General features: G+C 45.2%; 1 protein-coding gene across 22 annotated transcripts; it reads left to right on the forward strand.

Annotated features, from left to right (window-relative positions):
- The first annotated feature begins 16334 nt into the window (after positions 1-16334).
- GPATCH2L (G-patch domain containing 2 like) lies at positions 16335-60277 on the forward strand. Of its 22 annotated transcripts, none has more exons than XM_032802029.2 (11): positions 16335-16412; positions 17869-18539; positions 23994-24058; positions 26753-26929; positions 27520-27599; positions 29906-29973; positions 31088-31142; positions 33976-34061; positions 45896-45993; positions 46656-46699; positions 50049-60277. In XM_032802029.2, the coding sequence occupies exons 2-11, from the start codon at positions 17881-17883 to the stop codon at positions 50298-50300; spliced, it is 1584 nt and encodes a 527-aa protein (XP_032657920.1). In that variant the 5' UTR covers positions 16335-16412; positions 17869-17880; the 3' UTR covers positions 50301-60277. The 22 variants fall into 22 exon arrangements, with proteins under 22 accessions (XP_032657920.1, XP_032657924.1, XP_032657918.1 ...); XM_032802033.2 differs by lacking the exon at positions 31088-31142 and adding an exon at positions 30991-31030 and having other exon boundaries at positions 16356-16430; XM_032802027.2 differs by having other exon boundaries at positions 16356-16430.
- The last annotated feature ends 2580 nt before the right edge of the window (positions 60278-62857 follow it).

A 62857-nucleotide genomic window follows, 5' to 3' on the forward strand; every position in this document is an offset into this window, starting at 1 on the left:
TGTCTCTGCATCCTGTCCTAAGATGGCATGTCCCCAGTCAATATGGAGATCGTTGAAGTCCCCTGTTATTATTGAGGTTTCTATTTTTTGTAGCCTCTCTAATCTCCCTGAGCATTTCACAGTCACTGCCACCATCCTGGTCAGCAGTATATTCCTACTGCTATACTCTTATTATTCAAACGTGGAATTTCTGTCCACTGAAATTCTATGGCACTGTTTGAGTCATTTAAGATTTTTACTGTATTTGATTTTATGCTTTCTTTTAGCTATTATAGTGCCACTCCTGCACCAGCGTGACCTATTCTGTCATTCCTATATATTTTGTACCCTGCTACTACCATGTCCCATTGATTATCATAATTCCATCAAGTTTCTGTGATGCCTGTTATATCAATACCCTCATTTAATACCAAGCACTGAAGTTCACCCATATAGACTTCTTGGCGCTTTGGTGTCATGAGTACTGATGATGGACATAAACTGAATATCCACCCCAACTACTTTAAAGACCTAGCTAGAGATCAATCCAGGTGGTGCTTGATGTGCAAGGAGGTTATGTTCCTTTGGAATTTGCCGTGATGGTGATGATGTTACTTGAGGACTGACATTTAGGGAGGGGAGTGGTTCTTACTATTGTGTCTATACTGGGTGGTTTCTGTAGTTATTGCTATATTTTGTGGGATTGCTTCTGTTTTTTCTATTTATATTGATTGTTTTTAAATAATTGTGGGGGCAACTGGAGTATGAAAGGTACCTTTCTCTACTTCTTATACATCTAAATAAATAAAATAAACAAGGGGGCAATTAGTGGCAATTGTACTAGGGTTTTGTGTGTGAGATGTGGACACTGATGGAGTTAGGCAGAAACTTGCCTTATGGGGAAGTTACTCCATAATTATTCATTAGCATCAGGTACTGTCCACTGCTAGAGACTAGAGTAGTTGACTAGATGGAATACTGGTCCAGTCAGGTGTTGTAATTACTACGTTGCGATCTACTGGGAACCGGACTAGAAAAGCCACCAAATTTAGAAAAAAAAATTAAATGCAATAAAAGTGGCAATGCTTTCTTGCATTATCTATATGCTGCATGTGGGAAGCTCAACTGCTCTTTTTATTTCCCATCACTGTTATTGTAATTTATACGTGCATTGGCTGAATTTCCAAGGGAGCTCACTGTCCTGAAAGGAAATAAAGGTATTTCTTGCAGTGGCAGGAATCAAGGGGATTTTCTAGCTCCTGGTCCGAGAAGGAGTAGATGTGGGCTGAGTATCTCAAGTTCGGGAGGTCAGTGCCTGGTGGCTAGAGGTTTGGTGTGGGAGCATGTGGTATCTCAGATGTCTCATGAGGAAGGAGAATACATGGAGGTCTGAGTGTCTCAGAGATAGGGGTTGACGGAGATCAGGTACCTCTCAGCTGTGTGTGTTTGGGAATCTTGTGGAAGAGAGCTATGTATTTCATACCAAAGAGAGGTGCAGGATGGAGCAGAAACTGGAGTGGCTAATCACACAAGGCCGACATATCTTTATGGAGAGAGCAGGCAGCCTGTGGTGTCTTCTCATCCCACTCCATGATTTGAAAGATTCTGTGGTGGGAAGGACATAGGATAGGGTGTTTCCCCCAGAGCTCTCAGCTGGACCAGAACAGAGCATTGTGTGTTCTCCCTGTACTTTTATTTAGTTCCTATGACCTAGTGCAGAATATGTATTTTTAAATAACTGCTGAGGGGGCAGCCTGCTGGAAAAGCTCTGCATGGCCATGTATGAGAGACTCAGACAGGTGGGGGGAAGCCCCTGGTGTGGCTGTTGAGTGCCATTTGTGGCCATCAGGTGAAAGGCTTTGAAGGGGTTCACATCCAAGCTTGTTGGTCCTGCAGTTGCCCTCAGTTCTACTGGCAAAGCCTGGCCAGAGTTAGATATCAGTAGGATGGAGAGCTGGAGAACTGATCCCTTTCAGAGGCCAGGAGGGTGTGAGCGCTGACTGCGGGCTCGTCTACACTGGCACTTTACAGCGCTGCAACTTTCTCGCTCAGAGGTGTGAAAAAACACCTCTGAGCGCTGCAAGTTTCAGCGCTGTAAAGCACCAGTATAGACAGTGCACCAGCACTGGGAGCTGCTGGAGGTGTTCTTTTTAGAGTGCCGGGAGAGCAGCTGAGAGGGACTACACAAGCTACATTAAAGCACTGCCGTTAAAGCCATGTTAAAATGCAGCACTTGAACGTTGCCAGTGAAGACAGAGATGGGGAGGGAATGGGGCTGACTGGTCTCAGGTACGTGCAAACCAGGCAACCTCCTCTTGGACCATTTGTGAGGCACTTGGGATGGAACCATTTGATTTCCTGACCAGCACATTCCTAAGCAGCCCACTCCCTCCAGGACTTCTAGCAATGCTGGTGAAGACTTTTGCTCTATTGTACATACACACACTGCTCTTCCCTGTGGACTCTAGCCCTCCCTGGGGCTCCCAGCAAAGCAAGGGCAGACTCCTGTCCCATCATGCACACATTTGCTATTCTCGTGGAGCAGGAGTGGGCAAACTTTTTGACCTGAGGGCTGCATCTGGGTATGGAAATTGTATGGCGGGCCATGAATGCCCAGTGGGGGAGAGGGACTCTACGGGGTGTAGCATGAGGGGCTATATAAGGGATGTTACCGAGGTGGGGGGGTGGGGTGGAGCTCTACAAGAGCAGTAATGGGCACCCTTAGGGGCCCTGCCGGCAGTGATGTCAAGGCGGCCGTACCAGGCACTGCCACGGGGGGAGTCACCCTAGCTGTGACAGGTGTGGCCCCTTGGCGGTTTCGAAGCTCTCGAGGGTGAGGCCGTAGGAGACTGGGAGGGGATTGGGCACACTGCTGCATGGTGGTGGTGGGGGGCTGCCGCATAGGGATGGGGTTCCAGTCCCGAAAACAGTGTGATGAAGTGGCACCTGCACAGTGTGGCTCTGCGTGTGCCGGAAGATGGTGGAATTGTGAGTTGGGGCTGGAGAGCACCAGGTGGGCGGAGCAGGGCAAGCCCCCGCTTTCCGGCTGGAGTGCCAGAGTGGGACAAGCCCCCGACCTGGCCCCAAGGTGGGAGCTCAAAGGCCAGATAAAAATATCTGATGGGCCAGAAGAGGCCTGCAGGCTGTAGTGTGCCCACTCCTGCCCTGGAGCCTTCAACCCTCTCCTGGTCTACCAGCAATGAACAGATAAGCTCCTCACTCAGAGGGGATGGATTCTTTCAGCCTCCCATTTCTGCAGATCTCCCAGCTGCTTCATCCCAGGCCTTCCCAGCTCATCTCCACTGAGACTGTGGGCAGCTGGTGCAGAGGGAAGAGCCAGGAGGACACTGATGCGAGGGTGAGAGTGAATAGTTGGTGTGGCAGCTTTTCTGCTGGGAGTCCCTCCCAAATTCCCTGTCACTCTCCTGCTCAGCCTGATAGCTCTTCCAAGTTCTCTAATCACCTTCCTGCTGTAATGAGCCTCTCATGCTGCTGATGGAAATCAGGGTATTTGGTTATGAAAGGGACACTGTTAATAACAAGATCTCTCCCCGCTCCATCCCCCTCCTTCCAGCCTCCCCCCAGCTCTCCACACAATTCTCTCAATTAACGATAGGCAGAAATTAATTTTTCCCCCAGACTGAAACAATTGCCTGGCAGAGGATTGCCAGCTCGGCTCCAGATAGGGACCTTTCCCAGCAGGGCCCAGAGAAAGGAGGAGAGACCGAGGCGATAAGCAGGGCCCTATCAGCAGCCACAGGACACCGTAATACAAATGTTATCCTTAGAAATGTACTTAAAGAGGATATGTTTATAATTCGAAGGGGATTGTCAAGCCGCTTCCCCCCCGCCGCCCTCCCAGCAGCTCTATGCTGCTGCCTCTTCCTTGCCTTGGAGCTCTGTGATACCTACAAAAGGCTTAGCAGTGGTGGCACCAAACAAACATGTCCCATTTGCTCCCCTGGCTGTGGTGCAGGGGAGGTTGGGGATATGCAGGGACAATCTTCCTGGAAACTTCCAAAGCCACTCATCACCCCACTACCTGCCAACCAGCAAAGGCTGGATAAGGGGAACCGAGCGCTAAGAGATATGTTGGAGGGGGAGGGGCTTGTAGCTGGTCCAGGATCTAGTTCAGTCTCATGCAAAAGGGTTAGAACCAGTGTAGTACATTGTGTTGGGGAGAGATGGTGGCAAGGATCACTAGAGTCCCATCTAATACAGTGGGGCAGGGAATGGAGCACAGGATACAGCCTGGCCTAGAGGGCAGGAGCCAGTTAGATCCAATTCAGGGGCAGAATCCAGGGTTGTCTGGTTCAAGGGCGAATGTTCCAGTAAAATGTATGAGTTAGGATACTCTCTGCTCTGGGGGGAGGGGTTCAGTCTAGGTGCCCAGGTATGTATATTTTTTCCCATGTAATAAATCTCTAGGGTAAAAGGGCAGCTTCTCTGTCACAGCTCTAGCTGGGGACTCAGCCCAAGCCACCGGTGCCAGCTAGAGGGGCCTAGCCCTGCTGTCAGTTAGACAAATCAAGGCATTCTGTGGATGCCATCTTTAAAAGTCTCTCTCTTTGCACCCAATGTTGCCTTTTCCTGTAAGGACCACATTTGCAAAACCAGGGTACAGCACAATCTGACGCATGCCATCAGATTCCTGTAAGATGGCCAGATCAATGGTCTGGGCCTTTCCAACAAGCCATTCGCAACTCAGCAACCCAAGTCTTCAGAAACTCCTCCAAGAAGGAAATATCTTCCCTTTCAGAAGGGAAAAGCTACAGAGTTGCCTCATCCACTGTGCACTCCTTCACTCCTTCTCCCTTTCAACCCTGTCCTTCTCAATACCCAAGAAAGATTAACTCCTCTCTGCATGGCAGAGAAAGTTATTATCATTAATGAAGAATTAAAAGAGAGCAATTAATAAAGAGCCCTTATCTGGTAGTGAGGAGGAGGCTGGACAATGGGAGGAAGATGGAGAAAATGAAAAACAATAAATATGAAGCGTAAAAGGAGGCAAGCGCTGCTCCCACTTGTTAGATCGCAGCTGCATCTCCTGAGGGGGGAAGGCTCCAAATTGCTAATTACTGCCTCTGAAAAGACCTCGCTCTGATATGTTTGCCGCTGAAAGGCTCCCATTAATGAAGCAGCGATGATGCCGTTTCCCTTTGACTTGCCTTCAATTCCCACTCTGAGCTTCCTCCCAAGCCAGGAACAATGAGGCCCTGGGAGCTGGCGGCTCCCACAGGCCTTGCAGAGACTAGGCCGGGGGCAGTGGAGTGAGGGGAGCCGAGCCGTCTGTGAAATATGGAGGGGGGAGATAAGGCAAAGACAGAGGAAAGAGGCTCACTCCCAGGAGCCCAGGGAAAATTTGCAGTTATTATGAAGAAGATGAGACAGATTAAAAGCCCTTGTGTTCTACGCTGCCCTTTTATTTAGTGGCTTCATCTCGAAGATGAAAGAAGTTGGAAATGACTTTCTCCGCAATTCGCTGCAAGAAGCTTCATGGCACATTTTTTGACTTTATTCCTCCCTTTGTCTCTTGTCCCCTTTCCCTCTCTTTCCTTTTAACCCCTGGAAGGTTTTGCCAAGAAGCATCAGGAGGCCTTGCAGAGCATTCACTGGGGGAGAGTGATAACCCCCTTCTACACCTGTCCTATCATCTAGGGTTGGACCTCTCTGTATACCCAGTGGAAAGCTTGCTGGGCATAGGGATAGCAATGACTTGGCTGGTATGATCCAGTGGAGCTCCCTCTCTTGCTCATGTTGCCAATACCCCAAGCAATTAATGCCTGCCCTTCCCTGCCCACGCCCAACAGTATTGCCACTAACAAAGATGGAAGTGGGGTGTCAAAGTAAAACTATCCCTGGACTGTATAAAATACTTGCACATACAGAGTCCAGAAAACGGTACCTGTCCTGTCAGGATAATAGTTCTGAGCGTGTATTTGCATAGCACTTCACAAACATTAATAGATGAAGGCTCACAATGGACCTGGAAGCAGGGGTCAATACCATTAGTTGCACTATTTAGATGGGGAAACTGAGATATAGAGGGATTAAGTAATTTGCCAGGAATATGGATGGAATCGGGGCACAACTGGGATTAGAACTCTTGGTTCCTAGCCTTGTGCACAGTTCTTCTCGCTCTCTGCCGCTCTACATAGGTACTTGGTGTAAAGCAGTACAGACATATTGCAAACTGACCAGCAAATAGGTTCTGCCAGCAGGTTCTGCTATGTTCCTCCCAATTCTTATTCCCACTTTTCCTGCCTTCTTCTCATAGAATCCTAGAAGATTAGGGTTTGAAGAGGTCTCAGGAGGTCATCTAATCCAACTCCCTGCTTAAAGCAGGACCAATCCCAACTAAATCATTCCAGCCAGGGCTTTGTCAAGCTGAGCCTTAAAAACCTCTAAGGATGGAGATTCCACCACCTCCCTAGGTAACCCATTTCAGTGCTTCACCACCCTCCTAGTGAAATAGTTTTTCCTAATATCCAAACTAGACCTCCCCCACTGCAACTTGAGACCATTGTTCCTTGTTCTGTCATCTGCCACCACTGAGAATGGCCTAGCTCCATCCTCTTTGGAACCCCACTTCAAGTAGTTGAAAGCTGCTATCAAATCCCTCTCTTCTCTTCTGCAGACTAAATAAGCCCAGTTCCCTCAGCCTCTCCTCATAACTTATGTGCCACAGCCCCCTAATAATTTTTGTTGCTCTCTGCTGGACTCTCTCCAATTTGTCCACAGCCTTTCTGTAGTGGGGGCCCCAAAACTGGACTCAATACTCCAGATATGTCCTCACCAGTGCTGAATAGAGGGGAATAATCCTTTCCCTTGATCTGCTGGCAATGCTTCTACTAATGCAGCCCAATATGCCCTTGGCCTTCTTGGCAACAAGGGCACACTGCCGACTCATATCCAGCTTCTCGTCCACTGTAATCTGCAGAACTGCTGTTTAGCCAGTTGGTCCCCAGCCTGTAGCAGTGCATGGGATTCTTCTGTCCTAAGTGCAGGACTCTGCACTTGTCCTTATTGAACTTCATCAGATTTATTTTGGCCCAATCCTCCAATTTGTCTAGGTCACTATGGACTCTATCCCTACTCTCCAGCATATCTATTTCTCCCCCCAGTTTAGTGTCATCCACAAACTTGCTGAGGGTGCAATCCATCCCATCATCCAGATCATTAGTGAAGATGTTGAACAAAACCAGCCCTAGGACTGATCCCAAGGGCACTCCACTTGATACTGTCTGCCAGCTAGACATTGAGCTGTTGATCGCTATCCATTGAGCCTGACAATCTAGCCCAGTGGTGGGCAACTTGTGGCCTGCGGACTGCATGCGGCCTGTCAGGGTAATCCACTGGTGGGCCGTGAGACAGTTTTACACTGACCATCCGCAAGCATGGTCACAGTTCACCATTCCTGGCCAATGGGAGCTGCAGGAAGTGGTGGCCAGCCTGTGGTCTGCACTGCTTCCTGTAGCTCCCATTGGCCAGGAACGGTGAATCACGGCCACTGGGAGCTGTGGGCGGCCATGCTTGCATACGGTCAATGTAAACAAACTGTCTCGCAGCCCGCCAGCGCATTACCCTGTCAGGCCGCAGGTTGCTCACCACTGATCTAGTCAGCTTTCTGTCCACCTTATAATCCATTCATCCAATCCATACTTCTTTATCTTGTTGGCAAGAATACTGTGAGAGACTGTATCAAAAGCTTTGCTAAAGTCAAGGTATTTCACGTCCACCGCTTTCTCCATATCCACAGAGCCAGTTATCTCATCATAGAAGGCAATCAGGTTGGTCAGGCATGACTTGCCTTTGGTGAATCCATGTTGACTGTTCCTGATCACTTTCCTCTCCTCCAAATGCTTCAAATTCCTTGAGGACCTGCTCCATGATTTTTCTGGGGACTGAGGTGAGGCTGACCGGTCTGTAGTTCCCCAGATTCTCCTTCTTTCCTTTTTAAAAGATGAACACTATATTTGCCTTTTTCCAATCATCTGGGACCTCCCCTGATCACTACGAGTTTTCAAAGATAATGGCCAATGGCTCTGCAATCACATCAATCAACTCCCTTAGCACCTTCAGATGCATTGCACTTGGCCCCATGGACTTGTGCATGTCCAACTTTTCTAAATAGTCCTTAATCTCTTCTTTCACTGCTGAGGGCTGCCCAGCTCCTCCCCATATTGTGCTGCCCAGTGCAGCAGTCTGGGAGCTGACCTTGTCTGTGAAGACCAAGGCAAAAAAAGCATTGAGTACTTCAGCTTTTTCCACATCATCTGTCACTAGGTTGCCTCCCCCATTCAGTAAAGGTCCCGCACTTTCCCTGACCTTCTTCTTGTTGCTAATATATCTGTAGAAACCCTTCTTGTTACCCTTCACATCCCTTGCTAGCTGCAACTCCAATTGTGCTTTGGCCTTCCTGATTGCACCGCTCTATGCTCGAGCAATATTTTTATACTCCTCCCTAGTCATCTGCATGGCCGTCCCTAGCCATTTGGGTGCCCTGTGCAGCCCCAGGTCTCCCCCCCAGGTCTGGGAGGCAGGAGCTGTGGGGGGACACTTTTGGGGGCACTGCAGGCCCAGAGTGGCCCAGGAGATTAGTGAGGGGCCGGGACCAGCCCACTCTGCTTCTCTCGTCCCAGTCCCAGCCATGTCGCTTGGGAAAGGGGGTTTGGGGGAAGGGATCCCCCACTCACCGGCAGCAGCGGGAAGCGGAGCAGCCTGGCCCCAGCCCGCTCTAGTCTGCCAGCTCCCAGCCGCGGTGCTCTGCTTCCTGCCGCCAGTGAGAGCAGGAGGTGGTCCTTTCCCCAACCTGAGCAATATGGCTGGGGCTGGGGCAAAGGAAGCAGGGTGGGCTGGGGCCACGTCTCTCTTCTTCCCACCGCTGGTGAGTTCAGGGGGCGATCCTTTCCCCGGACTCACTGGCAGCGGGAAGCAGAGCGCCGTGGCTGGGAGCTGGCGGAGTAGAGTGGGCTGGGACCGGGTTGCTCCACTTCCCACTGTTGCCAGTGAGTGCGGGGTCGCTGGGGGAAGAGGTGGAATGGGTGTGGGCTGGGGGCGGGGAAGGGAGGAAAGGTAAGAGGCAGGGCAGAGGGAGTTGTCTGGGGCCCCACGCACCCCTAGCGATGGCCCTGCCCCTTGCAGGGTGAGGGGGCTGGCCAAGGGATAGGGCTGGTTGCTGGGGCTGATGCTGCCACGTATGCAGCACGCAGCTGCCTAGGGTACCATGAAATGTGGGGCAATTTGGTGCCCCAAATTTCATGGTGCCCTATGCCATTGTGTATGCTGTATATGGCTAAGGACAGCCCTGGTCATCTGTCCAAGTTTCTGCTTCTTGTAAGCTTCCTTTTTGTGTTTAAGCTCACTGATTTCTCTGTTAAGCCAAGCTGGTCGCCTGCCATATTTGCTATATTTTCTGCGTATTGGAATGATTTGTTCCTGCGCCCTGAATAAAGCTTCTTTAAAAAACCGCCAGCTCTCCTGGACTCCTTTCTTCCTCATCTTAGCCTCCCAGGGGATCCTGCCCATCAGTTCCTTGAGGGATCAAAGTCTCCTTTTCTGAAGTTCAGGGTCTGTATTCTGCTGCTCTCGTTTCTTCCTTTTGTCAGGATCCTGAACTTGAGCATCTGTCAGCCTGGTTCCTGCTCCCTGGGGCAAACACCCAGCTACCACTGCTTCTTTCTCTTGCAAACTGCACCAGAATTTGCCATCTTTACTCGGGCAAAACGCCATCAGGAATCTGATTTGCATGATGCTTCACAATTTGGCCTGCTATATCCAAAATTTATGCCCCTGATGAAATAGTTTGTTCCTGAAGAGAGTGGCAGTGAAATACTCGGGCGGGGGGAGGGGGAAGGTACAAGGAATGGAAAACATAAGAGAAACTACAGCAGGCATCTGCTATAGACTTTAACACCTCTAGGACATATGAACATAGGAATGGCTACATAATTGTCTATCTAATCCAGCATCACATCTATAACAGCAGCCAAGACCAGATACTTCAGAGGAAGGTGCAAGAGATTATGAAGTGGATACTGATGGAATAACCTGCCCATAAGGGATGTTTCTTCTGAAACCTCGGCATTTAGTAGCTGTCTTACATCCTGAAGTACGAAGATTGATTGCAGTAGTAGAAGGGGATTAGATTTTAGGAGGGATCTAAGATTTTAGGGTAAAAACCCCTCTACGGGAAATGGAAGAGTGGAAGGGAAAGCAATATATTGTGATAAAGCAGAATTAGTTACTGTCATCAAAAGGGTTAAAAAAGAGAATAAGAAGGTAATTTACAATTAAATTAGTGCAATAAAAGTACCAGAAACAATGTCTATTGATACATAAGGGGGGTGGGTGGGTGGAATCAATAACTAAAAATGGCCTTGATAGTGATTTACTTAAAAAAAAAAATCTTTCTTCAACAAGAAAAATAAGGTAAAGAGCCTCACAGTTAGGCAGTAATGAAAACTTTGTCACTGAAATGGCTAGTGAAAAACAAGTAAGGGAATACTTAGGAAAACAGCTTGTATAGAAATCAGCATTCTGTGGTGGTGTGGGGATCAGCTAACAAACTCAATGACCTGCCTGAACTTTCTGGAACATCATAACAAACTAGGAAAGGTGCCAGAGGACTTTAAAAAAGCAAATGTAGTGCCATTCTTAAAAAAAGAAAGAAAGAAAGAAAGAAAAAGAAAAAAAGTGATCCTGGAAAATTATCGCTCTTTGAGTCTAACTTTTGTTCCTGGTAAATTAATGGAATAAATAGTAAAAGAAGAGAAAAATGTAAACATCTAGAGGATAACAGAACTATGAGTAATAAGAAGCAGCATAGATTTATAAAGAACAAATCACGTCAGTCAAACCTGATTACTTTCTCTGATTAAATTTACAAAATTAATGGATGAAGAGAATGCCACAGATGTAATATATCTGGACTTAAAGCATTTGATACAGTGCCTTGTAAAACGTTACTTGAAAAATGAGTTGATATTGGCTTGAATATGAGCACTGCCGCATGGATAAAAAACTAGCAGAAGGACTATAAAAAAAAGGAAATACAAAATGGCAAAGAACTGGGTTGTGGGGGTTAGGCTTGTTTTTATTTAATGTCTTTATTGATTATCTGGATGAAAGGCATGTTAAAGAAATTTGCAGTTGATACTAAATTGGGAGGAGCTGCAAACTCTAATAAGGACAGAGAATACAAAGGATCTGCCATTAGAAATATGGGCAGGAAATAACAAAATTAAGTTTGACTTGGATATATGTAGTCAGTGGTAGAGCCAGAAATAGAACCCATGAGTCCTTGTGCCCAACTCACTAGATGCATGTTTCCCATGACTAAAAACCAAAAGAAAACAAACAACAAAAGAATAAGCACCTAGTACAAGCTGTGAACACACAGCATCCATTAGCAGCTAATGATCTGTAGAAACAGAGCTGAAACTCCAGCAATGGGACCTACCAAAGCACAAATCTTCAAAAAATCAATACAGGAATGTCAGGCTTTCAATAGGGAAGATGTAACTTTCATTCAAACCAGGGTCAGAGGTCAGACAAGCTAGTTGTTGATATTTCCATAAATAGGAACTTCATAAACCACCTTTGGTGACTGATAATATACACCCACTAAATCAGAAAGTGACTGAAGATTAGAAACTGAGTCAAGCACGGGGAGATACAGGCCCTTTTCCAGCTGGGTTTGAGAGACCGCATATGCAGCCAGAGCTCCTCTGACAACCTTTGGTTAGGCTGGGGCACAGAACTGTCAACTAGAAGAGGTCAAAATAAAGAGTAATTGGTGCTCTCTGTGGGAGGAGCAGTGGCTCTTCGTGAATGGGACACAAGAACTATGCCATTCCCTGACAGCTATGTATATTGGTCTAACATGCCCACCTTCCAGGCAATGTGGGGACATGTGTTGTGGCATGAGAGTGTGCTAAATAGTTATAAGCACAGGTGATGTGTGAGCCTTCTGTTTAGGGAGGCTTACACATGAGCGCTGGAAGCTCCCTAGAAGTGTGTGGGGGGGGGGGGGGCACCAGTGCCTGGACTATAACTCCACACTCTTGAGGCCCTGCCTTCACTCTGCCTCTTTCCTCCCGCAAGCCCCCCACTTGCTCTTCTCCACTCCTTCTCACAAGCCCCCCTTCGCCTGCCGGCTCCTCTCTGCCTCTTTCCCCATGTCCCCCACTCGCCAGCCACTTGCTCCTCAGTGCGGCAGAGAGGGCTTAATGAGACGAGGCAGAGCAAGGGCAGGGCCTCAGGGGAAGAGGATGATTGGGGGCGGTGCCTCGTGGCCAAGCATAGGTGGGGCCACAGTCTGGGCACCAGTGGCTCCCTCACTTCTAGGGAGTTTCATTTCTGGTGCTCCAAAGGCAGTGGATAGGAATGCCAAATTTCTAATCACATAAAACTGAACTCCCTAGCCCCACCCCTTCTCCAAGGTCCTGCCCTTGCTCACTACATCCCCCTTCCTTAGTGGCTCGCTCTCCCCAACCCTCACTTGCTTTCACTGGACTGGGGCAGGGGGTGTGGTGCAGGAGGGGGTGAGGGCTCTAAATGGTTGCAGGCTCTGGGGTGGGGCTAGAAATTAAGGGTTCAGGAGGGAGCTTCAGGCTGGGGCAAGGAGTTGGGGTGCAGGAGGGGGTGAGGGCTCTGGGGTGGGACTGGGGATGAAGGGCTTAGGGTGCAGGAGGAAGCTCCAGGCTGGGTGGTGGGGCCGAGGGATTTGGAATGCGGGAGGGGACTGCGGGTTGAGGCAGGGGCTTGGGGTGTGAGGGCTCTGGGATGGGGCTCGGGATAAGGGGTTTGGGGTGAAGGAAGGGGCTCCAGGTTTGGGGGACTCAGTGCTGGGGCAGGGGGTTGGAGTGCAGGCTTACCTTAGGTGGCTCCCAGTCGGCAGCACAGCAAAGCTAAGGCAGACCGCCTGCCTGTCCTGGCTCTGTGCTGCACCCCAGAAGCAGCCAGCAGGTCCAACACCTAGCGGGGTGGTAGCAGGAGTGCTGATCTCGCCCACAAGCACACACACTCCCAGCTCACATTGGCTGGTTCCCGGCCAATGGGAGTGCGGAGCCGGTGCTCAGGCAGCGCATGGAGCCTGTGGCCCTTCTGCCTAGGAGCTGGACCTGCTGGACGCTTCAAGGGCACAGCACGGTGCCCTAGGACAGGTAGCGACTAGCCTGCCTTCACACTGCAGCACCGTCAACTGGGCTTTTAACAGCCTAGTAGGCGGTGCTGACAAGAGCCACTAGGGTCCCTTTTCAACCAGGTGTTCTGGTCAAAAAACGGACACCTGGTCACCCTAACAGCAGGCTGGCATGCCTCCAAAGGGATGTGACCTGTGCTGCATCCGCAGCATTTGCCCTCCTGCATGACCAGCCTTTTTTGGGGAGGCTTAGCCTCCCCCAGCCTCTTATACGTGCCGTGACCCATGGTTGTAAGGAATGTGCCAGTGAGCAGACAACTGGGCAAGACACCAAAAGTCAACTAGTGGTGAGAAAGTTATTTCTATCTCATAATCTTCAACTGCAGAATCACAGAATAAATCAATGTCCTGCTTATTCTGGAGCATCCCTGGATACCCCATTTTTCTCTGCCTTTTACTTTGTTCAACTTCCTCAAGATTCTGGGATACCACACTCCAGTTGAGACTGCTGGATGCAGCTCCATCCAGTTTGTATCTATTGTCAACCTGGGAGTAGGGGGAGGGGTGTTGCTCTGTCCCTCTCCAATAGGATAAAGACTGAATCCTACACCCATTGAAGTCAGTGGAAAGACACTCATTGACTTTGTTGGGCATTAAATTGGTCTCTAAATGCATTGTCTCCACATTACTCTGAAGGGAGTAAGCAGGGAGGGAGATTTGTTTACCGTATACAAAGAATGAACTAAAGAATGAGGGGATGAAGTTAAGAAAAGGAAAATTTAGGCTGTACATGAAGAGACATTTCCTAGTGATGAGGTTTATTTGAGTTACTGGACTAGAAGTTTTATGCTTTCCCCTGAAGCATCTAGTATTGGTCACTTTTTGAGACAGAATAGCAGCTTGACAGGCCACTAATCTGATCAGTCAGGCAAGTCCTGTGTTAGTTTCCCAAGAGAAATGGTGGAAGCCCCTCACTTGGAATATTTAAAACTAGACTGGATAAAATCCTGGAAAAATTAATGTAGGGAACAATCCTGCAGTCCTCTCCAAAAGAAGGACTAGATGTTTTCTAGTAAATGCCAAAATAAATGCAACATTACCTCTGACCCATATGCTTATGCAGTATAATACAGTGTGATGGCATCTACAGGCCCCACTCTGAACCAGGACTGGGAGTACAGCAATACTGGGCTAGGGAGGTGCAGGGCATGTTCTTAGTGGAGGAACAGTTTAAAAGGACACTGGTAGCCCAGGAAAAGGGGGGAAATGAGTTGCATGTGGCATCAGGAAGCAAGGCTGTGGCTGTGGCAGGAGTGGCAAAAGCTTTGTGATGGCTGCTCTAGTAGCAGGGACTAGGCTTGCTCCCCCTCTGGGAGCTGAAAAACCCTAAAAGAGAGACTAGTGAGAATCTGCTAAGTCATCATGCCCCAAATTGAGGAGCTCTAGTGTGGTAGGAAGTACCCAAGGGAAAATATAATTTGGAGTAGCTCAGTAAGTGGGCTGGGTACTTTGATAAACCCTAGAGCCCTGTGTTGGGACCTGGAGTGGGTGTGGGTCCCCCTATCTCCCCCCTCTGCTGCTCCACTGTAGTGACAGAATCTTGGGGGGGGCGGTTGGAGTATATAGAGGTGATTGTGGCCCCTGTCAGCCTTCTCTGGAATGACTAGGCTGACAGAAGATACAAGGCCGTGAGCTGACCACTAGACCAGGTGGTCATTGGACATGCAGTCTGTAATTACATGATTACATACTATTTTTTTTCTGCAGGACCCCCATTCATTCAGTATACAGGATGGAGAGTGAATGAGGCAGGAGTGTACAGAGGTTGAAAGGTGTACATGGGACCATACATTCCTATTGGATTCTGGGAAGTGCCCACCCACTGCTAAAGGATCCTCCCCCAGCCTTAGGGGAGGAGCCACAAGGTCCAGGTACTCAAATAATTACAGGGGACTACCAAAAATGTAACAGGCTGCTGTGAAGGTCAAAGGGTCAAACAAAGGTAACCTGAAGGGGATACCAAGCACAGTGAGACCATATGTTGGTAGGCATCTGCCTTATTCACTGTGATTGTACAACATGTGCATTGAATGAGGTAGAGAAAACAGTCCACGGACCTGTAATTGAATGCCATATGGTAATGTGTGAACAGCCTGAATATTGCCACTCTGACTTTTGAGTGCTGCACTCTCCCCTGTAACAAACAGCCTTTTTGTATGTAACATATGTTTGCAATACTGCTATGTGAGGTATCCACTGCCTGTTGTGTTTGGGTGCCATCTGTAAACACAGACAATAACAACAACTGGGCATAGAGGATATAAACTCATTCAGCAGGATAAAGACTGATTTAATCCCATCTGTCCACTTCAGCCAAACACCACACTCTGTAGATGTAGCGTACCTTGGGGGCAAGTACTAGCTGGGTCACATCCACCTCTGATAGAGACCCAAGCCCTCAATCTCCTCCGACTTTAGTCACACAGATTTTATCATGCCAAGAACGATTTTGACTTGTGTCTCACTTGCCTATCATCTTGTCCTATTATGAGCTCCTTGAGGTAGGAGTCTTGTGCTCATATCTGTACAGCAAGGATGAGGCTCAACAAATAATCTGAGCAGGGTAAAAGAGTCCCACCCAACCCTGAGATCATAGAATTGGAGAATATCAGGGTTGGAAGGGACCTCAGGAGGTCATCTAGTCCTACCCCCTGCGCAAAGCAGGACCAATTCCCAACTAAATCCCTAAATGGCCCCTCAAGGATTGAATTCACAACCCTGGGTTTAGCAGGCCAATGCTCAAACCACTGAGATCTCACCACTGCTGCTGTGCTTAAAGCCAGGTCCTAGTCTAGGGCTCCTGGTGGGGGCATGGTAGAGTCCCCGGAAGATCTCATTGCCTTGAGAGCGAAGGAGGCAGTGGTTCCAGTTCCCTGGGAGACAATGGACAGGCTGAGTCACACCAAGCCTCCAGGTCTCTGTTTAGGCAGCACAGCAGTGGGGCCGGCCCCCTGCCTGGCAAGCTGTTGCCGCTGCAAAGGAAGAGTCCGAAGGGAGCAGAGAACACAGCACGGGCATCGTCCTGCCCCTCTGGCCGGGGCTGCACGTACACGCGGCCCCCGTCTCCGCACCATGTATCTTCTACAGCCGCTCATCATTCGTACACCCCCCGCCGCGCGGGGCGGAAGTGTGCACGATGAGGGGGCGTGGCGCTGTGCGGGGCGGAAGTGACCCCCCACGACCGGAAGTCCTGTTCCGAGAGGAGGCCGAGGACAGCGGAGAGGCCGAGGTGGGCGCTGGGTGGCGGGTGAGTGAGTGAGTGAGACCCGCCTTGGTCCGGCCCGGATCTGGGGGTGGGAGGGTTGGTTAGTGCGAAGGGCTGACATAGGCCAGGGGATGATGCCAGGGCCTGGGGTGGTGCCAGACAGGGCCGGGGGGGCAGCTGGGGCCCGTGTGGGGGGTAGGGCCGGGGGTATGGGGCCCAGGCAGGGAGGGCGCCGAGGGTGGTTCCGGCCGAAGGATGACAGCCGGCGGTGGGGAGATGAGCTGAGAGAGTAGCTGAGGAAATGGAACACGAGTCCTAGCATCGGTCTGTGCTGGGGTTGGGTGATGGAGGATTTTACCTGCTTGTCCTGTGTGTTTCCCTGAAGCTTCTCAGTCCCCAGGTCCTGGCCCCGTCAGGGCTGTGGCGGAGAGCAAGGCACAATGTCCTCTATTTCCTGTGGCAGCTCTAACCCAGTGTACGCAAGTCTATTGTAAATATTCCCATACAGTGTTTTCAGTTTTCTTTGTTGTGGGTTCAGTTTGTTTCTCTGGTTAGAAGGTGTCAGCATCTTAGCAGGAGTGGATTTATTGTGTAATAACAGGATCTTGTTTTTGTAATATCTTACTCCAAAGTGCATTAGATTAAAGACACACTGTGTATCGAGTGAGCAGTCATTTGTGGGGTAGGGAAACCACAGCTGTTTGATAGTGCACAGCAACACTGCACACCAGTTTTGGGTGAGAGATGAAGAACAATCCCATATAGAACTGCAATGGCTGGGGAGATGTAACAAACTAGACTATAATTACACAGACTGAAATTTGATCAGTAAGTTAATGCCTGATTTCCCCCACCTCCAAAAAAACCACCTCAAAAAAAAAAAAAAAAAAAAAGGAGTGAGGGGGGAAGCATCATGGAATCTTCATGACTGCATTAGAATGAGACTTTCCTCTTTGGAAAGACACCCTCATGCAGCATAGAGTCTTTAATGCCCATTGTGCCATTGGTCTGACCCAAGTGTGCCACCTATTAAGTCAGTCAGTCCCTATGTGACTGTTAGAGGTCTCCAGTTCATGTACTGAGCAGGTGCAATCCTGTTTTTTGCTTATAACCGCTGATGGTATGATATCACATGGTGTTTTGAATGCAGGCCATTTCACTTTTAGGCTGGATACTGTGATATAGTGCTTCAAGGAAGAAAATGCAATCTCATGTCCATGTCAGGTATAAACTTGTCTCTGATTGCTATAGCATGAGACGCTATTGGCTGGGAAAGGGAAGTAGTAGCCCTAATTTTAAAGGGAAGAATAAGCTGTAGCACAAGAAGAACAGTTTGCCTGCATTAGTCCTATTGGGCAGGTCTAAGGTGAGTGTCTAACCAAGTTGCTGGTGTGAAGAAGGCTCTAGTTTATGCTGATCTAGTGATGTGCTGTTACAGTGACATTAGTGGCTGGTACTAATTGTTTGTTTTTGTGTTTAGTAGACATTTCCCATGGATGAGCTGGTGCATGACTTGGCCTCGGCCTTGGAGCAAACCTCAGAACAAAACAAGCTGGATGAGCTGTGGGAAGAGATGGCCCTGAGCCCACGGCAGCAGCGACGGCAGCTTCGCAAGAGAAGGGGTCGTAAGCGGCGCTCAGACTTCACGCACCAGACAGAGCATGCCTGCTGCTACAGTGAGGCTTCGGAATCAAGCTTGGATGAAGCCATGAAGGACTGTCGTGAGGTGTTGACTGCCAACTTCAGTGACTCAGATGACATGGCTGTGGCCAAACGCCACCCAGCTCTGAGTGCCACTCTAAAGAGCAAGCAGCATTCTTGGCATGAGTCAGACTCCTTCACAGAAAATGGACCCTGCCGACCCCTCAGGCGCCGCCGGAAGGTGAAACGTGTGACCTCAGAGGTAGCTGCTAGCCTCCAGCAGAAACTCAAGGTGTCAGAGTGGAACTATGAGAGGGGCTATAGGTTCAAGTCAGCCAAGAAGCAGCGTCTGTCACGTTGGAAGGAGAATGCCCCTTGGACTTCATCCAGCCATGGCCTGTGTGAGACAGCAGAGAACAGGCCCTTCCTCAGTAAAGGTGGGAGGAAGGAGAGGATGGAGTGTGAAGCGGATGAACAAAAACAGGGTTCTGATGAAAACATGTCTGAATGGTGAGCTCTCCAGGCCTTTCCTTCCCCTACCACAATCAGATTATCAAATTCCTTTACAGTTGCTTGCAAAGACTGTGCCCCGCTCTAGGTAGTTCCCTCTTTTAAAAAAAAAAAAAAAAAAAAGCTACTTTTCCCTTAAAGATACAAGGAAAAAAAAATCTCCAAACCTTTCACAAGGTGAAAACCCTTGCGTGCAGTCCTTGCAAGCAATCCTGTGGTGCCAAATCAATGTGCATGTTGTCTTCATGACCCAGTAGTGACGTGTATGTTGTACTCATAACAAACAGATGCACTTATAGCTCCAAAGGGAAGTCTGTTGTTTCTGTCTTCACAGTGACAACCAGCATGCTAGTAGCTCTAGTCTTTGCAGGGAAAAACAGGTTGACATCCCTCTATGAGTGAGCGATGAAAGTGATTTCAGTTTCATGTTTCCAAGGGTTTATGAGAAACAACAAAGGAAAACAGAATAAATTTCCTGTGGTGACCAGTGACTATATGTATCTTGATCAAAACATTGTTCTGTTTACAAGTTAGTGCACGTTAGTTGTCTAGTGTAGTTGTAACACAGGCATAGATCTAGGTGAGGCCTTTCCTACTGAAGAGAGGATGCTTTTTTTGACATCTAAAGGTGGGAAAAGATATTTTTATCTAATAGTACCAGAGAGGAAATATTGAGTAGCATCTTGAGAATATACATCCATGACAATGGGCAGATAGATTCCCTCACTTGATGGAGCAGTAATAGACATTGCTAGCCTCCTCGAGGTACTTTCTACACCAATCAGTATGTCTTGCATCATGTTCAGTTGAACTTAAACCAGCTGGCTTTCATCCAGCCTTTTCTGTGCCAGCCATTGAGAAAGCAAACACACAGCTTTGTTTTGGTCCATCACCTGAGAAATGCACTGGGTGATTGTTTTGTTTTCCCTCAGTTGGTTTCTTTCCCTTAGACTAATTAGGGTATGTCTACACTACAAAATTATGTTGACCCACATTACCATGACATACAGCCACTGCATTAATTAAATTGCTTTTGCATGTCCATACTTTGCTCCTTGTGTCAGCGGTGTGCATCTTCACCAGGAGTGCTTGTACCATTTTAACTGTCAGTGTGGGGCAGCTTCTGAAAATTAGCAACAGTCGATGTAAGCAACACAGTATCTACACTGATGCTGTGTCGACCTAACTAAATCAATGTAAGCACTACACCTCCTACAGAGGTGGAGTTATTAAGGGTATGTCTACACTGGAAACTTCTGGGAACACTCCTGCAGCAGTGCTTTAAAGTGCATGTATGATCGTGTCTGAGTGCTGGGAGAGAGCTCTCCCAGCACTCCTGGTAATTCACCGCCATGAGGGGATTAGCTCTGAGCGTGGCTCCCAGCGCTGGGAGCTGTCTACACTAGTGCTTTAAAGTGCTCAGACTTGCTGCACTCAAGGGGGTGACTTCACACCCCTGAGCCAGCAAGTAACGACTCTATAAATTGTAAATGTAGACAAGCCCTAAGTTGGAGTAGTTGGTGAGTTACATTGGTGGGAGCTACAGTTTAGTGTAGATGCTTAGAGTTAGGTTGATGTAAACTGCCTTGCATTGACCTAACTCTGTAATGCAGACCAGGGCTTAGTGTGTATATGTTTGCATCAAATGACACTTGCCATCTGCTGCCAAATCCTTTGGGTTCTCTTTGGAAATCCAGAGATCAAATGGTTTGACCATCTCACCTCCACATGTGTGGTCTGGGATGTGGCTTGTTGAGGGGAGTGGAGTTAGAGGGAGAATACATGTGCATTACTTCTTCCTGTAGAATGCTCTTGGCAGCAGTGCAGGATCATGCCTTTGCTTCTCCTGCACTAAATACAGTGCTTCCCTACTAGAAACAGCAGAGTGAAACTTGGTATGCATACATCACTTTCACTCTGCTGTAGATGCTCCGTCTGATACCACTGAAGTGCTTTGTACAGCTGCAGCAAGGGCATATCCTGAGGAACATGTGGAAACTGGACAGGGAGGAGAGAAAATGGTCATGAGTATAGCCATAAACAGGCAAGAGGAAAGGTGATTGACAAAGCAAGTGGGCCAGGAAGCAGCTTGAGTGTTCTAGTGGCTGTGGTACATCAGTTTGGGATTGAATTGGGTTTCTCACTTATCCTGTCAACAGAGATTGTGAGTACTGCAAAAGTAGCACACTTAGCCACTAGGGGAACAAATGTCTTGTATCATTCAGCAGTGATGTTTCCCACACCCTCCTGGATTAGCAGGAGCTAGCCTCTCTGTGGAGCTAGAACACTCAGCACTTGCATCACTTCCCTTTGCTTATGCTCTGATCCAAAGCGCACTGAATTCAATGGAAAGACTCCCGTTGACTTAATAAGCTTTGGATCAGGACCTTAATGAGGAAGCAGCTTTGATGAATTACTGGTGGGGCTATATTCAGTTTTATACTGGAGAAAGCTTTGTTACCATATCATGTCTTCACAGTGGGATGTGGGGGGATGAAGAATTTTGGAATATCCTCCCACACACACAGATAATGGAACAGGCAACATCCCACATAAAAGTGGGGGAGATGGAAACTGAAATGAAGGGGGGGAAAGGAAATATACATAGGAACATGGTGAGGGAGCAAATGACTGATCTAAGAGTGGTATGAGAGGGGAATCAAAGCCTGATATCCAAAAGGAAGGGGAAACCAAGAGTGAGAGAAGCAAATGGATTAATTTTAGGAGACATTTGAGATTTTGGGCTACCAGTACAATGGTGGTGATTAGTAAACGTCTTAGGTAAAACCTCTCCACCAAGTTCCCCTTTTAATATTTTGGAGCTCTTCCACACAATGGGGAACTGACAAACTATAAATGGAGGTCCTGAACGTCTGTCTCATTTGTCTTAGATGTATGCTGTCTGAATTGTCTGCTTAATGTGATTACATAGGGCAGATCAAACCAGAATAATCCAAGGGCTGTCTGAGAACATCCATGATTAACACATGTGCTACCTCAAGTTCACATTGTCTGTCTAATCTTTCACATAGAACAAAATCTAACTAGACTTCTTTTGTATCGCTCAGTTTCAAATTGGATGTTGTACTAAGTTTACCAGCCAGTGATAAGGTGAGCCCTTGTTTTATCTTGATGTATTCTGGGCTCATAGAATGACAAGTTACTCCCCAGTTTGTAGTTTAGTTCCTTTTAAATAGTAGCAGGTTTGGTGACAGCCTGTAGTGGCAGTCATGAGCCTGGCTCAGCTGATGTATTAGAGGGTGATCTCTCAGGAAAGAAAAAATCCCCTTCTCCTGGAAGGCAAGTGACAGAGACAGAGTGCTTAGCCTCCCCCTCCTTCTCCAGCCTGGCCTGACCTTCTGCAGCCCCTTGGTGCTTCTTGTTTTCTTATTTTTATAGAAAATCAATATCTCTCCTGACACAAACAATAGCTCAGGAGCAGGAATAAACGTCGGAAAGCTGAAATCTCTGTCCATCACCTCTCACTTTAACTCCCCCAAACTATTTAATTATAAGCGTGCTTTGCTCCAGGTGTTTGCGACAGTGAAATTGCTAAATGAGGACCATTTTAACCAAAGATTGGGCGATCAATAACACTCTATAGCAGTAGCTTGTCGGATCAATAGCATTCATTATTTCATGGTTAAGGTAAGTAGCCTCCTTTGCAATTGGAGGTCATTAATCAGTGCTTACTGGACCCGAGGAAAGGCTTGTGTACAGGATGCTCAGTTTTCCAGGCCTGAAATATAAAGGGGGTATAGGTAAGGATATCTTTCCATGAACCTTTGTGCTGATACTGCAGGTAGAATGCTGGGTTTCATATACATCTATAAGGCATTGCAGCGTTTTCCATTACTTTTAGGCACCTGCTATGCTGTTAATTTGATTAAGAACTTGGTTTAATAATCCTTTTCCTTTCTTATGTTTCCTGGTCCTATGCTTTAAGCACTGTCCCTTTCTCATACAGCATGTTAGGGGATAGATGGCACAAACTTCATAAGAGGCTGACTTAGAACTTGGTGTTAAGTTGCATGCTAGAGTGTGGGAGGGACTTGCAGCCTCATCCATCTGTATGTTTAAAACTACCAATGGAAAAATGGACTCTATAATGCATTGATGAAGGTTCAGACTTTCAGGTATCCAGTGTAATGGATTGTCTTAGCTAGTTTACAGAACATGTTTTTAAAAAAGCAATAATATGCTTCGCAGCATGTGGTTTTAGTGAGTACTTCCAGTTAATTGTGGATGAGGTGACACTCACTATCCCTTTGCTTTGTGTCCCATAAAGTTTCCTGAGGATATTTGCGGCTGGTATAACCACACACCATGCTGTGTGATGTTGCTTTTCCAGAGTACATGGGGATTTTATCTAACCACACTGTTGAGATTGTTTCAGATGCTAAGTTACAGCTAGCATTCACTTCTCCCATAAGGCCCTGTAACCCACCTCTGGGGTAGAAGGGATGTTGCTTTTGCTGAGAGATCTCAGAACGATGGAGGTATTGGATAATATGTCCTAGAAAAGAAAATCCTAGCATCAAACCATCAAATACCTAGGACTGACAGCTCAATGTTCAACCTTTTCAAAACTTTTTACAGACAGTTAGCAGTTTTCTGCTCAGATTATTTTCCAAATAAATTCCTTGGTAAACTGTCTTCTGGAGCCGCTGCAGTGGCCAAGTTTAAAACTCAGTGTAACTGGTGGTTACCTACAGCAGCAGGCTATGTAGTACTAGTTTATTTGGATGAGTGATGTGTAATGTAATTAGGTCAACCTAGCCCCTACTGTAGATGCAGGTAGGCTGAGGGAAGAATTGTTCCATTAACCTAGGTAGTGCCTCTCGAGGTGAACTTACAATAACCAAAAAACCCCTTCTGTTGCTGTAGTGTCTATGCTACAGTGACACAGCTGTGCTGCTGTAGTGCTTGAAGTGTAGACCCTTACAGTCTCTTATCCAGCCAAAGAGAGGAGAAGGCATTGAAGAGAAAACATTTATGTTCCATTTATGTTGGAAAATGGTTGTCTAAAAAGAAAAAGTTGTGGTACAATTGTCAGTGGCCATCGGGTGACCCACAAAGGGAGCATTTAGCTTAATTTCTGTTGCCTGGTCGTTACCAGAGAAGGGGATATCTGCAGAGTGTGTCATAAATATGATTGTTAGTGTTGGTGCCCTGGCCTAATCCCATTGTTGATGATTATGTTCTGATAACCTAAAATTTCCTTTTTTTTTAACGAGATACAGGATTCTTCCTAAACTGCATAATGTTACAGTGAGTTGTTAGACAGCTGTCATGTTGCATGCCAGAGGCGGTCATGTGTCAGTGATTAATTGATTCCCATTTTGTATGGTATGTAAAGCACTTTCAGGTCCTTTTGGGATGAAGGGCACTGGCAAAATGTAAAAGATTATTACTGCATACCCTTCAGCGGTTAACTGTGTTTGTTCTTTGCAGTGAAACCAGCAGTGTATGCAGCAGCAGTGACACTGGCCTCTTCACCAATGACGAAGGCCGTCAAGGTAACTATTGTCTCGTGATTTCCCTCTGGCGCAGTTTGGGAATTTCTCTTTTACTATGCTTGTAAATGCTTGCAAATGGAAATTCAAGGCAGTGCAGGATTAGAGATTGGAGGGGATCAGGATGTGCGGAGGAGGGATAGTGACTGGGGAAAGAGCTAGGAGTCAGAGGAATTGGCTCAGATCACAAAGATGTTCCATGTGATTTCAATAAAAATCATGCTTTTCTTATGGAAATGCTGTGATATTTATCAAATGTATAAAATCCAAATACTGGAAAGTGTGATATAAGGCAATATGTATATATGGGTTCTTGGGGACGACTACTCAGACTTTGCTGCTTAGTTACAGTGAGGTCATCAGAACTCCATGATGTCTCTATCAATAGAGGTCAATTGTTTGTATATTATATTGCAAAAGTGCCCACAATCTGCTTGTCATACTCCATCCATACTGAAACATACTGGTTCAGAGAGCTCATAATCTAAGATGACAAGCAACATGCTAAGCCTGGTTGAGGTGTGACAACCAAAATATATGTCTTGGGCAGAGGAGAAGCAGTTCTCAGAAATTTGTGGACTCTCACACTTCAATTGGTGTTGGTGTTGAATTTGTAACATACACATTCTTTGTCCAAGATTATTATTAGGTACTGGAGTTAAATAGATGTCACCTAAAGAAAAAAACACGAATGTTTAAACAGTGACTAAAAATCCCTTCCTCTCTCTGTTGCTCAAGTTCCAACCTCTTAACTCTTGTGATGTCATAATTTCATTAATTCTCCAGTCTTTGGCTGTTTTTACATTGGGAAAAGGCTTTATGTTAGAAAATATGTTAATAAGTATGCTAATATGTCAAATGTGGCATAGTACCTACTATAGACAGGGACAGTTGTATTAAAAATTACTTTTTTTAAAACATGATTGTCTCTGTCTACACTAGTTGCCACTTCATGTTTGAGATCATTTTATCTAAAACATGTTAACACATTTTCTGACATGATGTATTTTCCCACCATAGACAAAGCCTTAAATGTTCAGGTGCTGTTTACACTCTAATGTGAAAAACAAGCAAGGAAAAAAAGACTCTTTCTAGACAAACTCCTTCCAAAGCTGCTTTATCAATCATAAAGAAGCAAAAGAAAGGGCACAAGCCCAGTTGTTTTCCTTTGCAAGTCACCTTTAAACTTAATGTTCTGGCCCAATCCCAACTTAGTTAATTACATTCTGCTTCACTAAATTTCCCATGTAGTTTCAACTGGATACAGGTTTCTTCCCTTTTTGTCCTTTAACTATTATGTTATTGGAACAGTTGGTATTTTCCATCCCAGCAGCAGATGCATTTCATTGGTGGAGGAGTGGTCCCTATGTATAGTTTGAACATAAGTTTATAAAATGCTTTGGGATCTTTCAGGGTGAAAGGCACTGTTGGAGCCGTGGATGCTGATCTTTGTCTGTCTAATGTAGCAAGTGACTTTGAAGGAAATTGCTTGACATATGAGTTACTGAGCTTATGCTTTAGTGTCCAGAGTAGCTGACATGTTTATACACGTTATCTGTTTTCCAGTGTTTAGGAGAACAGTCCCTATTTAATTTTTTAACACTTCTGAAGCCTCTGTCTAGAGTGTCTGTAGCAAATATATATAAGAGTAAATGTCTGAATGAATTATCCTGATTCAAGGCACTTGCTTGTTATTGTGTGTAGTTTCGGGGGCTGCTGATGTGGTCGGGGCTGCTTGCTTCATTTATCTAATGATTGGTTTTCAGAGTGGATGCAGGACTGGATTATTGTCTCAGGGTGAGGTCTGATGCCAGTGCTCCGTGCAGCTGCCTGCTTTTTCTCAGCCTGCTCACCTGTTACTTTCCCAAGGAGAATTCTAACCAGGCAGCTTTAACAGAATATTGTCTAGTGTAGTTCAGTTACTAGGACACAGCTGTGTTAATTGCACTGGCTCTGCTTTTTGGAGACTTTTGAGGTGATTAGTTGTTGCTATCCCAGGCATAAGTGGGTTGTGGTCTTGACAGGTCCTGAGGAGTTTTCATAGAGCCAGATGTATGGCACAATTAATACTCATTGACCCTTTCTGTGCTCTAAGCCACCAGCCATTCCTAATGGAGTGATGTGCTTTTCCTTGAAGCTGCTGTTCTCTGAGTGTGGCTCATTCTTCCTGATGTACAGGTTGGTAGCATGTGCAGCATTTTGTCCTCTTCCCCCTGCCCCCCAATTTTGAGGGCTCCTTTGTAGTAGCCATAATGGTTTTGCCAGGCCACTACACTTCCACCTCCCCTGCAATAATTACATTGGAGAAAGAGCTGTACCTGTGTTCAGACACCACACAGCACTGAAATAATGTCAGAGAGACACTGCCACAATAGAGCAATAAAGCTGCCTCAGCCTCCTAAACACCTCAATAAAGAGGACCCATCCGACAAAGAGGCCTTCATGCTGGGTGATGCTACGCTCTATGGGAAATGCTGCTTATGCCACTGTAGACTGAGCACAAGAATAACTGGAGCACTTGTTGAAACCCCATAACTATAGTACTATCAATGAAACTTAACATAAAACTGCTATGAAATATAGGAGTAACTCCCAAAGAATCTTTACATGACTTTGGTAGTTTTTTTATGTGGAATATGTAACGTTTTGATGGTCACTTAGAGGGGATGTTGGATTAACTCTGTGCTGCTTCTCTAGGGGATGATGAGCAGAGTGATTGGTTCTATGAGGGAGAATGTGTCCCAGGATTCACCGTCCCCAACCTACTGCACAAGTGGGGAGCTGATCACCGGTCTGAGGTGGAGCGAATGGACTCTGGCCTGGAAAAACTCTCTGACTCTACGTTCCTATTGCCCTCCCGGCCTGCTCAGAGGGGTGAGCTCCACAGGGAATGGGATGGGTTCAGAAGTGTGTTTGTAAACCTTTAAATGGCAGAGAGAGCAGATTTCATTCACAGAGATGCTCCACTTAAGCTGATATTAAAGTTGATCTGTTTATAGATTTTAAAATATGCTTGCTTTGGATTATTTGTTGTGCCCTATCTTTAGACTGGTGTGATGTGGACACTCAGCATGTACCTCTACAGTAAATGGAATTTTGATATTGTGTTTGCTGTTATCTATAAAGCAAACAGAAGTCTAGGTTAAAGATGTCTGCACCAGCCAAAAGAGAACACTATGAAATGGTGTGTCATCCTTCATTTCAGCTGCCTAAGTTCTTCAGTCTCCCTTTTATAATGTATAGATTTTTATCTGTAGCTCTTGGGTAAGTCTTCTCATGGAGAAACTGAGGCACCAAGGTTCTGACTTGTCCAAGATCATACAGAGCAGAGTATAAAACCCAGTTCTCATGATTCTGAATTCCTTACTCTTCTAGGCACTTGCGCACAAGGCCTCTCATCACTGTATTGCCAGGAGCAGCCTTCTGCCTTCAGTGCTCAGCCTTTTCCTTTTCTTGGTTTTCAGGGTTTCATGCTCGTCTGAATCGCCTTCCAGGAGCTGCTGCCCGCTGTCTCAGAAAAGGACGTAGGAGACTCATTGGCAAGGTATTGCCTCTTCCAAGAGGGTAATTCTGTGTCTGCTCTGCTGGTCAATTCAAAGCTGCTGCTTTAAGGCAGCAGGTGGATTATTTTGTGCAGAAGGACCCTGTGTGATGGTCTGTCACATCACTATTTGGTTTTCAGCCGGCTGTTAAGACTCTATAGACAAGCAACCAGAGAAGGTGGGAAGAGGGAGGGTGAATACAGAGGGAGCTATATGGCAGGAAGCTTGGTTGAGCATAGGAGGAAGTGACAGCATTGATGTATCTTAAATAAATAAATAAATGGAGATATCCTATCTCCTAGAACTGGAAGGGACCTTGAAAGGTCATTGAGTCCAGTCCGCTGCCTTCACTAGCAGGACCAAGTACTGATTTTGCCCCAGATCCCTAAGTGGCCCCCTCAAGGATTGAACTCGCAACCCTGGGTTTAGCAGGCTGATGCTCAAACCACTGAGCTATCCCTCCCCCCTGTCTGGGAGAACTGTGCAGATTCAAACCCAGGGAGGCAAAGACTGGGAGCTTAAACTTGATGTTGAAGGTAAAGAGAAGCCAGTGTTTTGAACAGAGAAGCAGCACGGTCTGATTGGCATCAGAGGATGATGATTTTAGCTGCATCATTTTGGATGGCTGAAAGGACAGGAGGTCAGGGAGAAGGTTCCACTAATGAATGCAAGAAATGACCAGAACCCTTGGCCAGGATTACAGCAGTTGGCATAGAGAGAAAAGAACACATCTTATATCTGTTACAAAAGGAGAGACAGGATTTACCACAAACCTGCATGTGGTGGGAAAGAGGAAAACCATGTCAATGTTGGGATGATGGGGCGGAGAGTGGAGCTGTCAGCCATGATGGAGTAAGGTGGCTTTTGGGGATAAAGGAAGGTGAGGGATTGGGTGTTTATTGGTGGGACTTACTCTGCGTTCTTGGAGACTCTGGTTTATATTCACTGGTGAAGGTCCAGTTTCCCTGCCAGCCTCCTGCCTAAGGACTGGGGGGAAGGGTTAGACCTTTCAGCTGCAGAGAGGAACCCCTCCGACTTTGTGAGGTCAGCGCCTCTGATGATTCAGAGTTTGTGGTGTGTGTGTCAGGGGTGCAGTTCCTCTCCCTTCTCTATTTAGTCATATTCAAGATCTCCTGTTCTTCCCTTCTTCAGCCCATTCACCTTTAGTTGAGCCAGTATTTAAAATAAGAGTCCTCAGCTGATGTGAAATCTGCTTTGAGCAGGGCTCTTCAGGCCAACTGCAAGGGCCTGTGCCTGTTGGAGGCTCCTCTAACGATCCCAAATGAGAAGGATAATATTTACTTGTTTAAATCATCTTCATCACCTTAAAGGGATCTTTGTCATTTCCAGCGGAGGTCACTGTTCCCCCTCCCCCGCAAACTGTAATCATAAATAATGAGTTTCATTCAGCGCTCCCCGCCAGCGAGCTGCTAATTACCCAAAAGTACGGCTTGTAATTTACACAGTAATAAACTGTAAATTTAAATGTTACGGCACTTTAAGTTAATAATTTTCCTGCTGTAACAAATAGCTCATCTTTGTTCACCTCTGCTACCGCCGCTGCCTCCCCTAAACCTCATGTTCATTGTGCCCAGGCAGTTTGGCATAAGCTCTGGAGAGTCTGGCCTGTGAAGCCTTCTCCCCTCGTATCTGGATCCTGACATACACTTCTTTCCCCACCTCTCTCCCCACAGTGACTTTTTTTATGGCCAATTGCTATGTGAAGATGAACAGCCTGATATTTAGAGCCTCCTGTGTGAATGTGTACGGGTAACAAACGTGTTTTGGTGAGAACCAAGCTCCCAAAGTAGTTTCTCCCTCCTGGAATGTGCTTTTGCTCAACTGCTGCAGGGGCTTTTACTGAATCGGCTGCTTTCGGACAGTCCAAGCTCCCACGTGGAGCCCTTCAGTTCCCTTCTCTGTACTGGTGAAATTCCCCTTCCCACTCCCCTCCCCCCCGCCACACACACACACACACTTGTTTTGTGTGTGTGCAGTTAATGTTGTAAAGGAGGGAGAAGGAGGAAGGTTCAGTTTCATGAGAAAGAGGAGCTGATGGTTCCACTTAGTAGGAACTATAGGAACTCCTTGCTGCCTGAGCTGAGTCTCCTGCCCACCTCACCCAGCAGCCTGGAGTAACTGCTTATAGGAGCCTTGTGTCCCTGAGGGGATTCACAGTCCTCACTGCCAGAGAGGTTACTGTGGGAAAACAGGACCTTGAATATATTTGTGGTGTCTCTGCTGTCTGCTTCTTGGAGAAGGAGGGGGAATGTTTCAGATGAAGGTTTTGCCTATTTTTATGTTTCAGGAAACCAGCTTGAGCACTCTGGGCAGTGAGAGGATGGGTCACATCGTTAGTGACCCACGTCAAAAAGAGTAAGGACCTATCTGCTACTGATTATGGTTTAGCACTTTGAGTAGGTGAAGGGTAGGGTGAACTGTGCAATACGTTGAGACTACCTCTTTCCATCTGCTCACTGGGACTGGACTGAGTGAGAACAAAATAACCTGTGAGATGGGAGATAGTTGGGTCCAAAATTGACTTGTTCCTCCCTTCTGTCTGTCATAAACAGATAGCTAAGGGTAATGTTTCTTTTACCTGTAAAGGGTTAACAAAGGGAACCAAACACCTGACCAGAGGACCAATCAGAAAACCGGATTTTTCAAAGCTCAGGGGAGGGAATGTTTGGTTCCCTTTGTTAACCCTTTACAGGTAAAAGAAACATTAACCCTTAGCTATCTGTTTATGACACTGTCCTATTTGCATTTGCTCATATCCCCCCATTATGGGTCTGCCCCAATGTATGGCTACGGCACGCTATCCCTTTAATTACATCGAACCTTCCTCCTTCTCCCACCTTTACCACATGCACTTCTCAAATCCATCGGTCCCCAGCATAGCCTTAGAGGACCCTCTGTCCTCGAATCTCTTTGTTGAGTAGCACTGTGTATGGAGGAGCACCATGGGAACAGAGCTGGGCAGCAGAAGTGATGCTGACAGGACAGCAGCCAGTTTGCCTTCTCCGCAGATACAATGTTCTGCATTTCGCTCCAAACTCCGCCTCCTAATCATAACCAGTACCATGGGTGATCAGGGTGGGTTTCCCTGGAACTGCCACTGTGGTGATTTGACAGGTAGGGTGGCTTTTCCTGATCAGGCTGCAGTGAATCCTGTCTTCACTGGCTGTCGGCATCCAGATTCACGTCCTGCCTCCTTGGCTCCCTGTGTCTAAAACTTGTCATTTTTAGTATGAGTCCTGTCAATGTTTAATCTCTCTCCCTTTTTTCTCCATCTCTGTTTTTTTCTCCCCTTCTCTCTATTCCCCCTCACCCTCCTGCCCCGTCCTTGCGCCTTCCTTTCTCTGTCTCCAATTCCATCTTTCCTCCCTCCAGTTTCTGGTTACTATCGATGGGGAAGAGAGACCGCAACCAGGTAAGATGGCTCTGCTCTGCCCTTTTTTATTTTCTCACTTGGTTTCCTTCTTTCTAGAAAGAACAAAGTGCTGGCTTCTGATTTCCACCACACTGTGGCCTGTGCACATGAGGTAAGGCAGCCCCGGCCCTTCATCTCACTCTGACATCTTCTGGGCTTGTAGTACATCCTGCATGGCAGGGATCATATGGGCTGTTGGTACCGAGTAGCTCCCTAGGACCCTAGTCTTTTGAAATCTCCCTCTGTCTGTCTGGTTGTTTAACTTCCTCTGTGACAATGAGCTAGAGGGAGGGTCTTCTTGGCTGTAGGAACTCTGGTCTTACAGAATTCTCTGCAAACCCCATGAATTGGACTTTTTCTCCTTTTAAATCCTTCACATCCATCCATTTTGGGTCATGCTTTTTCCTGGTGATCCTGCAGAGGAAGAAAAGCTGTTGGCCTGTTTGTAGTTAAATAGCAACCAGACCAGGGAAGTACTGGAAAGTGATGAGGAGGGAGAATAGTCACCCCCTCTGCTTTCTGTCACTACTTGAGAGTGTGCACTTACATGTCTTCTCCAGTAAGTGTATTATCTAGATCAGATTCAGTGACAATTGGCTCATCTAGCCAAAGCAGAAGAGCCCAGTCTCTGTAACTCTGCTGAGGCAATGGGCCTCTTCCTCAGGCGCACCAGTACTGTCTGGTTCCTCACATCAATAGTGCCTCCTTCTGTTCAGTGGTCAGATGCTTTGTTTCACAGACACTGATGTTGAATGCACCTTGTTTTTGAAATTGGGTTTCAGTTTTTACTGTCTCAGGTGGCTCTGAGTGAGCACTTCATGTCTCCAGGGCCATAGAACTACTCTTGAGGCTATAGAGTCCCCTGCCTGTTAGAACTCTCTAACATTCAAAATATGTAATGCTCTGAGCGTCAGAGTGAAGACTGACTGTGTAGACCTTGAGAGAGCCACAGGAAATGCTCTTATGATGATGATCTTAAATAGCTACAAGGAGTCACTGGAGGTTCCTCCTCACAATACTGTTGTAATGTTTGTCTGACAATAGAATAATGGTCCATTTAAAGGAGAAGCTGTCTGATAATTGATGTTTCAGAGATTATAGCATCTCTTCAGCCGGTATCGAGTCCTTTGTTTATAAAAGGTGTCACTGAGCTCTGGATTCCTGAGTAGTGTTTATAACCAGGGTCCTTTCATAGCTGACGGATTATTAATTTATCATTTCTTAAAAGCACGAGTGCCCAGTTCTTTGAAAAATGTCCCTGTGGGTGCTCCACTTGAGATGCACATGCGCTGCACGTGCCTTTGATTGGAAATCTTTGACAGCAATGCCTGTTCGATCCACACATGCACCCTAGCTATCCTCAAGCCCTGTACTGAGGGTATATAGGTCTGTGACAGATGAACCACCCCCAGTTCCTATACCAGAAATATGCATTGCTGCTACCTGGGCTTCAGTTCACATCTTCTCAAGACACCATTCTTTAGTGCATACCTCAAAGAAAGATGCTGCCTTTGGTTCTGCAATTCTGCAAACAGTTCTAGACTGGGTTCCAAAGCTCTCCTCTCCTTCAGAGGGTACTGCTCAGGAGATACGTCAAGTGGAGCCACCATAAGGACACAGCTCGAAGAAGAGGTTACTTGCCTTGTAAAGTAACTGGAGTTGTTGAAGGTGTGTCCCCCTCTTGGTGCTCCACTACCCACCCTTCTTTCTCTTTGCTTTGGCATCTTTGTCTCTGTGAGACTTTGCAGTAGAGAAGGAATTGATGGCAGTTTGTTTGTCACAGACCTGTATGCCCTTGGTATGAGCCATTACAATAATTAGGGCACATGCCCGGACCAAACAGGCACTGCTGCCAAAAATCTCCTATTGAAGGCACATTCACATCTTCTGTGGACACCCATAGGGGGACACACTTCAAAGAACTCCAGTTACTGTACAAGGTAAGTTATCTCTCCTTATTTTAGGATAGAGTACCAGAGATGTACCTTGCACTTTATAACACACATAAAAATGGATTCCCTGCCCTGAAGAGCTTCTGGCCTAAGTTGAGAACAAACAGGAGGAGAGGATGATGATGCATGTGGTCACTTGGGAGGTTAATGCAGGCATCCACAGGGCAGCGAGCAGGATGAATTCTGCAATCTGTTTCCAAATTGAGTAAATGTTGTACCATGTCATCATGTGGTTGATTAGTGACTGTTCAATTTCTACCCCTCTCTTAATCCTGAAAATCTTTTTATTCTTTTTCTGTCCTTCAAGATAAACTGCCCTTAATAGGGTTGATAGCTCCTATGGTCTTCCAGTGTCTGCAGTGTGACAGATCTTCAACTAGTCTAAAGACCAGAAAGAGGGGGATGAACATCCCTGTTTCTCTGAAATTGGCTTAAAAAAGGTCCCTGATGTGAGAGACCTTGCTAACTGGGAGAGGGGATCTCTCATTCAGCTAGTCCCGTTGCTGTGGAAGCAATGGGGGGTTCTCTTTGAAATGAGCCTTGAAACTGAGCTTTCAGGAGTATAGTTAGTCTTCTGGTGAATCTGCTCCATTGATCCAAGTGTCTAACATGAGGAGGAGTTTTACTTGCATCTTGTATTTATGGAAGTAACTTTTATCCTTAGGCCCAAGGGCATAGGCAGGAAGCTTTCCTGGGGGGAGGTGGACTCTCATCATGGAGTGCAGCAGTCCCATACAGGGCTCTCTGAATATGCTCTTGTTTACCCTGATGCTTGTGTGCTGAGTAGGAGGAGCAAGTCCTCTGCAGGGTTGTTCCCTTGAAAGAGGGTAGTGGAAGGGACAGAATCAGATATCACTTGCCCCCATTATTTGATGGTATGCTGGAGAGGCTCTGAATACTGCGCGAGCTGATGTGGAAAAGTGGATTTGAGCTGCTGCATCTGGAAATTGTTCCTTTAAACACTGCTTAAATAATCTCTCTTGGACTTTCCAGTTCAATCCATTATCTCCTTTGTACTCTCTGGATGTTCTTGCTGATGCCTCCCACAGACGATGCTCACCGGCACACTGCACTGCCAGGTAATCCCCCTGCTTTGCTCCTATTATGAGGATTGTCTCATTTCCCTTCCTTTGGTACATGTCTGGTTCGTTCAGTACTAATAAGCCTATGGGTTTATACTCTTGGAAACCTGGGTTTCAATCCTGATAAAGTGTACACATGCAATGAGTTTGGTCTCCACTCAGTTGCCAGTGAGCATGCAGAGTAGTGAGCAATAAGGTGCTGAGGACAGAAAACAATGGTCTGGGTTTGAAATACAGGCTGGACCTCTGCCACACAGTGCCCAGTAATACCAAGCTGGTGGGTTGCTGTAGATATAGATGGCCATATCGTTGCCTATTATTAGAACTGGAAAACAAACTGCAAAGAAGATGGTGGTAAGCAAATGTGCATTACTGAGGAACCCTAAGATCCCTGTATCTGAAGTGGGTGTCCAGAACCGATAACAGACTTGGCGGTAGATAAACTGAGATGACTTTGTTACTGATGATATCTCTATGCTGTGGCATTACAGTGAGAAACTTAGGTCAAGAGTGACCAAGAGTTCAGGCATGTTTGAGTTGGTATTGTTTGGTTTGAGGGGGAAAGGTCATGTGCTGTACGTGCCTTCTGCTGGCCACTATTAAATCATTGAAATGCTGACCTCACAGAGGTCACTCCAGCAATTGTTGCTGTCAAAGTGTAATGCACCTTTGCACCCTTCTTACTGTGTCTGGATGAAGCCTGGCCAGGAAGGGAACTCTACTTAACGTTCTTAAAGATAGATTTATTCTGAAGGCGCTCTCCATACTTAAAGCTTCAGTTTCCTTTCACTTGTTAATTAGTAAATAGGGCATGAAAAATATACTAGGGTTATTTGTCTAAATGAAGGCTTGGCATCTTCCCAGCTTAGCCTCTCCTCCCACTGACTTCTGCAGGGAATTCGTGATGTCGCACCATGAAGTCATGCTTGCAGGTCTGTGACTTCTGCATAGGAAACAGCAGCTGGAGGAGCAATGGCTGGATGAGAGTAAAAAGAATCCAAGAGAATAACAACCAGCAAACCTGCTCCTCTCAGTGGTTCTTGCCTTCATATTTGCCTTGCATCCCTGTAAACTCCACCATGAATCTTGGAGCTGCATCTCTACATAATGCAGAGAGCAGGTCCCTTCCAGTGCACTGAGCATATGTCCAATGCTACAAGTGGAACCAGCCATTCCCTGTTCTCCCTATAAAAAACAAACCTGTCTCCTGTTAATAAATCCAATCAGGAAAAAGCTGGTGGCACCTGGCTTGGCCTATGAAAGCCCTGCCCTGCTCCCAAAGCTACTGGTTATGGCCGTGTTGAACAAGGGTTTTCTGAAGCAAGTGTGATCATTGGGGTTTCTCATTTCTGCTACATGAATAATTTAGTAACCAATGGATGGGTGTGCATGTATCCTAAGACCTGTCCTTCAGAAACTACTGCCCTATTTCAAAGAATAAACCTCATGTGCTGGCCCTTTAATCTTTAAACTTTAACCCTGCTAATTGCCTCCTGTCTCAATTTCTTCTGCAGCTTGAAGCAGATGTTGCATTCTTTACCCCCTTTCCTAATCTGTGGTGGTGTGTTGCCCTGTGCTGTTAAACAAGTGGTTTCTCCACTCTAGAGGTGGCTGCATTTCAGGGGCCTGCAATGAGGATGAAATGGTTCCAGTATATAGTGTGAAGAGTGCTTAAAAATTCTTTAGGAGGAAAGATGCAGTAGAAATGAAAATGCATGCACAGTCCCATGAACCTAGGTAAGACTGAAATCTTTAATGGAAGGTGCTTTGCTTTACATAAAGGTGTTGCCAAAAGTATAAAAATGCCAGCACACTTTCACAAACTCCATTATAGAAATGTTCCTACAACACAGTTGCTCTTCAAAGCCAAGTTCTCCTTTAACCCCTTACAGAGCCACTAAAAAGGTTCATAAACAGCCTTCGTAAATCTTGACACGAGGGTCAGATAGTCCTGTGAATCTACTCATCCACTGCTCTAATTATCAAAATCTCCCAGCGTTCCAGGTTTGGAACCAGCTGACGTTGTTGTTTTATACTTTTGTAAGCTCCAAATAATCTTCCTACAGAGGCGGCTTCTATCAATCTACTTGTCAAATGGCGGTGGGAAAACACAGGGCATAGGAAGAAAGGTTAAAGATCATGTGATGTCTGGTTAGTCATTATCCTGTCCTGACGGTTTTGTAGAAATGTACTGGATGCCCACTTTCAGCTTGGTGCTTACTATGCCAAGTCATACTGCTTCCCTCTGTTCAATTTCTTGTCTTTTTTACAATTGCTGGCTGCCTTTGGAAAGCCTTTTGCAGATGTATCTGCTAGAAACACAGTTATCAGGTAGAGTTTGTTCCCTTTTCCCTCGTGGAAATGTTTTCTTTGCCTCTGGTGGCTTCTGGTGCAGTTTGTCTTGCAGTGCAGTGAGTGTTTTGGAGCTCAGTGCTTCATTTAAACATAGCTTGTGTCCCGAATGCTGAGTGCAGAGCTATGGGCATATAAGAAGGGCTTTTCAGTGTCAAGGAGAAGGTTCTGTATGGAGGATTCCTTGGGAAGATGCAGTTGAAAGGCTGTATAAATTGTACTATACAAGATTTCCTTTCTTGCTTTATGTCTGCAATGAGGAGAGATTTTGTTCAAAGTGTCTGGGGAGCACTGGGGATTTCACACCCATCATTAGAAGCGGTTTTGTGTGTGTGTGGTAACTCTGTTATCATTAATGGTATAATTTTATTTTGCAAAACGAGGAGAGTTTTCTGCTTTCTTGCAGCTCTCCCCAGGGATAGCTGGTGTATTAATTTGCTGTATTGCCTCCTGGCTGTTCCCAGGCTGTTTTTCCTCTTCATCGTGAAATTTTTAATGGCCCTGCTGCCTCTCGGGAGGTGTGCAAGGAAGAGTACCTTGGGTATCACTTCTCTTTTTTCACATGCCTATAATTACTCTCCTTTAAGAGCACAAAAGCGTTTGCTAATCGTGCCTTGTCTGTTAAGGTTTCCACTTGACGATGCAGCCTTTTAGAGGCAAGTGAGCAGAGGCTTGCATGGAAAGCCCAAGTATTGGACTCCCCCTCTCATTCCCTCTATCCCTTCCACCACCACCTGATTTTCTCTGCTGCACCTAGAAACTGTATGGAGTGGTAGTGCTGAGCAGCTGCTGACTTGCTTCTCTAGCCTGTCTGGGTACTGCAAATGGGCTAGGTTTATAGTGGCTCAGAACCATTAGACATTAAAATGTTCCATGGCTATATCATTGGGAAGCTGCTTCATGTTTGGTTTTGGCCTATTAGTCTGGTGTCATGATTGTCCCTAGAGTCTAAGAATTTCAGAGCAGTCTTTCCTCTGGACCTTGGAGTTTGAGTTACGGGTGGAGGGAAGACAGATTGCCTCCATTTCCACTTGTTCACTGGTCATCCTCCAAAATGAGATTGGGGATGGAAACCCATTTATTGTCCTTTCTGGAGGTCAGAAGAAAGGGAATGGTCTGTGTCCAGGCAGACAGGATGTTTAGACTATGAGGGTGGGGTGTGAGGAGCCTAAATTAGGGAGACCTTTGAATTGTGTTCCTGAATCCATATTGGAAAGGTAGAACAAGGCAGAGGGATCCCTTCTTCTTCCCTGTTTGGAATCTTTACTTGGGACCCTGGAAGGAGGGCAGTTCACTTGTGTGCCATCACACACAGTTCTCAGTGAAGAGTGGTGTTTACTACATCTTTACAAATCCTTTCTTGGGTGACTGTGCTGCCATTGCATGAAGGCTGAGGAGTATAGTAAATGACCCATGAAGTTCACACGATTTCAGAAGTCAACAATCTTAGGGTGATTTTGGACCCTAAAAATGTGCTCCTTTAGGACTCCCTGGGGCTCAGGGTGGTGGTAGAGGCAATGCTGCGGTGCAAAGGAAATGTGTGCTCTGTGATGTGATAACAAGAGACCTTCGCATGCATAGGAGCTGTGTGTGCTGGCTGGATGAGCACCTTGTAGTGATTTACACATATGTGATGTGCAGATTAGACTTCGGTGCCCAGCTGGTTGTATCATTTCAAAGAGGGGGAGGAACTCTGCTCTCACTATTAATTTTGACCTTTGAAGCCACTGTAAACAGCCTCAGGTTTTACCTCAGGGCTTAGAAGAGGCACCTTTTATTTGGCCTGTTTTGCTGCATCACCAGCAAACAGCAACAGCTGGGCTGTGTGCTGCTTTAGTACCAATAGCCTTGTTAGAAGGCTGTGTCTGTTGAACATTTACGTTAACATGAGGCTATAGTAGCCTTTGTTTATAAGGCATTAGATTCATGGCAACTCCTAATGCTCACTGTAACTTTCACTAGCATGATACAAATGCTTTACATCCAAGGATATGGTTAGAATAAGGTTGCCATGGATTATGTCAGCAAAGAAATAGGGCAGTGTGGGGATTTTAGTGAATGACTCACACCTCGTATGTTCTATGCGTCCAGCTTCCAAGGAAGTCTTAGATTGGGCATCATAATCACAAAGAGCCCAGGTGAGGTCCTTTTGTATGCCAGTGGAAATCTTTGCAGCAGCTATTGCTCTGAAGAGCTTTTCTTCTTGAGTAAATATATATATTTTAATCAAGTGTGCTGATCTGGCATGGAGAGTTCTCTGAAAAGCCTGTGATGCCATCTTGTTTTCTGCAGTTGTGGTGCTTCTGAGCCAATGTCTTGGAAAATTGGATGTTGGTTTATAAACCAGGCTCAGTTTTAGTGACTAAGTGAAATGAACATGGTGTTTCTCAGTCTAGTTCCTTGTAGACAGGTATCCACATCACACAAACTACCATTGTAATTGGTGCTAATTGATTCTCTTCCTAGAGAAGCGAAGGACTGAACTCTCCTCTTCATCCTAGTGATGATTTCTCCAGTTCAGGCTTGCTATATCTTGATGGGGAGGAGGAGCTTCTGTTGTGCTGTACTGATCTTGGGATAAAACAGTGGATTTTAGGATCCCAGGCAGTCAGTCACACCATTTATGAAAAAAATAAAAAAAAACCCTAAAATAAAAATGCATCTCTTTTGCTAAGCATGTGATGGTGCAAAAGGAAGCCATAGTCTAAACTTTTCTGGCGCACGGTAGGCACAACAGCAAAACCCAACCTGCTGTCCATCAAAGGTTCTTCCCTATCTGCAGACTCAGCTTTATGCTTTGTATATCCTGGCTTAATACATTAAGAACAGGATGGGTGGGAATCCAGATGCTCAAGAGAACTCCCCAGTCTTGTGGTAAAAATACCACTGTCTGTGGATAACCATAGATTTTTTTCACACAGAAATATATTCTTCTGTACCCCCATAGTTTCTCATTCATTCGCTGTTAGTGATGAGGGGCTGACAGAGGAGTTGCTACATTTTTAGAGAGACAAGGTTGGTGAGGTAATATCTTTTACTGGACCAATTTCTGTTGGTGACAGAAAACCTTTCAAGCTTACACTTTTGTCAGGGCAGAATCTCCCAGTTCATCCTCTCTTAGATAGGGTCCCTGGGTTACACCCCTCAGTGTACCTCCTGTGATTACTCAGCAGTCCCTACTGTGATTGGACCCTGGCAAGGCTGTCCTTTAGGGCTCTGTCCAGTAGATAATGCATAATGACCAGATAACTTTCTACAGAACACAGTATGGCTGCATGCTATGAGAGAGATGATTTTAAAACAAAACCAATCTAAACCCCTTTCTAGCTTACCTGAGTTTAGGCCCAACTCATTCAGATCCTCTCACAGGACCTGCCTCTGTCTGCTCCCCATGAGCAGCATCTGACAACTCACAACCCCAGCCCTTCTCTGAGCTACTTTGTAACTGATTAGTGTCCTTTTGATATTGTGTAACTCCTGTCTGGAGCCAATGCTATGGACCCAGCTTTGGAGCAGTCTGGGAGGACCCCTTCAGTGTGCCAGACACCCTAGGAATCACACTCTTCCTCCAGGGTAAGCCACGGAGCTTCACTGCCTCCTTGGGCTGGACCTCTTGGCCTTCAGCACTTCTTCTTCACACTGTGAGCTCCATTCACCGAGTCCCGCTAAGGCAGACCCCAAGAGAGATTTTTACGTTCTTAAGGAGCAATGCACTCCTGCAAGCATCCGTAGACAACCAGCCAGCGTTGTCAGTCAGGCTTATTAGTCAACCGGAACACAGCTTAGGAGGTCCTTGGTTATCATAGAGAAATGAAAGTTAAAGCATAGTCCATTCTGGGTAGCCGGAACCCAGCACCCAGCCAAGCTGTAGTGAACTCCATTGTTCAAGCTCGGTCTGTCCCTCCTTCATCAGATTCCGCAGTGTGTGCCCGGCTACCCGCGGCCCATACTTAACTTTCACCTCATATCCCATACCCCGAGTCCTTTGTTCTCCAGCTGGGGAAATGCTGTTTGCCCCACCTCTCAGGAGGGAGGCTAATCTATGGTAGCTGGTTGCAAGGTTTTTTGCCATTGTCTTCATGGATTCTCCACTGATGTGGGGGCTGGCCTCAGTCAGCTCCTTTCCAATGACCCACTTAGTCCCAGACAGCTAGGCACCATTCATACTCATGTCTTAGCCTGGCCCAAGAGCAAACAGACGTCCCCCCGCCCCCACCTCTCACTAGGTAACAATGCAGTATATAGGGGAAACTGAGATGTACATAGGCTTCATACAAACATTACAAAAAATTCGCACTTCATCACAGCCTCTATGTAGGATCTTTACAGTTACTGGCTCAACCTGGTCTCTTGCTGTTTGTCAGAAGATGACTTATCTGTACCAATTGACTGCCTTCCTGTTTGCTTTGGCTATGCATGCAGTTCCAAATAACCCAGTATAGCTACCCTATGCCTTTCCTTACAACAACCAGAGAATCGTATGAAATATATTAAATTTGTAAGTTAATACAGAGCAGTGCCACATCCTTTAAAAGATATACTCCGTATGCCTGGACTTTCTCTGTCATCCTAATGCACTTTAATAGGGCACATCTGTTCTCCCCCCCCACCCCACATATACTGCTGTATGCAGATTTACAGTGGCCTAACGTGCACTGAGCACTTGAAATTGACACTTTTACCACCAGGTCGATCAAAGCTAGTGAGCAGTCAGTAGGCTCCTGATTAACTAACTGGAGTGTGGGTGATCAATAAGGGATAAATCTGAATGAAATACATATTATGCTTTATGACCCCTGAGCCTTTGTAGTGGTAGCAGGGCTGCTGAATGCGGCATGGTTGGTACCCACATCAGACTAGGAAGCTGTTCCGCCTTTTGTTTTCAGTATAGTAAAGAATTCTGAAACTCTGATAACTAACCATTTAAAAAATTCTATTTCTTTTTCGTTGTAATGAGAGGTGGTTGGGGCCTGAGCATAGAGCTCGGAGCTCCCAAATTCTAATCCTAGCCATAGCTTCCTTCAGTGGCCTGTGACTAATCACGTCACATCTTTGCCTCAATGGGAATATAATGCCAGGAGTGTCATGGGAATTAACTGGTTAGTGTTTGTATAGAGTTATAAAGTTGAAAAGTGCTATAGAAGAGTTATTTTATTTTATATGGTCATCTAACTTGTTTATATAATCATCTTGTAATCTGACCGTGCCTCAGAAAACTGCAAAATAAAAATCTTAGACTACAATTATTTGTTTTAGTCTCTTCTAGCTGTTCAGGTTCAGATGTTCAGAAATGCATACCACAGTTGTCAAATTTTGTGTGCCATCATGAATGTGTGTGCAAATCAGGTTTTTGAGTGAGTAGGGGTCACATAGGTGTCCAGCTGGCCTCTGTGTGCACAAATACCTTATTTGCATGCACACATGCACACTAATAGTGTGAGCATTTCTGAAACCTATCCCATAGGTCCAGATTTTCAGTAAGCTTCTATTTCCTACACATACTCATGCAAATACTTGAGCCTAATCTGCACCTGTAAAATTGAGGGCATTTGAAAATTTGGCCTCTAGTGGAAGCTGACTTCCAGGCTTAAAATAAAATCATCCCATTGGTATGATTTCTTAATATCTCCTCAGTGACTGACTGATTTCATGTTGCACATAATGACTCCTTGCAGCTCTTAAACTTTAATTGATGGTATAGAATGCAAGATTTTGTTCTGTGGTGGATTTTTATTCTTCCGTGTTCATGAATTTGAGACTTCTAACTGGCTGGAGCCAGGGTTGCTTCCACAGTTAGTATCACACCCTGGTTAGCCTTGTTCTCAGGGCTTCCCACACTGTTGTGCTGATGCTGTTGAGAGTTAAATTGCAGCATCCAATCCTGGATTCCTATGAGCTCACATTCACAAACTGTGTGAACACATTATGAGCAAACATATTTCTAAATGAACAAACACTCAGTTGGAAATATGAAAGCACGAACCTCATTTCCCTGATGACCTACAAGAGACTGGAACCCATGACCTTAAGGATGAAAAGCATAGTTATTAAACCACTAGAAAAAATAATTATAGAAATACCAACTGTAAAAGCATGAGGATCTGAAAGAAATGGAAGCTTTCATTATATCTTAGGTACTTACAGGGCTTCCATTACTGTAGTATTTGAATGCCTCGCAATCTTTAATGTAATTTTTCTCCACACCTCTGTGAGATAGGAAGTACTGTTATTCCTGCTTTACAGACAGGGAGCAGAGGCAGAGAGAGATTTAGGCTGTCTTCGCTGCCCCACAGTTTGGATTATGGGGCTGTGGATAGCAATGTGCACAAGGCGGCACGTATGGAGGTGTCATAAATATAAAGGGAAGAGTAACAACCTTTATGCATGCAGTAACATAAAATCACTCCTAGTCAGAGGTACAGACAGAGGTACAAAATCATTTTACTTGTAAGGGGTTAATCAGTTCAATTAACCGAGTTGGCACCTGACCAGAAGGACCAATGGGAAAAGAAGATACTTTCAAATTGGGTTGGGGGGTGTCCTCTTTTTGTTTGTTCCCGCTAGATAGAGAGAGAGAGACCAAGCAGGTAACCCATCTCTTGAAAAGATACCTTAAAATGATACATCTAAAATTACAGGAATTGTAAGTAAAAGCAAGGATATGCATTAGATTATCTTTTGTTTTAGCTTGTGAATTTTCCCTGTGCTAAGAGGGAAGTTTATTCCTGTTTTTGTAACTTTGAAGTTGAGCTTAGAGGGGAATCCTCTGTGTTTTAAATCCTTTTATCACTCTGTAAAATTACCTTCCATCCTGATTTTACAGAGGTGCTTCTTTTACTTTTTTCTTTATTATAAAGTTCTTCTTTTAAGGACCTGATCGATTTTAGTGTCCTAAAAATAAAGGACCTGGTCTGTACTTTTATTAAAAGCAATTGGTTGATATACTATTCTCAGGTCTCCCCAGAAACGGGAGTGAAGTGGCTGGGGAAATTTTGGGGAAATAGGAACTGCAAGTGGTCCTTTTCCTGAATCTTTGTCTAAATCACTTGGTGGTGGGAGCAGTACTGTCCAAAGACAAGGAAAGAATTTGTGCCTCAAGGAAGTTTTTAACCTAAGCTGGTAGAAATAAGCTTAGGGGGGTCTTTCATGCGGGTCCCCACGTCTGTACCCCAGAGTTCAGAGTGGGGAGGGCACCCTGACAGGAGACTAGTGGAGGCTAAGCCTCCCCAAACCTTGCACCACTGGCGGGGTAGGGGGCAGGGCGGATTACCTCACGGGGCCTCTGCCCAGGCAGCCTGACCAATTTGGGACCCCTTGAAAAATCTCCCCCCGCCACTGGTAGAGCTCTCGCTCCCAGCCACTTTTCGGGTCTTGGGGCCATAGTGAGAGTGCTTTGGGCATAGAGATTGAAGGGGCAGAACAGGGTGAGGCTGAGGGCAGAACGGTGGTGGGGCTTCAGGGAAAGGGAATGGGGTGGGGCCATGGGTGGGGCAGCAGGCGGAAGGGGTGGAACATGGAAGGGGCTCTGGGATTGGTGCTTACAGGCTCCTCCCTTCTTTCTCCCTCTCCCCCCTGTGGCCTTGACCAAAGTCTCAGCCGCTGTCTGCCGCCGCTTCCCTCCTGCATCTGGGGTCCTGGGATGCTGAGAGCAGGAAGCAGAGGCATGGCCTTGGGCAGAAGAAGTGTGGCAGGGGGCTAGTCTCCTCAAGGGGCAGCTTCACCGGCTGCCCCTGAGTGCTCACCCAGGTGCAGTGCTACAGCTCGCCTGTGTGCACACTACGGCTGGAAACTAAAAGATTGCTAGTTCACATTAACATAGTCTTCTACCTCAGTGGTTCTCAACCTTTTTGGGCTCAGGACCCATTTGTAAATGTTTATGGCCTGTCAGGACCCAGTGAATAGTCTGGGCGTGGAGGCCCTGGTGTAGTTTCGGTTGGGTCCTGCCCTGTACTCACCCCACAGTGGCGGTTCCTGCAGCTCCTGTACTGTGGAGCTAGCTGGGGCTGGCTCTCTGCTCTGGGCATTGCAACCTCTGGGGTTGCAGCGCCGCTCAGGTTTGGCCCTGCCCGCCTAACTGGTCCAAATTTGTGTGAGTGGAGTTGAGACCTCACTCAAATTTGGCCTATCTGCACTCCCGTCATCATGATGGCTGGGCCAAACCTGAATGGTGCTGGGACCCAGAGGTTGCAGTGTCTGGAGCAGAGATGTGAGCGTAGCCAGCCCTGTGGGACAGGAGCTGCCACGCAACCCTTCGAAGCATTCTGGCAATTCAATTTTGGGACCTGACCTATGGGTTGAGAAACCCTGCTCTACATTATTGTCAGTGAGAAACCTTTTAGTTTACACTTGCAGCACCCAGTTGAAGGAGTTACAGCACTGCTATTCACACCCCTGTAGTCTGAACTGTGAGGCAGTGTAGACAAGCCCTAAGTGACACAGGAAGTCTGTGGCAGAGCAGGAACTTTTGAACTCAATTTCACTGTTAAGTTATTCTTCCTTATTCATTCTGGATTGTTTGGGTGGGTCTCCTCAAACTACTGCTGAGAATATATTTTCTGAACTAAACTTCTTGATATTTCTTCTTATGAGCAGAGGTCAGCGTTGGTGGGAGGGATTAGATGACAGTACTCTGGTCAAACTTTGTCCACAATCCCAGGTCCACTGTGATCCATAATAATAGAATGTTTTTTCTAAAGTGATAAACAGTCAAATTGATGCCATAGAAACTGTTATCATTAGGCTTCAGAGTTCACATAAGCTTATATGAATGGGCAGTTCAGGCTTTTAAACTATTTCAGCCTATGCATTGGCTCAGTAAGGCTGCATTACAAAATGATGTATGTGCTAACGTGGACCAAGCTCTGGTGTTTTCAGCACAATTGCATAATACAGTGTTGAAAACACAGGAACCTGATTTACAGCTGCACCAGCTTAAGCACTCATGTATTTGTGCCAGAAAACAGATAAAAAATGTGTAGTCTAGGCACACCCCAAGATAATAACATTCTAAATGTGATGTGAGTGCAGAGCTATTTTCATAACCATAGGGGCAAGAAAAGTTGCCTTACTTTTTAATGAAAGTTTACATTCTGCAGAAAGTGATAGGGCCCCACAGAAATGCCGATACTGCATCCACTAAGTACCTGTTCAGTCCCATCCCTGCCTGTGCAATGATTTTATTAACTATCTCAGAGCCTTTGAAGAACAGCCTATATTTTGGGAAAATTAATCTGCTGCCCCAGCTCATATCTCGGATCTGGTGCCTGAGCTTGAGGATGAAACAAAGTTTTGACCATAGGCTATGGAGGCAGTAAGGGATGTAAATGAGTTGCTGCTGCTTCTAGAGGCTGTGTCTTTACCCAGGCAGCAAGCAGGTGGATAGAAGCTAGCCAGGTAGTGTTAAGGCTTAGTGGTCAGTGTCTCTTCCTGATAAAGTGATATCAGGACAATCTTTTTAATATTTCAGTTTTCCTCCCCAGACAGACAAATATACACGTGGGACCGCCCTGCTCAAGGGATATCAAGAGGAAACGAAAGCCAGCAGCAGCTGCAGCCTCTCTTTCCAGTCCTACTTCAGGTAACTTGATTTAACCCTAGCATCCCTGGTCTGTGCACCATCACTTGTCCTGAGGGGACATTCCGGCATAGGCAAAACACGGACCAATAGTTTCAAAAGTGGCTAGTGATATTTGGTGCTTTGGTTTTTGGATCCCCAACTTGTGATGCCTTAAAGGGCCTTGATTTTTTCAGAAAGTCTGAAGCATTCACCCTCTGAAAACCATGCCTTTTGAAGGTATTTTAAGTCGGGCACCCAAAAATCACTAGTCACTTGAAAATCTTGGTGTGGAGGTCTAAGGTAGGAATTCCTAAGTTGGAAAGAGGGGGAAGACTGTCTGAAAATAGCACAATATTTGCAGGAATATTGAGGATTAAAGTTAAATGAAACACAAGTGAGGTGATAGTGAGTTATGGCTGTAAGTGGCTTGCATTTTGCACAGCAACAAAAAGAGTGGCCTAATGAATGAGTATATGAAGGTGCACCCATGGTGAGTTAGTATCATTCACATTGCAAGGATTTGCAGTGTCAATATTCAGTGCTGCTGCCGCGTAAGCCATTATTTCCACAGTTCTAAAATTAAGCCATGCAACCCCATAGTGATGAGAAGATGAGCCCCTGTACTTCCCAGATCTCTTTCACGATGCCTGGTATGAACTCGTGTTTTGGTTCCCTCTCTTAAGGAGATCTCTGGACCCTTTGCCGCAAGAGCCTAATTCTTGCTAAGGTTAATGGCTCACTTCTCAATATGCATACTGGTAATGCCAACTCCACCTGGAGCCATTTACCACTGCAAGTGGTAATGGCCCCTGTTCCCCTTCTTGCTCCAGGAATGTAACATCTAGAATTCTGGCTTTTTTTCCAGGTGGATTATACCTCAGAAGTGACTATTTTTTAGAGTTTTGAAGGTGACTCAGGTGTGAAATGGGTATAAATCTGAGGATCAAATTGGTTTTTAGGAGGGTGGGGAGATACCTGCCTAAAGTGAGTTCACTCCTGGAAACTTTTTAATCCCAATATGCAATTTCTATGTGACTCATGTTCCTCTGGTAGCTTGTGACTAAATTGTTGTGTCATGAATCAGCAGCAAGAAGGTGGGTTGCCAAGAGCAAAGATCCAGGTCAGATCCAGGAAACAACTGGAAAAGACCAGAGGAACCACCAATGGGTGGGTAGAATCATGTCAGTGCCTTTTCTGGGGGGTTATGGGAGATTAAGAATAACGGAGCTGGAAGGAAATCATGCAGTAAATACAATTCAGATTATATGTCTAGTCAGTGTGTATCCAGAGGGATCTTTGTGCTTGTTTCACAGGGACAGAAAAAGTGTGACTAGTAAGCAAATAAAGAATGTCAGTTTGCTTCTTGCTGGCAAAAGTCTGTTTGCTGATATTCTTGGATTTAGCAGGTCCATTGGTGGCCTTGAATGTTGTTACAGGATAATCAGATTCCTAGTGTGGAAGGATGTATAGAAATGTATCTGAATGGCTAATTATGATCATTCTTGGCGTATATAGAGTTCTTGATGGGAATTATTGTCCTATCATTATGTTTTATGCTTCTGCTGCTTTCCATGATTCTTCCTGCCAGAATGTAACTTTTGTAGTATATTACTGCTCTGTTCCTATAGACTGATCTTCCATTTCTATGGCTGCTTTCATCAAAATAGATCCCAAAACACTTAATCAATTTAATCCAGCCTTGTGTTTATAAGATAACACAAAGATAATCAGACTCCCTCCCTCTCTCGTGCACTCTCACTAGTTACTATCATGTTATTAACCAGGGTTTCCCCTTCCTTGGGTTAGTTTGGCAGCCTCACTTTCTCTCACTGCAGATGTCTCTTTGAGGAACCCTATTCCTTCAATGAACTATAAAGTTCTGAGGTGAATTAGAATTGAGGCCCATAAATGAGAGTAGGCAACAGGCACATGTACAGTGCCAGACTTCTGCTTTAAATAGCTCCTTGGCTGAATCCAACTGCTCTCGTCTCACTTGTTGGCCAGGTCCTGCTTCATTGAGCTCCTTTTTTGCAACCTGAGTGCCCCATGGAGGTGAAGGACACAGCCTAAGCTGGCTCCATCAGTCAGCAGAACAAATGGGCTTGCTCTGCCTAACATCGGGCCATCTCGAATTCCACGTCTTTTATAGAGATGAGTGATGAAGAGGGGCTTGTTCCGCTTTGCAGCTGTATTAATACACATCAGGGGCCAGCTCCTGGCACTAAATCACGCTTCTGCATACATCTGTTATCGGACTCCTCACCAGCGTGATGAACAAGACTGCAGATAGAGGCTTCCTCGTGTCATTCTTTATAGGATTTTCCTAAAAGAATAAATAGCTCAAATCTCTCCCTTGTCATTGTGATGAATTTAGCTTCTTTCTTAAACATGCAGCTACAAATCTTCCCCAGTCACACCCTCCCCCATCCACACAAAGTTTTAAGTTGAATTTGACTGAATTCAGCAGATGTTGTTAAAGGCTGTGTGAGATGCGCACACTCGCTCCTTTCCAGTGTCAGGAATGAAAGGAGAGACCTAGGATTCCATTTATTTGGTAACCTAAGAGGCTAGCTAAGTTAATTATGCCCTTGATCCCCAGTAAGTAGTGTCTGATAACACTTGTTCTGTCAGAGAGACCTGTATTCAAAGGGATGCCTGGATGTACCCAATAAGCTGAGGGGAGCATCCAAATCTATATCACATTGTCGGAGCAGAAGATTTCCAGCAACAGCGCTGCTGCCTGAGGCAAGCTGGATTAGCGACTACTGCTAAAATAGATGTCACTGGAGAAAAGAGTTTTGGGCATTTTCCCCAGAACTCTTGAGAATTTACAACAGGAAGGAATTCAGAAGGAGACTTCAGTGTCTCAGGAAGTGACTCTTGTCTTCAGAAATGTGCTGGGCAGTCCTTTTTGCTCAGAAAGGCTGAGACTTAAAGCCAGGGCTTTCCAGTTAGAAAGCGGAATAGCAGCTGGGAATTCTGTCATGTTTTAAACACACATTCTGGCTGGAACAGATAGCCATAGGAGTCAGGAGATGTTTGTAATGGAGTGCATCAGATTGGGCGTCCCAGATGGTCTTCTGTAGCTTGGCTGAATGCTAAGGGATGTGAACAATTCTCTTCTGTTGTGAGAATGTTTAAGTATTGGCTGTGTACTTGGTGCTGTACAAAACAGAGAAGCAGAAAGAAACTGTAACTGCTCTTAGAGACTAACAAATGAAATAATGTATCAATTAGTTTATTCCTCTAAACAATTATTCATCCTGTCAGGTTCTGTTAATGGGGACTGGTTGACTCAGGAGATGGAGATTGGGAACTGGATATGGAGCATTTTACCTCTAAACTGCTAGCTGCAATCCAGTCCAGACATTAGGTGACCATTGAGCTTAGGTATGGAGACTTTGACCTGTTTCAGTTTGATCCAACTTGAAGAAGTGTTTGGTTTAGGAGATTGCAAATGAGTTCTACTCTGGTCTATCTTGCCCCATCTTTGTAGCTGTTTGTGATACGCTGTCTACCCTACTGAGTCCATGCAGCAGTTCACAGTGCACTTGCTTTATCTGTACCATTCTCTGTTTGGACACCAGAACATCACTGCCTTTCCTTTGTGGGTCTGTCCTTACAGAGCTCACATGATCACTCCACCCTGTCCCTCATGCTAAAACAATTCTACTTGCCCAGGATACATTATTCTGTAGCGCATAAAGCTTATTTTCACTTTCTCTGGTGCTAATTAAATTATCCTCTTTGATCCAAGTTATTCAAACTTGAATTTTAAAAAAAGACCTGCAGAAGAGATGCTCTGGGTCAGGATTTCTCAACTTGGGGGTCACAAACAGGTATTGGAGTTGTGACTTGTTTCCCTACACACATTGCTAAATGGGAGAGAGGTTCTAGTATGGAAAAGGATGAGATTCACTGCTCTAGATCTTCTGGTAGCCACTAGAATTACGTACAGAAATCTATGATTAGTGCTTAGGTTGCTTATGAGGTTACCAGTTTTAACTTTCTTTTCTCCTGTCCTCTGCTCCTCTGTCTCCACATTCTCCTTTTCCTCCTACTGTTCTGTGTTCCAGCAGCTTTACCTGTCCACATGGATGCAGCAGACTCATCCCTGCCAGCAACACGGTCCCAGAGCTCTGACTGGACGGGCAGAACCCAGGCAGCAGAGAAATCCACTGCTGCTTCCCCAGCTAACTTCTTTAAAACACCACAAGAGAAGGGCTCTGGATACAGCTAGATGGAGGTGTCTCTACTCGGAGCTGTTTGCATTTATGAAATGTTGGACTTCGAAGTACATCAGCACTGAATGTCTCATTTGGCAATAACCATCTCATCAGTGTGTGTGCGTGATGCTCACCGTCCTCCAGACTGAGCTGTGTGCCTCTCACATCCCCAGATCATGTTTGTGAATCTGTGTAAAAAGTAACTGGTGATGTTGGGGCTGCAGCTTTTTTAAAGCATTCCTGCTATTGCTACGAGTACTTATTATGCACTCATCTCCTGTCCCAGCACCTGTTATCATCTGCTGGGATGTGTACAGAGCCTTGTGGGTTTGCAGGTGTTGGTCTTTGTTATGAAGCTGGTCACCACTTGGGCATATTGTTTGTTGCAAAGGGTTGAATATAACAGAAGAAAGTCCTACTGTGGCTCTGCAGAGGCAAGAATCTGTCTTTGGCAAGCATAAGGACAGAAACAAAGGTCAGCTTAGAATCCCTGGTCAGGGGAGGAGGAGGGGAACAGCGAGTGCAAACTAGGTTTGAAATGTGGAACTTGAATTCTGTATTAGCAAAACGCCTATAGGTCTCACTAAGGGACTTGGCAGCCAAGTTGTTGTTTCTAATTAAACAAATGTGGTGCTTGTCCTGTCAGGAATTGCCAGTGGCTCGCTATCAGCATGGTCCTTCAGCGCTTTTTGTCCTTCCTGGTTTGAAGTCTCTTTAGTCTTGCCTTGTGAATTGCAGTATTCTTTCCTTATTCCTCATCCTCTCCATTTGTCCTGCTGGACAAGGGGTTGGCAGAACTAGTTAGACAAAAATATGCAGACTGGAGTTATGAGAGGAAGCTTGGATCAAGTTGCCCTAAAACAGGGGTAGACAACCTATGGGACGTGTGCCGAAGGCGGCACGTGAGCTGATTTTCAGTGGCACTCCCACTGCCCAGGTCCTGGTCACCAGCCTGAGGGGCTCTGCAGTTTAATTTAATTTTAAATGAAACTTCTTAAACATTTTAAAAACCTTATTTACTTTACATATAACAGGAATTTACTTATATATTATAGACTTATAGAAAGAGACCTTCTAAAAACTTTACGATGTATTTATTACTGGCATGTGAAACCTTAAATTAGAGTGAATAAATGAAGACTCAGCACACCACTTCTGAAAGGTTGCCGACCCCGCCCTAAAATATCCTCTGAGAAGTCTTCATTGGGGAGATTACAGAGAGGAAATATTGGAATACTATCCATGGGCATCCAGCTTCAGAAGCTACTGTAAGCAGTCCTGAGGACACTTGAAGTTGAAGTCCATGTCCGACTGTGTACTAAAAGTTACATAGGGTATTATCTGAGTTCAAAGCACTCTCTAAAGACTGAACCACTTCCCTGTCTTCCTCAAAGGTTAGTGTTCTGAAGTATATATAAGTGGGGTTCCTCTCTATCTCCGAGTATACGTGGAAGGGGTCTCCCTCTATCACTGATTGTACTCTGCTCTGTAGTATATATGGGACGATGTCCCTGGATTTCCAGTTGACCTCTGCTCTGTGGTATATATAGGAAGGGTTTGCATTCTCCACCTTTCCTTGCATACCTGATGGCATTTGCTCTGCAGTATATCAGGGAGGGTTCATTTCTCCCCACAACCCTTTCCCTTTATCTCTGATTGCTCTTGAGTTTGCAGTATTGATGAGAGGGGGTCTCTCCTGCTTTCTCTTTTCCCGTATCCCTGGTTGTACTCTGCTTGTTTCCCTGTCTCGTGAAAGACCTCTCTACAGCTTCACTCTGGATTACATTTATAGAAGATGTGGCTGGATAGTGCATAGAAAAGGAACCATGCCATGCTTGCTTGACAACTCTAGTTGCCTTGTGAGCTCTTGAGTGTTTTCAAACAGGTGGCCCTTGTCATTACAAAACCTACTGGTTGGCTGAGTGGGTGGAGCTCCAGACAGGACCATCCATTAAGAACAAAAATAAATTTTCAACACAGGGGTGGAACCTGCACCCCTAGATCTAGATGATGGATTTGCATGTTTCCCTTGCTTTGCTCTCTATGACCTATAAATCAAATGAGTGAGGGGTGGATTTGATTATGAGCATATCAGAAAATGTTTTAATTGTTTTTAAATTTTCTTCGTGTTAAAATTTTAAAATTAAATGGCCAGCCATGAAGACCCATAACATAACACAAAAAGTAAGTTACAAAATCAAACAAAACACTCTCGAACAATCTAAATCATGAATGATGAATAGTTACATTAGACAAAGTGTCCATGTCTTATCCACTAATACCTATTTACTCTTGGGGAGAGACCTAAATTGGATTTATGTTTTGTGTCCCAAGGAAAATCTTAGCTCTGCCCACATAAATCCCTCTGAAAAATCTCATGCATCTTTCTTATACATATTGAAATTCCTTAGAGGGAGAGCCTTGTTACCCTTGTACAGGGGCACAGAGTTTAAAGGCTAGTTTGGATTATCTATGAGCAATTACAAGGGATTTGTGGGGAAAGAAATGTTCAGATGAAGTTAGTGTCTTTACATTCTTATTTTTGTGCTTTTGTACAAAACCAAGTCTGTAGTGCTTAACAAGTAACAAAGACAGACTCTGTCATGAAGAGCCTGTGATCTAAAACCTGTACAGAGAAGATGGGACACTGGGAAAACATAACTGGGAAATAACTTGGCTTTTTTATTATTTCACTCCTTGTGGGCAAAGCAGGAGATAAACTCCATCCAGCTGCTAATTTGCTTCTTGGTTATAGAAGATGTTGTTTCAATGGAGAGATCAATGGAGATGTTAGACACTGTTTGTTTAATGCAAGGGCGAGCACAGGCATGGGACATGTATTAGAGTGAGGGGCTGTGAGTACTGGGGAGCTGAGAGTACATAATGTCTCTCCTATTCCCTGCATTTGTTGATAATCCAATAGTGGATTGCAGCTAACTGCAGGTTAGCTGTGCAGTTGTCCCATAGTCCCTTGTTTCAATTCCATAAATCTTTCTTTCCATGAACACTTGTAGTTATCATTTTAAAGCACAAGCCTAAACCATGTCCCTGGCTTCCTTATGAAAGAGAATTACACTGGTGTCCTATTGTGGTCCTTGTTTGTCTCTTGGAAGAAGCTCAGATACTTCAGTGATGAGTACCATTAGAAGAATTTAGACAGGCCACCTACCCTAACAAAACACACTCTAAAAGTTGTTGTTCCAGTGGTTAATTACTGACTGTTAAAAAAAAATTACGTTATTTCTAGTTTGAATTTGTCTAGCTTCGGGTCCAGCCATTGGATCGTGTTTATATCTTTCTCTGCAAGATTGAAGGAGCCCATTAAATATCTGTTCCCCATGTCAATACTTGGACTGTAATCAAATCACCCTTTAACCTTCTGTTCGTTAAGCTAACTAGATTGAGCTCCTGGAGAATTTCAGTATCAGGCGTGTTTTCTAATGCTTCAGTCCTTCTCGCAGCTCTTCCCTGAGCCCTCTCCGATTTATCAATATCTTTCTTGAATTGTGGACACCAGAACTGGACACAGTATTTCAGCAGCAGTTGCACCAGTGCCAAATACAGAGGTAAAGTGACCTCTCTGCTACTCACGAGTTTCCTGTTTATGCATCCCAGGATCATATTAGCTCTTTTAGTCACCTCATCACATTGGGAGCTCATGTTCAGCTAATTATCCATCATGACCCCCAGATCTTTTTCAGAGTCACTCCTTCCCAGGAGAAAATCCCACATTTTGGAAGTATGGCCTACGTTTTGTTCCTAGATCTATCCATTTCCATTTAACCATATTAAAACACACATTGTTTGGTTGCGCCCAGCTTATTAAGCGATCCAGATTGCTCTGTCTTCATTATTCATCCTGGCCCCCCAATTTTGTCACCTTAAAACTTTATCAGTGATTTTGTTTTCTTCCAAATCATCAATAAAAATATTAAATAGCATAGGGCCAAGAACCGATCCCAGTGGGACCCTGTTGGAAACACATCAACTTGATGATGATTCTCTGTTTACAGTTACAATTTGAGACCTGTAAATTAGCCAGTTTTTAATCCATTTATTGTGTGCCATGTTAAATTTATAGTTCTATCAGTATATATAGTTATACAGAATCATAAATATCAGAGATGGAAAAGTTCTATTAAAATGGGGCTTTTCGACGTTTTCTGTACTTTGACCTCATGTTACAACAGAAAACATTTTATGACCTCCCTTTTAACCTTAGGAAGGTGGTCACAATCCCCAAAATGTGGTTGCAACATTCATGTTTATGTATGAAAAGGATCCTTCACAGCTTCCCTTGGCTGCAAGTCTATTAATCCGCCTAATGCATCTCACTGAGAGTTTTCCTAACAGTAATCTTAATTTTTCCCTGTCTTAAATTCATCTCATCACTCCTGGTTATATTCACTTGTATCACCCTACATAATTCCTCTCCCTCCTGGATGCTAGCACCATTCACCATTAGTAGTTTGTTATATAGAATCAGCAGCCTAGTCTCACAATTGAGGGGTCCAGGCTGCAACTCCATGTTCTCAGAGGGCAGAGTGGAAACAATTTATTCTCAAATTTTCCTGTTGATGTAAATAGAGCTGCTGCTCCAAGCAAGGACTGTGGGATCAAGCTCTTAGATTGTAAACTTTTTTCAGGTCAGGGTACAGACACATTTTCTTTTGTCTCCAAAGGATTGAGCATACTTCTGTCACTATTGAAATAATAACTATAGCAGACACCTCCTTTGTAGATAGCATCTCTTGCCATGGGATGTTTCCAAAGAGGCTGGAGGTCTCAACCATATGAGTTCCTGCTATTGCTTTCCCTTCCCCACTTGCAGTCTGGAATCCAGTTATGGGCCAGCCAGACTTTGGGCAGGGTTGCTGATTTGTAGGGGATTCCACAAGCTTAGTTTAGGACACACGTTACATCTTGCGCCGTGACTCCAGAAATTGGAGTGTTATGTGATTTGTTCTTTTGTAAAATCCCTTTCAGAGATCAGTAGCTTGCTTCAGGTTTTAAATAAAGATTCTTAGTATTGCTGTGATCCAGCTGATTTGTTTTGTTTCTCTTTCTCTATGGCAGGTGTTCTCTTTCCTCCCCTTCCCCTCAGTCATGTAGTTTATTGTATGTCCAGGTTCCTTGCCCCTCTCTGAGGAATGCTACTTGTGGCAGCAAGGAGAGTAAGGGGACAAAGGTTTTTTTAGAAGTAAGTGTCAGTAAAATAATATAACAAGGAAACTTTATGCAATGCAATGATCCTGCTTCCAGCACAGCAGGAGCTGACACCCACCTCAGGGAGCTGGTGCTGAGTCCCACCATGAGGCTAAGGCCTGGTCAACACATATAATTTAAATTGCCATAGCTGTGATGCTTAAGGGTGTGAAAAATCCACATCCCTGAGCGCCATAGCTCTGCTGACCTATCCCCTGGTGTGGACACAGCTAGGTCAACAAAACAATGCTTCCATCAACATAGCTACTGTTGTTATGGGGAGGTGATGTTCCTACAGCAACAGAAAAACCCTTTCCATCACTGAAGGCTGAATCTACATATGGGCATATGCTGACAGCTATGGCACTATAGTGTAGATGTGGCCTTAGCTACGCCACTTTAACTCTGTTGGGATTGTTAAAGTGGTACAACTCCCATTGTGGATGTAGTTTTACTGGTATAAAGATGCTTTTACCGGTATAGCTACCTCTGTACAGGAAGGGGAATAACTACTGGTATAAATCACCTTTATACCAACTGCAGCCACACTGGGGATTGTACCAGTATAACTATTTTAGTAAAAATCCACACCACTAATTGATGCGGTTATACTGATAAACCTTTCAGTTGTAGACCAGGCCTTAGTGAAGCAGAAACTTGAAAGATCATAGTCTGTGAAACTCTGAAGGGAGCAGAAACACCGTCATTGTTCAGGGGGAATCGAAAGCCCAGAGCCAAGTCCCAGTGTTACACTTAAGTGTTAGTGTAGACAAACGCTTTGTTGGCAAAACTTTTGTGGGTCAGAGAGACACCCCTTACCTACACAAATTGCACAGACAAAAGCACTGATGTGCACAGTGCTATGTCAGCGGGAAATGCTCTCCCGCCAACATAGTTACCTCCACTCATTGGAGGTGGTTTAATCGAGCCAATGGGAGAGGTCTCTCACGTTGGCATAGAGCAGCTACATTTGAGGCCTTACAGTGGCGCAGCCACAGTGGTACAGCTGTGCCGCTGTAAGGTCCATAGTGTAGACACAGCCTTAGCAAGAGTCAGGAGACTAAAGGCATCTGGAAAGATGTGGGAGGTCCAAAAGCTCAGTCTGGGCACACATGTTCAGAAGGCTGAAAGAGCAATTTGAGCTGTAGAAACGGAGTTTTACTGAACTAAGGTAGAATGTGAAGGAGACAAGGCATTATAATGAAATCTGTCTGAGGATCCTCTTGGACCTGTTCCATGGTATCACACCAACCTCACTATGTGGCTTTAAGCTTCAGTCCCCCGCTTCAGATCTCTTTCCTTTCTCTTTGAACACTTTTTTTTTTTTTGTCCCTTTGGAAATAAAGCTTCATTTAATCATAATGACAAGGGTGGAATGATGGATGTGAGGTGGAAGAGAATTCCACAGCTGGGAGGAGCATATCGCTAAAACATCTTCAAAGCTAAAGGTCCTGGAACAGTAGATGCTACAAAACCGGCACTGGCTTATCTCACAGCCTGGTAATTGTGAGAAAACAAGGAAGCCTCTTATTTAAAAAGGGGCAAGACCACTTGAAGTCTTCTGTGGAAGAAGTGTCATCTTGCAACCAGCGTCTTGTTGATATACGTATTTGATGCCTCCTATCACCATCGTATCTGAGCAGCTCAACTACTGTGCCATTTATCACTGTGAAAACCTTTTTGGAGGAGAGAGATGTTCTGAATGTTTAGTAACTGTGACAAGGAGAGAATTTTGGTTGCTTCCTGGAGAATCTATGGACCACAAGCCCAGCTCTGCAGTGATCCTGTCCTGCCAATTGTGATGCAGTGTACTGTCAGCTGTGATGCACAGAGCAGAATTACAGATGTTTTTCTGGAAGATGGAAAAGAAGCTTAAAAAGGGAGAGTGAAACACAGGAAAAGGGAATCAGATATTGCATGGAAACCAAAAGCTAAGTTAAGGACAGCCAGAAGAATGTGAAAAAGCTAAAGTAACCATAGTTAGTACAGGTCAAAGGGGAATGTAGGTGATACTTTCTGTAGGACAGAACGGAAAGCATTGTAGTGTCATATAGACAGAAAAGATAATAGAGAGGCTAACTTGGAACCTTGCAGGACCTATGTAGTTACATTTTCTGCCTTTAACCTTAGTCCAACATGCTAACAGTACCGAGATGGCTAGTGAAAGGTCTGCAAGTGCAACACATTGACCTTCCTAGACAGCTGTATCTTCATGACAACATTACAAAAAATGCTCAGAAAAGTTTTAGTTCAAGTACTTATTGGTAAATGCACCACCTAGCTCAAAGACTTAGCAGTGGAGCATATGAAACCTTTATCTCTTAAGTCACTGATTTTGAATTCATCCAGTAGTAACTAAAACAGATTGCCAGCTTGCAGATCTCCAGTAGATTTTAAGACGATTGCTCACAGTGTTATGTTCTTAGTGGACAAATGTATACCACACAGTTATTATTAATCACCAACAATGTGCTTGGCTCTGTCTAAGACAGGAAATACAGACAGCCACTGCCTAGGCTAGCTTACCATTTAAAGAATAATATTGAATATGAAAACAAAAAATACTGTTGCCACTAGAACTGATTAATACTTGTGTTGGTAGCATCAGGGGAGACAAAAGGACTGAATGAGCTGTGGAAGTGATTGTGTGGTGAACTGGGAATAGCAATACTGACTCACCTTTGCCCAGTGCTTTGAGATCTATGTGGGAAAAGTGCTATAGATAAGTTGTGTCTTTAGATTTTCCCTAGATGTAACTGTATTTTCCAGGTTGAATTTACTTTTAGCCCTGTATTTTCAGTCTCTTCTTGTTTATAATTCTGTGCCTTGCTGCTATTCACAATTTCCCAGTTAGATTTAATGTAGTGTGCTGTCTCTTCCTATTTCTAGAGCATTAATGAAGAAGTTAAATAAGACTGGAGCTTGCGCTCAAGCCATGTGGCTCTCTACTGAACTTCTTGCCATATCTCACCATGTTGTAATTTATCATTAATTATTTTTATCATAGTAGCCCTTAAATGCCCTAGTCATAGATCAAGACCCCATTGTGCTTGGCTCTATTCAAACACAGAACAAAGACTGTTGCTGCCCCAAATGGCTTAGTCATTGCTCTCTTGGCCTTTCATCTAATTTGAGTCCGTGGTGTGCTCAGAATTATTGTCAGTTCCGTGAGAACAGGTAAGATTTTTTTGTGACGCTATATAAAGTGAAGTCCGGTTCTATCACACTGTGTTCCCTTGTGAAGGTGATCATTCACTTCATGAGCCTCCTAGGGGGCTGGTGAGAACAAAGCAGGCTGTCTTCTTTCCTAGTGCCCCCTGTTAAGTTGTTCCTGGACAGCAGTAGTCTTCCCTTTTCAATGACAGCCCTCTGGCCAAGTCATAAATTGTGTCCACCCCTTTCAGGGTACACAGAGTGCAACAAAGGATACCTTTAGTGTCAGGCAAAGAGGTTCCAGGCCACACTGGGCCAAGGTCCCAGAGTCATGACTGTCTGGGTTATAGAGTCTTGCTAGTCCATATTTCTTTGTACCCAGTGTAGGCTTTTTGCCTTCAGCCCTATCTGGGGATTGGTAGGGGAACCCAGGCCTTCCCTCTCCACAAGGTCCTAATCCAGGACCATGTGGTAGGCAGCAAGGTCCTGCACCCTAATGGGCTGTGCCACTGCTCCGCTACATTGCTTCCCACCAGTCTCCTCTCACAGAAGGGCAAAGCAAAGACATGTAAGCAAAATAAATCAAAAGATAAATCTCAGATCTTGCAGCTATCCAAAGTCTCTTTTTCCCTCAGCAGATCAGGTAGATTCTTAGTAGTCAGGAGCCCCAGGCAGCTGGCCCTTCCACAGTACTCCCTCAGAGGAGCTAAGAATGTTGGCCTGCTTGCCTCTACTGACTGACTATGATTGAGTTGCTCTGCTCCCCCTTTAAACTCCTCCTCTAGTGCCTGCATGCATTGCAAGTGGGGCTGCCAAAGCCCAAAGTAGCTCTTTAAGCCATTCTTTTCCAGGGCTGGATTTGTACACCCCATCACATCCCTTCATCTGCTAATTCAGTAATTCTGTTTTATTATATGTGTTTTACTGCAGTTCCTGGAGGCCTCAGGAAGGATGAAGGCTCAGTTTTGCTAGGTGCTATACCAAATGCAGACTAAAAGAACAGCTTCTGCCTTGGAGTGTCTACAATTTAATAAAGGGTGAAGAAGGTAGGAAGACAGACATGAGGAAAAGAAACGAAAGAGGCGTTGTGGTTGGTGTCATTGAATGATTGACTATTACAATTGAGTGATTGTAGTATGTGCAGAGATGCATATTACCAGTGCCTTCAACAAAGATGACAGTGAGGCAGTTGTCGTCTTTGCTCCCAGTCACAGAGGATCATGCCGTCATGGACATCACTGACCCATGTACACAGTGGATATGAGATGAAAAAGGAAATTGCCACAGGGGCAGCTAGAGATTTGGTTGGTTGCCACTAGTTTCATCCTTTGTCCCTTGATGTCGTCCTCCCCACCCCCCAAAGAAATAGGTACAGTATAACCTGAGAGTTACAAACACCAGAGTTATGGACTAACTGGTCAACCACACACCTCATTTGGAACCAAAAGTATACAATCAGGCAGCAGCAGAGACTGAAAAACCAAAACCACAAATACAGTACTGTGTTGTGTTAAACATAAACTACTAAAAAATAAAGAGAAACCAGCATTTTTCTTCTGCATAGTAAAGTTTCAAAGCTGTATTAAGTCAATGTTCAGCTGTAAGCTTTTGAAAGAACAACCGTAACATTTTGTTGAGTTATGACCATTTCAGGGTTATAACAACCTCCATTCCCGAGGTGTTTGTAACTCTGAGGTTCTATTGTATTTAAAAGAAAAAGGGGGAAAAAAAGGTAGGTGTTTCAAAATCATAAAGGAATTATATGAACTGGAAAGGGCCTGGCATTCATTACTGAGGTATAGACAAAGCATGTTACAGGGGGACTGTCAAATACGCAGCGTGAACACCACCTGCCCCCAGTGTTTCTGTTCTTGTTTCTTTAATTTTGTCCCCTTTTTTGCCCCAGCTTAACTGTTTGGTTTGGGAGGTGTGTTGCCTTTGTATCATAGAACATCTATGTAAAAAACAACCCTCCCAAAAAAATGCCTTCTAGTGAGTGACTTAGAGCTCAATCTGTTCAGCTTAGCACTGAGGTTGAGAGGTGACTTCATTATGGTGTATAAGTTCTTTCATGGGGAGGAAAGGCTGGTACTAACAGTCTCTCTCTAATCTAGCAGAGAAAGGTATTACAAGAACCAATGGCTGGAAGCTCAAGTCAGACAAATTCCAGTTATAAACTAGGCACAAATTTTTAACAGTCATGGTGATTAACCAATGGAACAACCTACCCAGGAAGTGGTGGATTCTCAATCTCTTGATGTCTTCATATCTAGATTGGATGTCTTTCTGGAAGGTATGCTTTAGTCAAACCTGTGTTACTGGATTCAGCACGGGTAAATGGGTGACATTCTATGGTCTGCTTGATAGTGGAGGTCAGATTAGATGGTCAAATTGTTTTTTGGCTCTGAAATGTATGAAGCAGGTTGGTTTTTGTCTTCCGATCTTTCCACTCTGATGTGTGAGAAGAGAGATGCAATGAAAGGTGTAGCATTACAGTTCCCGGCAGTATAATCTGGGCGAAAAACCCAGAAGATGATAATTGTGTTGCCAAAGGGCTGCAACCATGGAATCAGCAATTGGTGAGACAAGGAGAAAGGCAAGAATTTTGCTTATGCAAATAAACGTACATTTCTTACCCAATTTGTATGTAACCTCACAGGACTGGAAACAATGTGGCAATGTGTTGCTGATGTGCAATTTTGAGGCACCCAACTATCTCCTGGTTAAAGATTCCTTAACTGTTAGGATGCCCCCCTTTACCTGCTACACAAAAGTGAAGCAGGAATTCCTCCTGGTTCTATGCAGAATCTATCAGTGTTGAGTCAACTTCAGGAGCTCTATCTCAGCTCTTTAGCTCAGTTGTGTATTCTATGTGGATTCTCCCCTAGACTAAAGCAAGTAGGGAATTGGTGGGCTTGCTATCGCCTTGGCAGGACATCTGATGAAATAAAGTACTTAACTTCCTTGCATTTTATCGCCTATAATCAGGAATTGATTCCACTTCCCCTGGTGTGACATAAGGAAAGATGCCTCCCTGCAGAAGTGCTCCACTGGTGACCCCTGGTTTGATATGGAAATGAAAGGGGCAGATGTCTTCCTGTGGAAGAGCTCTGCTGCATCCAGCTTCTGATAGGAGATGATGTGGCTGGAGAGAGTGTTTTTCACACTGGTATCATGGTCTCTAATAATGAGAGGGCAATGACCAGCTTTAAAATGTACCAAACTTCATCTCCTGGCATGTTTCAAAATAAATGTAAAATTCTTGCACTGATGGAGTAGTGACCTATGCCAACTTTGAAATCACGGGTTCTGGAAATGGCACTGACATCTAGTGCTAGCAGCTGTCTTTGTTGTCCAGAATGATGTAGTCTAGTCCTTGGTACTGGAAGTTCTGCTATTAATACTCTGAGCTGAGGCTATGTGCACTGAGCTGGCCCCTGGGCAGAGCTGAAGTCTAAGAATTCCCACTCTCTCACCTTTGGCTGCACCAGAGACTAAGCCAAGAGCAGGAAAAGCTAGAAGAAACCTGATCGATCATCTGTCATGGGCAGCCTATCCAAAGAGAGTTCTGGGATGGCTTTCCCGCAGAAACCTGTATAGGGCACTTTGTACATATCACAAGTGTTTTGTATGGTCATGGAGTTTCCCTATTAACAGGACTTGAACTCCAGACTGTTAGGACTTTTTGTTTGTTTGGTAAGGTTGTAAACAAGGAAAACTCATGTCTGTGTCCCTTGGTCCAAAAACATGCTGTGTACTCTCTGAGCCAAGCTCTCAGAGAATCTTTGTTCAGATTGTAGAAACTGGAAATAAAAGCAATATTCAAAATAAAGAGTTTTATGTGATGTAAAGTAAGCAGACCTGCAATGGAATGAGGAGGTTCACTGACATCTAAATGAACTCATGCAATGATGCCTCAATGAATACATATTTCTTTGCCTATTCGCTTTCTCCTATATAGATCCAAGTAATAATAATGTACAACTCAACTGAGAAGTCTGCAGGGGAGATTACTCTTTGTCTATTCAAGTCACGGCTTCTTGACTCCAGGAAAAGAGGTTTGCTGGCCCCACCCCACTTTACCAAGCCCATACCATTGCTCCTTGTTTTGCAGTGGTCTTGCTGGCTTGCCATGATTTCATTTCCCTGTTCTTGTTATGCACCCAATTTGTAATTTGAAACATTAAATACAAGTGGCTGTCAAGTAGCTGTTCGCCTGAATCACCGTGTTAAATCTGGCCCAAGTCAACAGGAGCCATCTTTGAAATGAGCTGGTGATGTCAGGTCAGTGTTTAGTGGAC

Source organism: Chelonoidis abingdonii, chromosome 4, assembly GCF_003597395.2.
Source record: "Chelonoidis abingdonii isolate Lonesome George chromosome 4, CheloAbing_2.0, whole genome shotgun sequence".
NCBI lineage: Eukaryota > Metazoa > Chordata > Testudines > Testudinidae > Chelonoidis > Chelonoidis abingdonii.

Excerpts from the sequence above, each read along its gene's own strand:
- GPATCH2L (XM_032802029.2), top strand. The coding sequence starts at position 17,881 with ATGGATGAGCTGGTGCATGACTTGGCCTCGGCCTTGGAGCAAACCTCA. Across the intron at positions 24,059-26,752 it reads CAATGACGAAGGCCGTCAAG|GGGATGATGAGCAGAGTGAT; the intron begins GTAACTATTGTC and ends CTGCTTCTCTAG. Across the intron at positions 27,600-29,905 it reads GTAGGAGACTCATTGGCAAG|GAAACCAGCTTGAGCACTCT; the intron begins GTATTGCCTCTT and ends TTTATGTTTCAG.